The 71,844-nt window shown below is 39.0% G+C and overlaps 1 protein-coding gene and 1 long non-coding RNA gene across 2 annotated transcripts; one reads left to right on the top strand and one right to left on the bottom strand.

The window, feature by feature from the left end:
• Window positions 1–31,363: 31,363 nt before the first annotated feature.
• Window positions 31,364–63,327, bottom strand: PRDM1 (PR/SET domain 1). Its single transcript, XM_083349800.1, has 7 exons — window positions 63,118–63,327; window positions 61,133–61,385; window positions 50,964–51,083; window positions 47,211–47,460; window positions 36,096–37,153; window positions 34,782–34,910; window positions 31,364–33,847 (listed from the first exon to the last, which is right to left on the bottom strand). The coding sequence occupies exons 2-7, from the start codon at window positions 61,316–61,318 to the stop codon at window positions 33,272–33,274; spliced, it is 2,319 nt and encodes a 772-aa protein (XP_083205926.1). The 5' UTR covers window positions 61,319–61,385; window positions 63,118–63,327; the 3' UTR covers window positions 31,364–33,271.
• Window positions 63,328–63,587: 260 nt separating this feature from the next.
• Window positions 63,588–69,448, top strand: LOC310633186. Its single transcript, XR_014491001.1, has 3 exons — window positions 63,588–63,690; window positions 66,318–66,425; window positions 69,133–69,448. It is a non-coding gene; the product is annotated as an uncharacterized lncRNA (long non-coding RNA).
• Window positions 69,449–71,844: the final 2,396 nt, after the last annotated feature.

Raw genomic sequence — 71,844 nt, 5'->3', positions numbered from 1 at the left:
AGTTGCTAAGCTGGCTTATTCCTTATGCAGCTGATAGTCTCTTATTAAAGACATATCTGCATGAATCATCTAATTCAAAATAAGAGTAATACAGTACAGCTCACACTTAGTTTATGAGCAACATATACATCCAGGCATGATTTAATTTTCATTATTATTTATTCCTAGAATTCAACTTACCAATTCAGATCTTGTCCTTTGGTATATGCAGTTTACATTAACAGTGCAAATAGGCATAATTAAGACATTCTTAAGTTTCTCATGTATGTTAGCATGAATGATTGATGACAATGGTCAAGTCAGTCCTCTTAACTGAAAATAGTGAAAACAGATTTTCTAATAATTCTTCATATTCATACAGGGATATCTTCTATTCAAGAAGAACTGCACAATTATAGAGATTTATTCTTGATGAAAGACGGGTAGGTCAGGTGGAACTGCTATACTCACAGTCACTTAAAGAATGTCTTGGTATCGTGGAGGATGTCAATCAGAGAGATTTTTTTTAGTACATTTGTAATTACTCAAGGCTAATTTCAATAATTTCAAGGTAAGCATGACCATATCTGAAGTGTCCAATCTGCGGAATGTAGTGTACCTATAATAGTATAGGGGAATGATCTTGGGAGACAGAAGGAAAAGCAGCAGCGTAAAGAATGATACAATTTGAGTATGAAGGAGAAGAGGTAGAGTAAGTATCTTAGAAGGGACTCTCCGTAGTTTTCAGGAGAAAAAATGGATGGAGGGACTTGCAAGCTCCGGCCCTCTGAATTCCTGGCAAATAGATGGGGAAGAAATGGAGGTAGTGACAGATTTTATTTTTCTGGGCTCCAAGATCACTGCAGATGGGGACTGTAGCCAAGAAATTAAAAGATGTTTGCTCTTGGGGAGGAAAACTGGCAAATCTAGACAGCACACTAAAAAGCAGAGACATCACCCTGCAAACAAAAGTGTGTATACTCAAGGCTATGATCTTCCCAGTTGCAATGTATGGCTGTGAAAGTTGGACCATAAAAAAGGCTGAGCGCCAAAGAATTGAGGCCTTTGAACTATGGTGCTGGAGAAGACTCCTGCGAGTCCCTTGGACTGCAAGGCGATCAAACCAGTTAGTCCTAGAAGAGATCAACCCTGACTGCTCTTTAGAAGGCCAGATCCTGAAGCTGAAACTCAAATATTTTGGCCACCTAATGAGAAGGAAGGATTCACTGGAGAAGAGCCTAATGCTGGGAAAGATTGAGGGCAAGAGAAGAAGGGGACGACAGAGAATGAGGTGGCTGGATGGAATCACTAAAGCAGTAGGCGTGAGCTTAAATGGACTCCAGAAGATGGTAGAGGACAGGAAGGCCATGGGGTCACAATGGGTCGGACACTTCACAACTAACAACAATACTCATGTTTGTACTTGCCTGGATTACCTTAAAGGGTTAACATGTTCTGAGTTCAAATGGCTAACAACTTCTGAGGTGCTTTCTCCATCCCTCCTTAGATTCAAATTCAATTTATCAGACTATTCTCTAGGCTGCAGGTATTCCTCCTGTTTCCCAAGGAGATTCCTGCATACTATTACAGTACCAGAGAAAAATGAGGGACAACATTCTCTTTGTAAATTAACGCCCTGTTGATTTTTTTAAAAGAGATGGTAGAACTGCCTCTAGATTGCTGTCAAGTGATGAGAGTGTTAAAAGAGGACTGCAGGAGGATCTTTGGTTTTACAGTGTTATAAAAGAGGTCATGAATGGTTCATAAAGTAAACATGAGTTTCCTAGATAAGGAAAATAAGTCACCAGTCTCTAAGAAAAATACTGTTTCAGTACGTTCTTGTTATTTTTCAGAAGATTGGAGTTATGCAGACAAGAGGACACAAGAAGCTTATGTTTCTGTTTATATAGAGAACTTCTTGGAAACATACCTGACCAATCATACTTTCGAGTTTGGCTCTTTGGGATCCCGAAACCTAGTTACCTTGTGTGAACTACATGCCAATCCAGATTGCGCTTTCCTTAGTTCTGGCTCACTGGTATGAACCCAAACATTTGATAAAGCGCAGTTTATAACTGAGCATATTGGTCAGGCATAACTAATTGTGATTTAGTCAATATTGACTATTTTATAAACCATGCTTAAGTATAGCTCATGTAAAGCGTGAATCCACTCAAGGAGTACAATCTTTCTCTTACTGTGTTCAGCCACAATAAACTGCAATTATCATGTTAGGAAAATGCGAACATTCTACAACTGCAGGAAATGCAAATATTTTATTTATCATAAATTTAGTAGGAAGTATTAACGAATCTACAGTATTAGCAAGATATTCAAATCTTTAAATAAAAAGATCCTTAATCTGCAGGATGACAGCTACCCATCACTTCATAATATTGAGTGACATTCTAGAGTGAAGTATTCATTGAATTGTGCATTTAGGGCCAGCACAAGGTTGTTGTTTTTTTCCTACCTGGGCAAAGGCTGAGTAAGATGCAGTGGTGGGATTCAGTCAGTTTGCACCACTTTGGCTAAACCGGTAGCTAATTTTTTGTTGCCCAGGCCCAGAATGAACTTCTGGAAGTGACATCCACACAGAGAACCGGTTGTTCACATATTTGAATCCCACCACTGGTTGGGGCCACACTATGCCCATAATTGTCTGATGTAATGTACTAGCCCCTTCATGGATTACTGCCTTGTCGTGGCGAAGGGGCTTGCGTAATTCAATGAAGCTATGAGCTATGCCGTGCAGGGCCACCCAAGACGGACAGGTCATAGCAGAGAGTTCTGACAAAACGTGATCCACTGGAGAAGGAAATGGCAACCCACTCCAGTATCTTTGCCATGAAAACCCTATGGACAGTACCAAAAGACAAAACGATATGACGCTGGAAGATGAGCCCCTCAGGTCGGAAGGCGTCCAATATGCTACTGGGGAAGAGCAGAGGGCTAGTACTAGTAGCGCCAGAAAGAATGAAGCGACTGGGCCAAAGCCGAAAGGACGCTCAGCTGTGGATGTGTCTGGTGGTGAAAGGAAAGTCCGATGCTGTAAAGATTTTTTCTCCATAGGAACCTGGAATGTAAGATCCATGAATCAAGGAAAACTGGACGTGGTCAAACAAGAGATGACAAGACTGAACATTGACATCTTAGGTATCAGCGAACTAAAATGGACAGGAATGGGTGAATTTAATTCAGATGACCATCAGGTATACTACTGTGGGCAAGAATCCTTCAGAAGAAATGGAGTAGCCTTCATAGTCAATAAAAGAGTAGGAAAAGCAATACTGGGATACAATCCTCAAAATGACAGAATGATCTCAGTTCGAATCCAAGGCAAACCATTCAATATCACAGTAGTCCAAGTCTATGCCCCAACCACCAGTGCTGAAGAGGATGAAATTGACCAGTTCTATGAAGCACTACAGCACCTTATAGAACTAACACCAAAAAATGATGTTCTTATCATCATGGGGGATTGGAATGCTAAAGTAGGAAGCCAAAAGATAACTGGAATAACAGGCAAGTTTGGCCTTGGAGTGCAAAATGAAGCAGGGCACAGGCTGATAGAATTCTGTCAAGAGAATACGATGGTCATAGCAAACACTCTTTTCCAACAACCCAAGAGACGGCTCTACACATGGACATCACCAGATGGTCAACACAGAAATCAGATTGACTATATGCTCTGCAGCCAAAGATGGAGAAGCTCTATACAGTCAGTAAAAACAAGACCAGGAGCTGACTGTGGCTCAGACCATGAGCTTCTCCTTGCAAAGTTTAGGCTTAAACTGAAGAAAGTAGGGAAAAGCACTAGGCCAGTCAGGTATGAATTAAATCATATCCCTGTTGAATATACAGTAGAGGTGACAAATAGATTTAAGGAATTAGATCTGATAGACAGAGTGCCTGAAGAACTATGGACAGAGGTTCGTGACATTGTACAACAGGTAGCAACCAAAACCATCCCAAAGAAAAAGAAATGCAAGAAAGCAAAATGGCTGTCTGAGGAAGCTTTGCAAATAGCTGAGGAAAGGAGGGAAGCGAAAGGCAAGGGAGAAAAAGAAAGATACACCCAATTGAATGCAGAGTTCCAGAGAATAGCTAGAAGAGATAAGAATGCCTTCTTAAATGAACAGTGCAAAGAAATAGAAGAAAACAATAGAATAGGGAGGACCAGAGATCTTTTCAATAAAATTGGAGAAATGAAGGGAACGTTTAATGCAAAAATGGGCATGATAAAGGACCAAAATGGCAGGGACCTAACAGAGGCAGAAGAGATTAAGAAGAGGTGGCAAAATTACACAGAAGAACTATACAAGAATGAGCTTAACGTCCCTGATAATCACAATGAGGTGGTCACTGACCTCGAGCCAGACATCCTAGAATATGAAGTGAAGTGGGCCTTAGAAAAGCTGAGCAACAACAAAGCTAGTGGAGGTGACAGTATTCCAGCTGAGCTATTCAAAATCTTAAAAGACAATGCAGTAAAAGTGCTACACTCAATTTGCCAGCAAATTTGGAAAACTCAACAGTGGCCACAGGATTGGAAAAGATCAGTTTACATTCCAATTCCTAAGAAAGGCAGTGCCAAAGAATGTTCAAACTATCGCACCATTGCACTCATTTCTCATGCTAGTAAAGTCATGCTTAAAATCCTACAAGCTAGACTTCAGCAGTATGTGGATCGAGAACTACCAGAAGTGCAGGCAGGATTTCGAAGAGGCAGAGGAACTAGAGATCAAATTGCCAACATACGCTGGATCATGGAGAAAGCTAGGGAGTTCCAGAAAAACATCTACTTCTGCTTCATTGACTATGCTAAAGCCTTTGATTGTGTGGATCATAACAAACTGTGGCAAGTTCTTAAAGAGATGGGAGTACCAGACCATCTTATTTGTCTCTTGAGAAACCTATATGCGGGTCAAGAAGCAACAGTGAGAACTGGACACGGAACCACTGATTGGTTCAAAATTGGGAAAGGAGTCCGGCAAGGCTGTATACTGTCGCCCTGCCTATTTAACTTATATGCAGAGCACATCATGAGAAAGGCAGGGCTAGATGAATCAAAAGTTGGAATTAAGATTGCCGGAAGAAATATCAACAACCTAAGATACGCAGATGATACCACTCTAATGGCAGAAAGTGAAGAAGAACTAAAGAGCCTCTTGTTGCAGGTGAAGAAGGAGAGTGCAAAACTTGGGTTGAAACTTAACATTAAGAAAACCAAGATCATGGCATCTGGCCCTCTCAATTCCTGGCAAATAGATGGGGAAGAAATGGAGGTAGTGACAGATTTTATTTTCCTGGGCTCCAAGATCACTGCAGATGGGGACTGTAGCCAAGAAATTAAAAGACGCTTGCTCCTGGGGAGGAAAGCCATGGCAAATCTAGACAGCACACTAAAAAGCAGAGACATCACCCTGTCAACAAAAGTGCGTATAGTCAAGGCTATGGTCTTTCCAGTTGCAATGTATGGTAGTGAAAGTTGGACCATAAGAAAGGCTGAGCGCCAAAGAATTGAGGCCTTTAAACTGTGGTGCTGGAGAAGACTCCTGCGAGTCCCTTGGACTGCAAGGCGATCAAACCAGTCAGTCCTAGAGGAGATCAATCCTGACTGCTCTTTAGAAGGCCAGATCCTGAAGCTAAAACTCAAGTACTTTGGCCACCTAATGAGAAGGAAGGACTCCCTGGAGAAGAGCCTAATGCTGGGGAAGATCGAGGGCAATAGAAGAAGGGGACGACAGAGAATGAGGTGGCTGGATGGAGTCACTGAAGCAGTAGGCGTGAGCTTAAATGGACTCCAGAAGATGGTAGAGGACAGGAAGGCCTGGAGGAATGTTGTCCATAGGGTCGCGATGGGTCGGACACGACTTCGCAGCTAACAACAACAAAAAATGTACTAGCACGCTGGACATCAGCAACAAGCATAGCTGAATGTCTGCAGTTTCTGCACTTGGTGTGGGAATTTGCTTGCTTCTCTAATTAGGCTGGAGTAGACTTCCCTGGCATTGCATGTGAGGGAACACATGTGTCTGTTGTTTGGAGACAGTTGGATACATCAGCAAATTTTAACATTCTGTCTAGGGAGGGCCTCAGCAAATCACAGAAGAGGAAGTCAGATCAACCAATCAGCATGCAGGGTGCACTCTTCCGCACAATGCACAGTTAGGATTTCGAAGGTGCTTGCGTCAGCTCATCTTCATCTGCCACCTCCACTTATCCATCAACCTGCTTGCAGTGACCACTAAGGGCAGTTGTAGGCAAGTCTAAATCAACCTTTAATCTGATCAATGTCAGAACAGCTGATTATGCAGAATAGTCTTGCTCAAATGAGGAGGGAGGGGAATTTATTCAGAAATGAAGTTGAAGTGCCAGTTGTAGAAATGTCATGACTTCAACTAATTTCCCTTCTTCATAAAAGCAAAACGTAATTGTGGTTTTCCTTCCTTTACATTTTTTTTGCATTAGATATTTCATCTTTGAAATAATTTCTATTCACTTATTAAAAAGTCCAGCAGCATAGCAAACTATAAACATGAATAAATAGAAAAGCCTGCTTTAAAAAAAACTGCTTCATCTTGATTTATAGATCATTTTAGCACTATATACTGTAATATACATAGTAGTTCAAAGATTAATGGCATTACAGATTTCTCTGTTGACACATAAGGCTATCGGTTTGATCTTATTTTGAATTCCCTTTCATTTCAAGTCTGAAGCCAAACTTGCTATGCCAGCTGTTGTCTTAAGCAGCAGCTTATCATTGTCTGACAAAAGTAGGCAGCCAGTGTTTTCGTGAGGAAAAGAAGTCTCTTTTCTGCATTTTGTTCCTGGCAGGACTATCCAACATGAGGTAACTTTTTCCCGGCTTCTAAAATATTTTGAGAAGACAGAGCTTTTGACATAGAACTTGGTCACCTCCAGACAGTCAGCCCAGTTCACATCAAAGCTGAGGTTGAGAGCAGAGGAATAGTTTTCAACAGGGAAACTGCACTACCGCTTGCTGAGCTGATAAATGTCTGTGGCAGACAGGTGGTTTTCTTAAATAAAAAGGGCAAGTGAACTGCTGATTGTTTTTTAAAGTCAACATAACTGCTCACTCCATAGACTCTGAGAAGCCAGGCAAATGATTTAATGAACTGGAGGATTCCAGCACTCGCCATGAGAAAACATTGAAGCGTCTTATCAGTATAAGACATGGAAGTCTAGAGCACGCTTTTTGGCAAGACGTGTCAGTGCTACCTATCACTAGACTGAAGAAAGATTTATTTGGGGTTAATAGCCCTCCTTGAAGCAGCTTCTCAGAAAATGCCTGCCCAGACATGTTTGTTTTATGGGTTTTGTTGAGGGAGCTAAAATAAAAGCATTGGGGAGTGCAAATAGGAACTTCAGATTTAAAAGGGGTTGAATCATTCTTCTGAAGAACAGATGAGAGGAAAACCAAGGAATGATCTAGATGTAGAGGAAATATATGATTCATCAATTTGATACTGTAATATATTGGGCTTGCTTGTTAACACCATGTGGTAACAGCTGATAGGCTGCTGGAGCAGGGAGCTAGGTAATGGTTCCCAGCATCTCAGACAGCCCGTCTCCAGCGCTGCCATTGGTTGCCCCTAGGCAGCAATAGGTTGCTTCAAACCTATTGACCGCTGCCTAGGGGCCAGGGTATAAATTGCTGCATCTGCAGCCCTGTTCTCTAGTTCAGATCCTGCAAGCAATAAACCATGATCTTTGCTGAACTCACTCGCCTCGTCTTCATTCCTGCGCAACAAACCCCGTACACAACAGATACAATAGAAAGTGGACTGATTTTAATGAGGACAGCACTCAGGTGCAGTATTTTTGCTCACAGGACTGAAAAATGCCTTAATTTTTTGGTAAAAATGTTATTCATGTTGCACATCAGTTCCAAAAGGGTTTGTGGGAAGAGAAAGAAATATTAAAAAGGCAGAATATATTTCCCCAAAGGAATAATGTAGAAGTTCTTTAAAAAGGACAAAAACCAGCCCCAGCCCCTCTTCTCCAAGCAGAAAACTCGGCAGAGACCAGCTTTTAGAAATGCAAATTCAATAATCCTTTCAGAAATGTTTGAGCCTTCCAGCTAAAAATTAAAGAAATTAGGAAGTCAAAGACACCTAAAATCTACATACCCCACCCAAACTCTAAAAGACATGACCTTTGGGGACATACTGTAATAGGATTCACCCACCAATACCAAAAGGGCACACTCAGACTCAGATCAAAGTGCATGACACGGGAAATACAAAGCCTAAAACAGGAACAGGAAACAACCTCAAAAACCCCAGAAGGTATAAAAACCTACCACTCCCAGCTACATGTGGTCAGCTTTCCCAGAGCCATATTTCTGTCTGGCTCTCCTTTTCAATAAACGTCAACCTTCTTTCTAAAGCAGTCTCCATTTTGTTTATTCCCAGCTTGGACTGGGCCCTGATGAAGATTTTTCTTTCAACAGGTTTGTAGTTTTCCTTACATACGACATCCATTTTTGTTTTTTTTAGCACAAAAAGGGTGCTATATTTAATTAATTAATTTAATTTAATTAAAGGGTGAGAAAATGTCAACTTTATTAGAAACACTTACTTCACTGTATTCCAAACCAGGTTACAATGTTCTCCCATAACTGATGAGATGTTCTTGTTGGTTAACAGCACATATGAATAGGGCTGTTTTGAAGCAGTGTAATTCATATCACTCCTACACTCCATTGTGGGTTCTAGCTGTACAGGGGTCATGATAACTGTCTTGTTTTTTCTTTTTTTCTATTATCTTGCTGGGGGGAAAATAGGGTTTTTTTCCTCCTACCTTTATTACTTTATAATTAACTCAAGGCAGCAAATACACATATTCCTTCCTCCTCCTGTTTTCCCCACAATGACAAATCTGTGAGCTGGGCTGGCCTGAGACAGCGTGACTGGTTCATAGCCAGCCAGCCAACTTTCACGCCTAAGGCAGGACTTGAACTCATGGTCTCCCAATTTGTAGGACAGCATCTTAGCCACTTAAACACTTAAAATCAATCTTGGATTTAAAAACTTGCATATTTGCATCAGGTTTCATTTATTGTTTAATACCAATTTTGGCATTACTTTAAATGAACAGAGTCACACCTTTTACTCATCTATTGCCTCAAAATGTGAACAGGAGTGTGCTGAGTAGCCCTTTCCTTTACATTATGAGGCTATCTCTTTCTCTTTGAGTTTGAGTTAATATGCACCACTCGGATAGGGCTTTTATGCAATCTGGAACCTGTACTGTCAAGTTCCAAAAAGTGTAGGAATATAACTAAAAAGGAGGCAACTTTACCCTAGCAATTGTTTCTGGTGAACACAAAAATGTCAAGGTATATACACATATTCAGTGTGTATAATGTTAGGAATGTGGCTTCTTTTGTATTTCTCATGCATTAGGATGACATGTAAAGGCAATATTTGCTTTTCCAGTTGTTGGATGCACTTATGCCAAAGTAATGGTTACCATAAAAAAAAAACCTTCGGAATGAACAAGGTGGTGCCTACATCTGATTAAACACGTTTTAATCAAGTGACATGAATCTAGTTTGAATTAGACTTCTTTATTTTCATTTATGTCTCCCAAGGTATATGTGTATCTAGGCAGGTTCTTTATGTTTTATCTGCTTCTGACTTATGTTTCTCATTTAAGTTTTTATTACTCTGGGCGTATGTTTTACAAAACTAAATTAATTAAAAAAAACCATTAAGTATTTTTGTATCCTTTGTTGAGCAGCATAAAATGCTGAAGTTCAAAATGAAACAACATGCACTCTATTTGCACTAAAATATAATTGGATAACACTTAACTCACATGGCAGCAAATGAAGAATGAAGTGATGGGGTTCTGTTGCTTCATATCTTTATTCCTGAATGCTTTTATCTTAAACAAGAATTTGCTGCAAAGGGGGTGCAGCTAAACATTTGAGGAAAGGTGCTTTCAAATGCCATAGCAGAAATATAATGATGCCTGGTTGGAGGTCTCTTAAGAGGTGAAGGTGGGCAATGATCCAATGTAGCCTAGGCAGTAACTATCTTATCTATTTACAGATTACCCTTTGGTAATGCTCTTCAAATACCTGAATGGATGCCACACCGAAAAAGGCCCAGACTTATTCTCCATCATTCCAGAATGAGGACAGCGCAATGTATTTAAAGATGGCTGGTTTTGATTGTTTAAACATTAAGATTTGTTCAACTTGCCTAGAAGTATGGAGAACATTCCTTTGCTGGACTTGATTAGGCAGAGATTTGAATTTAGGTCTAGTGCTGTGTAAAGATTGGAGTCAACAGCCTAAATGGCCCCTTCCAGTTGTGTAATTTTTCTATCTGTAGAAGCAGCTGAACCTTAGAGTGAGACACTATAAGTCTAAAACTTCATTTTCCAGAAGGCCTTTGGTTTTACACCCCTTATCCACACATCCTTGCCTTGTATAGCTGCTTGGCAGTTCCTGCTTGTATCAGCTACTGCATCTTCTAAAATAGTGTCCTTCCTCTTAAACCCATTGTCTGAGACAGAGATAGGGCTCACATAACCTGGCAAATAAATGTTTTTTTAAAGGAAATAATTTTTAAGGAAATAATTCTGTTATGCAACCTCCTAATCCTACAGCAATAGGGATGTAGTGGCTCAGTGGGTTAGGACGCTGAGCTTGTTGATCAGAAGGTCGGCAGTTTGGCGGGTCGAATCCCGAGTGCTGCGTAACAGAGTGAGTGCCTGTTACTCGTCCCAGCTTCTGCCAACCTAGCAGTTCGAAAACACGTAAGAATGCAAGTAGAAAAATAGGGACCACTACGGTGGGAAGGTAACAGTGTGCCTTTGGCGTCTAGTCATGCTGGCCACATGACCACGGAGACATCCTCGGACAAGCACTGACTCTTTGGCTTTGAAACAGAGATGAACACCGGCCCCTAGAGTCGGAAACGACTAGCACACATGTGGGGGGAACCTTTACCTTTACCTAATCCTACAGCATAAATATGTATGACGTTAGCTGTTCTTTCTCCCTTTCAGAGAGAAAGCAATCTCACAAGAGATAAAAATCAAGTTTTGTTTAAAAAAAACCCTCAAAGGATATATAAACCTAAATTATTATAATATACTCAATGGTCTCTAAGATAGATTGGTTATAAACAGTGATCTCAATAGAGAGAGGACTTTCACATTAAATCACCTTCTAGGAAATTATTAAGAAGAAAACTACATCATGAACTCAATCTGAAAGTACACAGAAGGCCCTATTTGAACACAGAATTATGAATAAGAGACAATAATGTTGTATATCTATATATTATATCTATACCTATACCTATACCTATACCTATACCTATACCTATACCTCTCTCTCTCTCTCTCTCTCTCTCTCTCTCTCTCTCTCTCTCTATCTACATCTATATCTACATCTATCTATATCTAACTATCTATTTATCTATATCTATCTCTATCAATCAATCAATCAATCAATCAATCAATCAATCAATCTATCTATCTATATTTCTATCTCTCTCTATATCTCTCTCTATATCTATATATCTATATCTATATCTATATCTATATCTATATCTATATCTATATCTATATCTATATCTATATCTATATATCTATATATCTATCATCTATCTATCTATCTATCTATCTATCTATCTATCTATCTATCTATCTATCTATTAAATTTAGCATGTAATAAGAATGGTTAACAGGCATAACTGAATCCTGAAGCAAAGACTTTTTTGCTTTTTTCTTTGATCCAGGATCTCAACTGGCTTTGGATAATTCCACCCATTCATCAGAGCTGTGGGGTGATGGTACATCTAAGCTCAGGCACAGGACCTAGTTCTGAGTCTCCAGAGATCTGCTTGCAGAATGCTTAGAGTTCCAGCCCTTCTGTTCCTGTAAGATGGAGATTTTGGGAGTATTTACCTTTTGCTTAGATGCAAAACCCCATGCCCAAGAGAGGAAGGAGTATTCTGTCTGTCAATCTACCTGAGAGGCTGTGAATATCAGGCTTGAGGACAATAGCTAGGACAATGTCACCAAATGTTAATGCTATTCTTTATTACCCTACATCAAAAGAAGGGGAATCCGATACCAGTTAGCTAGGTCACTCACCTATAGATTTCAGCAATGCGAAAACTTTAGTTAGATTTGAGGCTTAACCACACTGAATGAATAAAAATGCAAAAATTCAGAAATACGTTTGGCTCCTACAAAAATGTAAATGTGTTGGGGTTTTTTTTAGTTAGGGTTACCCAGCTAGAGTCACCTATTATGATTTGATTTCAGGGCCACATTCCTGTTGATTACAGACCTAGTATGGTCCAGTGGTCTCCCTTTCAATTACTCATCATTCCTCAGCCTTGCTTACCTTTAATCTCAGTCAACTAGGCTGAAATGAGAGAACATAAGAAATTCTTTAAAATACATCCCCCCTAAAGGAACAGAATGTAAATGAGTTGAATTATGTCTCAGCTCAAAACAAAACAATTTCAGAATTTACATAGAATTTACAGTGCAATATTATATTTGGGAGGGACACAGTGGCTCAGTGGGTTAGGACGCTGAGCTTGTCGATCAGAAGGTCGGCAGTTTGGCGGGTCGAATCCCAAGTGCTGCGTAACAGAGTGAGCGCCTGTTACTCATCCCAGCTTCTGCCAACCTAGCAGTTCAAAAGCAAGTAAAAATACAAGTAGAAAAATAGGGACCACTATGGTGGGAAGGTAACAGCGTTCCGTGCGCCTTTGTTGTCTAGTCATGCCGGCCACATGACCACGGAGACGTCCTCGGACAAGCGCTGGCTCTTCGGCTTTGAAATGGAGATGAGCACCGGCCCCTATAGTTGGAAGCGAGTAGCACGTGTGTGTGGGGGAACCTTTACCTTTACCTTATTATATTTGGATTACGTTCCATTAAGTTCAATTGGTTTAGACGGATTGATTATGTGCCATCATTGGCATTGACTCCTAGGGACCATATAGATAGATTTTCTTCATGACAGTCTGTCCCTAACCTGGTCTTTCAGGTCTTCTGAAAGTGTACTTCATCCATCCTGAAGGCTTATCCATCCATTGACTGAAAGCTTCTCCTGTCTAATTGTCATCACTTTATACACCTTCATTTATCTATATTTTTTCTGAAGGAAATAGATTTATGGGTGCCTTGGTTCTGCTTATGTAATACTGGATGTATGATTCCATTATTAAATTTTTTTCTTGGATTGCAGATTTTTGTGGCTGACACAATAAGAATGAATGTCTCTGTGAGTATATCCATGTGTTGAAAAGGATATGATACAAAGAAAATGAAATCATGGTCATGACTAAAAGAAACTGGATTATTTAATTACATCCTTTAGTGAGCTATCATGTTTGTATGTTGATATAACTTCATTTTTAATTGGTGGGACGGAAATAGCATCTTATTGAATGGTTCCAGAAACATGATGTGATAGTTTGTCCGATTTCATTGCTAATATTTCATACTTACGTATATATGTCAGCTGCAATGCACAAAAATCAAGTGGAATGTAATTGTTTTCTCTTTTCTTCGTGGGACTTGTTATTTTGTTTGGTGCCAAAATGTGTGCAATTCATCTTGAGACTGAGATGTTCATTCTGTGTATGCCAATCTTGTCTGAATCTTTTATTTTTTTTTTGTTTTTCTGCAATACAATCTCTGTCATTCCGTTCCATTCTTCCCCATTTTTAACTGTACGCTTTTTGTGTGTTTATGTTTCTAAACATGTTTCTAGTACACTGAAAGCACTTTGGTTGTTAGAAAACTAGAATAGTAAGAACTAGTAACTTGATTACATTAGTGGACAAAGAAGGAAAGAAAGAAAGCAGGCTTTTCAGTGAATAAGTAGGATTATAACTGGATTCCTAACTAATAGACTTAAGAGCCCAATGACAAAAATATTCAAGGTGGGATGTTCTATAGTAGGTTGCCACAACTGTGTCCTGCTACACAGGAATGATGACTCCGTTTAGGACAAAGAAGTTGTGGGATGGCTCAAGGATATTACCTAAGAGGCAGAGAGACAAAATTGTGAATATTTACTTCTTTAAAAGTTGGATGGGTTTTAACAGCTAACAGTGATAGCTGTCGATAAGGGTCCATGCTGAAAAGCTGCCACTATAACTTTTCTGCCCATCTTCCATGCAGCCTACTTGCATTCTAATGCAAGGCTGTTAGAAAAATCAGGTTCTGTGTTTCCGGAATATAAACAAGCCATACAAGGGTTAAAAGCAAGAGTCTTGGTGGAGCAACAAGAGCCTTGGTGGAGCAGTGGGCTAATGCCTCCTTAAGTAACACCAGCTGCCTGCAATTAGTGCAGGTTCGAGTCCCACCAGGCTCAAGGTTGACTCAGCCTTCCATCCTTCCAAGATAGGTAAAATGAGGACCCAGATTGTTGGGGGCAATAAGCTGACTTTGTAATAATGCCGCTTGGGGGGGAAAGCCTTAATAAGCAGGCATATACATAGAATGAAGGCTATTGCTAAGCACATTGATTTGTGCTTAGATTGTAAGCCGCCCTGAGTCTTCGGAGAAGGGCGGGATATAAATGGGATTAAAATAAAAATAAAAATAAAAAAAGCTTTATAACTGTTGGTGTTAAATGGGACATATTTTGTGCCAAGGTCTTTATTAGGATTTTTCGTTAAGAGATGAATAAACTATTTGGAGAAAAGCCAGCAGGGCTGATGTTGAAAAGAAATGCCTCTTAAGAGCATAGACTAGGAAATCAGCCTCCCCACCCCTAAACAGGGAAAAAGTCATCTGGAACCAAGTTTCCCTTGAGTGAAGAACAGAGCAGCTGACACATGCTTATGTAATACCTAAAAATTAGATGGTAATTAAAATCTTTCTCTGGAAAGACCAAAGACTTTTATATTGCAGGACTTTAAGGCTCAAGCGACAAGAAATATACAGCCAGTTCTCTTTTCATTTATTCTCTGCCCAGTATGGATGTAGGTTTCTTAATTATTATGCTGAAAATGTTGGAAGCTACAACGAGAAAATACCTTTTTTTTTTTGGTAGCCCTAACCTAAATTCCACATTACGTCGAATCTAAAACAGAGAACCGCTTTTGCCTGGTTCTAAAGAAAGAACAAAATAATGGAAGTGTTTTTTGTTCTTCTCCTTCCTTAGTTAATGAAGTCTTGTTGCTTTCATTTTTAATGAGTCATCTTCCATGGAAGAAAGGAGAGGTTTCCTTTGTTGGCTGGGCAGCCTTAAACCACAACTTTTTTTTAAAAGAAAAATTAGGAGAAATTATATAACAATGAAGATGAGAAAAAAACACATAAGCCTCTCATTGTCATCCCTGGCATTAATATCAGGGGGCAGACATGCTGTGCATGAATCACTCCTAGCACGAACTACTAGGAAGTGGTCCGACAATCAGACTTTGCATTGGGATGTGTAGAAGTAGAGATAGAATGTCAGGCTTTTTTCATGGTAAACAGAAAAAAAGTCAAGTCCGAAGGATATACCCCGTGGCCTCTGATGGACATAGCTTAAAAATGTGCAACTTTCCTAGATCTTCCCCTAAATTGGTCTCACCATAAATGCTGTAAGGAGAAGAACCTCAATAAGGTTCAGAAAGTAGATATAATCGGGAGAGAATTGATTTCTACCTGTTCCAGAACAGATTCACACTTGGTTTGGGGCAGTGGTGGGATTCAGCCAGTTCGCATCATTTCGGCAGCACCAGTAGCTAATTTTTTGTTGCCCAGGCCCAGAATGGACTTCTGGAAGCCGCATCCACACAGAGTATCGGTTGTTCACATATTTGAATCTCACCACTGGTTTGGGGGCAAGAGTTGCCTGGTGAAGGAGGGAAACAATGCCTATTGCTCGGCCACCCCATCATTTCTCTTCTTTCCACTTTTTCCGGCATCAGAGTTATGATGTCAAAAAGGAGTCAGACTTGGAGGTTTCAGGCGGAACCCCATGTCTGCATCTCTCCCTCCTTAGGACTATTTATTTTCAGTTTAAATGCCTTATGGATGTAATTCAGGTTCTCTCTCTGTCTTTACACAGTTCTCAGTTTCAAGAGCATTCCAAAAGGATAACAAAGATTTTATTTATTTTTATTTTAATTCCATTTATATCCCGCCCTTCTCCGAAGACTCAGGGCGGCTTACAAGCTTAGCAGTAGCCTTCATTCTATGTATATGCCTGCTTATTAGGGCTTTCCCAAAGCGGCATTATTACAAAGTCAGCTTAATTGCCCCCAACAATCTGGGTCCTCATTTTACCTACCTCGGAAGGATGGAAGGCTGAGTCAACCTTGAGCCTGGTGGGATGCGAACCTGCACTAATTGCAGGCAGCTGGTGTTACTTAAGGAGGCATTAGCCCACTGCTCCACCAAGGCTCAAGATATTTTAGATATGTTCCTATAAATGCATATATATTCTTTTAGGAGACTATGCATTCATAATATTCACATTTCTTTCTTCTATAGAATGCTCCCTTCTTCTACTGAAGACCTGATGAGGTCATTTGCTGGATCCCCACGAAGCACATTTTAAGCATCGGCTTGGTGTCTGAAGAGCTCCATTTTGTATTAGGACAATGGAGCTTTTTTCATGTTTTCCCGATAACAGAAAATTTTAAGACACTGCAGCAATTTCAGTATGAGATGTCACTTGTTCCTCTGCTTTTGTGTTGGCCAATGTCTTTAAGTTAGTACATGATCCATTAGGTCTGGATACACATGAAGGATGAATGCAGTTTAGCAATGCAGTGTTCCAAAATATAAAAGTGGTTGTGCAGTTATATAAAAGTTGCCTATTATACTTAAGACTTTTTTAAAAATGACACATCAGGCACTGAAACTTAAAAAAAATTAATGACACATCACATACTTCAACATTTACTCATTGAACTGATTGTGATGTAAAATGCACGTCCACAGAATCCCAGTATTTTGGATTTACAGTAGTAATGTGTTGTTAGTGTCAAAGCTCATCCTGAAGCGAGCGGAACAACGGCTTACCAGGAACGAGAGACGACCCACAAAGAATTGAATGCATTTTATTCATCTTCACAGCAACCCGAAGCAGGAAAAAAGTCAGCGTTGGCGGCTACCTGCCCCAACGCTGCTTTTGTAACAGCCCACCACCGTGACAAACACCACACCCACGGAACTGCCACGCCCAATCCCACCACGCCCAAGTGATTGACCTCCACCCACTGCCCCCTACAAATGCCCCATCCCTCTCCGCCCATGCCCTCCTTCAGCTTTGGTGCTTGACGCCGCCTGGCATGCCGTCCCCCTCGGCTCTTAGGTAAGTTCCCCATTGAGGCTAATTTCCCCCTCATCCGGCCCCGTGTCCCCCATGACCCCACCCCATTTATAACCTGCCTACCCAGCCCGACCCCAGCTTAGCTGAAAAACCCCTCCCGACCACCAGGCATGTGCGTGGTTGTAATATCCCGTGCCGTTTTCCGTTTGGAGGCAGGGCCCCTCCCTACACTCAAACAGCGGTCTGGAGGCGAGGAAGGGGCTCCCGAGGCGGCAACCGCTTGCCAGCAGCCTCGGGCCGCCGTTCCATTGCCCCGTTCAGTCACGCCAGCTGCTCCAGCCTCCTCATTGGTTGTCCCGTCCACCGGCTTGTCCTGCGCATGCACGGCGACGGCGGGGAGCTCCACCGACAGCAGCACGGTCGGCGGAGACTGATGCGGCGGCTGGTGGCTCTCCTGGGCCCAGGAGGCGCGGGGCGTTGCACAGGGAACTGCCAAGCCGTCGGGGCCTCCGGTGGGTAGGTTGGGAGAGGCTGCAGGATGGGGGAGGGCCCCCGGCCCCGGCACGCCAGCCCCCGTTGAATGTCGGGCCTGCGGGGCTCGACAGTTAGACATCCCCTCTTCCTTCTTCAAATAGTTATATGAATTACCCAGAGGCTTTTTATTTGCACTCTGAGCATTCTATGACATCACTGCAATGTCTTCCCAGCCCATTCATTGATTTCTGAATCTTAGTCTGTTCCTTTATGTTGGGAAAAGGCTTGTTTCTTATCCAGTACATTGGGTGAGCCACCTTCCTAAGCATCCTGGATAAACAGGCTCATGTTATTTGGAATAAATTTCAGTCAGTGAAGTGCAGGCCAGAATGGTTTTGAAGAACAGTTCTAGCAACTTTACAGACAATACTTAAAGCGCCTTAAAAGAGTTTTAATTCAATCGTTAATTGGCCTTCATCTCCCTTCATCATTCCACGGCAGCTTCCCAAAATTATTAGACAAGTTTGTGATGCAGAGAAAGGTGGGGTTGGGAGATCCAATCTACCTTCCTGCTGCACCGTAGCCTATTAAAAGCACAAAGATCACAATATACAACCTCCTGAGAAGTGAGCCCATTCACCAAAAAACTCTCGCTACTTTACATCAACAAAAGATAAAAATAACACCAGCGACTATTGCAAAATACAGTTAGCCCTCAACTTACCACCACAAAAGAGCTCGAAATGTTTGTTGCTAAGTGAAACGCTTGTAGAGTGATGTTTGCCCCGTTTTACAACCTTTCGTGCCACGGTTGTTACGTGAATCACTGCAGTTGTTAAGTTAGGCACGTGGTTGTTAAGGGAAACTGGCTTCCCCACTGACCTTGCGCTTCCCCACTGACCTTGCCTGTCAGAAGGTCGCAAAATGGGAATCACATCACTGCAACCACAATAAATATGAGTCAGTTGTCAAGGGTCCAAATTCTGACCACATGACTATGGGGATACTGCAAGGGTTGTGTGAAAAACAGTCATAAGTCGCTTTCTTCAGTGCTGTTGTAACTTAGAACAGTCACTAAATGAACTGTCGTAAGTCGAGGACAACCTGTAGTGTTTCCCCAATCATGATTTGGCAACCCTTCAAATAAACACCATGGTTGCTAGACTTAAAGCCACTGAAGGATCCAAAGGGACCAGGAGTGGGGACACCTTCATCCATGCCCTGAAAAATACCATTTCCCAGGGTGATCAGTGTACTTTCCATCCCCAGGTATGAATACTGACTGAAAGGTTTCTAGAGATAATCCTTCTTCCCTGAGTCTTTGTAGCTGTACTCTAACTGCTCTCTCTGGAAATTGGGTGATAGTAGTTTACATCTCTCAAGTTTCCAGAGGGACTTTTCAGGAGGTTGTATACCATTGCCACCTTCAGAGTGGTATGCAGAGCCCCCTCCCCCCCCCAAACTGAACCCTCCCATGTCCCTTTGTTTTCCAGAGGAGCCAAGTGGTGTGTGGCATAAGCACACGGACCACAGAACTCAGGCCACAAAGCACCTGAAAATCAACAAGCCAAATCAATCCCAGGTAATGCGGCTGCCCTCCTCGCCTCTTCTGTTCCCACCTGTGCAGAGTTCAGGAAAAAGTAAATCTGCCCCCACAACTCACAATATCCAAACAAGTAGATTTACTTGCCTCTTATTCATCAAAAGGGAACGAGTCACTTTTAAAAAGGCTGTTTGAGCACATTCTCATGATGCAATAAGGGCGGAGAAATAAATATAGTATACTATACATTACTTTTATCACTACAGTGAAGGTTCAAACAAAAACCCTCCCTGGGGTCTGATTTTCTTTGGTCATCTTCCCATGTTGTGCCAGCTTTTCTTTCCCTCTTCCTGAAATGCTTTGGAGTACCCCCAAGACTGGCATGCTGTAAAAGGCCATGTGGGGAAAAATCTGGGCTAATGTCTTGGTAGTTTCTATTTCTTGAGTAGGATTTACAGTATTTACAATCCTTTTAAAGATGTCAATGGCTAGCTCCAAACTAGTTTAGTCTTGGCAGAAGAATGTTTTTCCTAATGCCTTGGTTTTTAAAATAAAATCAGTGGTGAAGGATTCATGTTGACAAAAGCACCAGAGAGATCAACAGTACTGAAGATGCCTTTCTTTCTTTCTTTCTTTCTTTCTTTCTTTCTTTCTTTCTTTCTTTCTTTCTTTCTTTCTTTCTTTCTTTCTTTCTTTCTTTCTTTCTCTTTCTTTCTTTCTTTCTTTCTCTTTCTTTCTTTCTTTCTTTCTTTCTTTCTTTCTTTCTTTCTTTCTTTCTTTCTTTCTTTCTTTCTTCCTTCCTTCCTTCCTCCCTCCCTCCCTCCCTCCCTCTCTCTCTTCCTTTCCTTTCCTTTCCTTTCCTTTCCTTTCCTTTCCTTTCCTTTCCTTTCCTTTCCTTTCCTTTCCTTTCCTTTCCTTTCCTTTCCTTTCCTTTCCTTTCCTTTCCTTTCCTTTCCTTTCCTTTCCTTTCCTTTCCTTTCCTTTCCTTTCCTTTCCTTTCTCCATATTTCCATTCTCTGCCAATTCAAGAAGAGAGTAACTATCAACAAACTGGAGACAGTACTATACCATGTTGTTGTTGTTGTTGTTAGCTGCGAAGTCGTGTCTGACCCATCGCGACCCTATGGACAACATTCCTCCAGGCCTTCCTGTCCTCTACCATCTTCTGGAGTCCATTTAAGCTCACGCCTACTGCTTCAGTGACTCCATCCAGCCACCTCATTCTCTGTCGTCCCCTTCTTCTATTGCCCTCGATCTTCCCCAGCATTAGGCTCTTCTCCAGGGAGTCCTTCCTTCTCATTAGGTGGCCAAAGTACTTGAGTTTTAGCTTCAGGATCTGGCCTTCTAAAGAGCAGTCAGGATTGATCTCCTCTAGGACTGACCGGTTTGATCGCCTTGCAGTCCAAGGGACTCGCAGGAGTCTTCTCCAGCACCACAGTTCAAAGGCCTCAATTCTTTGGCGCTCAGCCTTTCTTATGGTCCAACTTTCACTACCATACATTGCAACTGGAAAGACCATAGCCTTGACTATACGCACTTTTGTTGACAGGGTGATGTCTCTGCTTTTTAGTGTGCTGTCTAGATTTGCCATGGCTTTCCTCCCCAGGAGCAAGCGTCTTTTAATTTCTTGGCTACAGTCCCCATCTGCAGTGATCTTGGAGCCCATGAAAATAAAATCTGTCACTACCTCCATTTCTTCCCCATCTATTTGCCAGGAATTGAGAGGGCCAGATGCCATGATCTTGGTTTTCTTAATGTTAAGTTTCAACCCAAGTTTTGCACTCTCCTTCTTCACCTGCAACAACTATACCATAGTTTGAGCATAATGCCATCAGCAATCCATGAGTGCAGGTACTGGTTATGAATTTATCATTAATAAATTATGAATTTGCTTTCATATATTGCACTAGAGAACCTAATAACCTGACTGCTCTGTCACTTAGTATGCTGTGTGAACATATATATTACTTGATTGATGAAGACAGATATATTAACAATAGCATTTCAGTGCTGGTGTCTTAACAAGAAGCAGTAAAAAAGAAACCTTGAAACTGGAAAAAAAAGCAAACTTACTTTATGACCTTCAAAATACACTTACTGTATATCGAAGGTTATTTATCTTCCATGTATTGCAACTTGAACTGATAAATGGAGTAAAACAAGGGTGTCCAACCTGGCAACTTTAAGACGTGGACTTCAAACCCGAGAATTGCCCGGCCAGCCATGACAAGACTGGACATCCCTGGAGTAAAAGAACAGTCTTTCACAGTGACACATATTTGATTGATGGACTGCCTTGGTACTCCTATGTCATTGGTCAATCAGAGCAATTATGATCTGCATAAGAACTAGAAAGGTTCACAGCAGTCATAGGTTCTGTTTACCACACCAGGGTGGATAAAGTAAAAGTGGAGCAGAGGCATCATTGTGGGAATAGAAAAAATGAAGATAGTTGCACAATACCCATGTAGCAGAACATGGCTGAAGACAAGAGGCTAAATATACCTTCAATGGGAAGTTAAGAGGCTAAATATACCTTCAATGGGAAGTTAATGATACATTTCAGCCTTCCCGGAGCATGGTCAATTAAACTAATATGGCTTACCTTGTCAGAAGGGTGTGCTATAAACAGGCTGAACTGGAAGGGCCACTTGAAGGACAAGTTCAAGAGACTAATTAGGTATGAGGTCTGATCTCTCATTTTGATCAGCTGTTGAGCATGTTTGTTCACACATTTAACATCAGTGTGGAAATGTCCACCGACATAACCAGTTTTGTGTTCTGTGTTTGCCCACAGGCTCTTTAACTGAAGAAAAACAGGATACCCAAAGAAAGATAGTTCAGGCACATAATTTACCATATGGCAAAGCTTTCTATTGTTTGCTTTACTGTTTTTAGTGCGAACTTATCTATTTGATCTATGGTTGGATTTAGAGGAGCAATCTACCCCCAGGTTTTCTGTCTAGGTCAGAGAATGGGCAACTATGGCAACTTTATGACTTGTGGACTTCAGTTCCCAGAACTCCATGCTTAGTTCTTTCCTCCTCCTCCTCCTCCTCCTCCTCCTCCTCCTCCTCCTCCTCCTCCTCCTCCTCCTCCTCCTCCTCCTCCTCCTCCTCTTGCCTCTTCTTTCTTCTTTCCTCATCTTCTTTCTTCTTCTTTGCCTTCAACTCATTCTTGACTGGCCGTGGCTATCTGAAATAGTCTGTTTTCTTGACAAGACTTTCAGATGTGGTTTGTCCTTAGTTTCTTCTTAGGCTGAGAGATGGACTTGAGTCTAAGGCTGAAGTAGAACTTATAGCCTCCCACTTTCTAGTCTGATGACTTCACCACCACAGTACTCTACCCTAAACTGGCTTTGTAGGCAATTTAGTTCATTTTTATTAGTAAAAATAATAGTTTGTTAAATTTTATATCTCGACTAGTTTTGCTAAACCCATAGTTGCAAACAAATGTTTCCAATCAGATTATCACTGTTGCTTCTGTTGCTTGGTTCATCTGCTGAGGTGGGAATCAGAAGATGATAGATGATTGATAGATAGATGATAGATAAATAGATAGATAGATAGATGATAGATAGATAATAGCAGGGCTTTTTTTCTCATAGAACGCTCAAAACGGAGTTCTGGCACCTTTTTTGGATGGAACCTTGTAGGGCAGGCAAGGCAGGTTGTATGACATATGTGAGTTCTGGCACCTTTTTCTTTTACAAAAAGAGTACTGGATAATAGAGACAGCTAGATATAAAGTATGTGTACTTATTCATTCATCACTTCATTTCAGTTTTAGCTCATTCTTCTTCCCTAAGACTTAGGTAGCTTGCTCTAAAAATAAATAACTACCAATCGTATATTAGTAACAAACCATATGTTTTTAGATAGCAAAAAAAAAATCCTGCTGAAAAAAACCTGCTCTCTTCAAAACAACAGTAAAAGTAGTTTATAGATATCTCAGTTCATCCAGAGTATGTATTATATGTGTAAACTGTGTAGTGAATGGAAGATTTACAAGAATAAAATATTATAGAATTAAAGCTGTTGTGCCGGGCATTTTTCAAGCAATGCAAGGAGAAGATTTTCTTTCAAGATTTTCTTTCGGTGTTCTATTCTCTGACACTGCAGAAAATGTAACTGACTTTTTGGCTTTAAGATCTGAAGCAAGAGCAAAAATGAGTGTCTAGTCTAGGACATGTTTATTCCTAAATGACATGAGGTAGGAGGAGCAGTTGGTTTTAGCACCTTTTGAAGATTCCAACTGCCCAGATGGTGTGGAGAACTACTGGCAAGAGATAAGAGATCGTATGTTTGACTGGGAAGCACTGTAAGACCAGCTGCGGTTTTGCGGAGTAGATAATGCATTTTGGGGAGGGAAGAAGAAAAGGGGCAATGTCTGGTTTAGCCTAGAGGCTATGTGAGAATTGCCATAATTGACATCTGTGAAAGTTAACATTTGCTTTACTATCCACTTTGATTGCTTTTTCCAAAGATGCATTAGGAGTTTCAAGGTTTCTAGTAGCAGTTATTCATTGCTGAACAACATGTCTTATTTTTTTCTACTTGAGTAAGTAGAATTGAGTTATTTGCATAACATCTACAGTAAGTACTAAATGCTGATTTAGCTTCTTGAAAGGAAATTATACTATTTCTTTCTTTTTTTTGTTTTTAGCTATAAGTAGAAAATATTGTCTTTACCAGAAACTCTCTTTAACCTTACGTATTCCATTTTTAAAAAAATCGGTTCAGTCATGTCCAATTTTCAACGATTGCCTGGACGGTTTTCTTGGCAAGTTTTTTTCAGGAGTGATTTGCCATTGCTTCCTTCCTAGGGCCAAGAGAGAGTGACTGGCCTAAAAACACCCAGCTGGCTTTGTGTCTAAGGCAGGACTAGAACTCACATCTCCTAGTTTCTAGCCTGACGCCTGAACAACTACAGCAAACTGCTCTCACAGTTTATTCCATAATTTATATTAAAGAAGTTAGGCCTTTTGCAGACAGGGTTAGGTAAAGGGCCTATTATCCCCAGCATTAGTACTGAGACAACATTTATCCTGAAACAAAAAATCAAAATGAATATGGTGATGTGCTACCTACGGAGTGGAACTGCAATTCCACTTATCCTCAATTCTAATCATACTGGAATTGCACTTCTTTGTTCCTACTCTGGATTGTTGTTCACTTCCATCTTCTGGGTTCCTGGATTCAAAGGTGCATGCTTTGCCTAAGCACGGCTCTGATGACATGGAGTACCATAAGGCATACCCCACTCCCTCCATTCACTTGTAATTACAATATCACTTTTGAGATCCGGGGGACATGTTGCTCCCTAGGGCTCTATAGATATTTAGAGCTGGTGAAACTACCATTCTGATTCCTTCTGAGATTCTGACTTCAGGTTTTCAACTTTCATCAGCTACGTTATTGCTTCAAGGTACAACATGGCAATTCATACAAGGAAAAAAAAACCATGGATCTGGACCTTGATCCAGAGCTGTAGTTCAGCAACCAGTTTTATGCTCCAACAAAAGAGTCAAAGTAATTGCAAGTCGATATTAGTACGAAAGAGCAAACCAGAAGTCAGGGATGAAGGAAAAACAGAAGATCAGGAATAATTGGAGGAGAAAGCACACTATTGATTTGATTTTATTTGATTTTATTAAATTTATATGCCGCCCTTCTCCCTGAGGACTCAGGGCGGCTCACAACAATACAAATTAAACAATAAATGCAAAATTACGAGACAATTTAACCCAGTAAAAAGCCTAATTAAAAACCGTAGTCAGTCCAGGCCCGCTTGTTGGAACAACCAGGTCTTTAGGTCACGGCGGAAGGACCGAAGGTCAGGGGCCATCTGCAGCTCTGGAGGCAACTCATTCCAGAGGGTCGGCGCGGCCACAGAGAAGGCTCTCCCCCTGGGGGTTGGCAGCCAGCACTGCCTGGTCGACGGCACCCTGAGGAGGCAGACTCTGTAGGAGCGAACTGGGCGATGGGAGGTTGACAATGGCAGCAGGTGGTCTCGCAAGTACCCCGGGCCTAAGCCATGTAGGGCTTTAAAGGTTATTACCAGCACCTTGAATCGCACTCGGAGGGTAACTGGAAGCCAATGCAGCTCGCGCAGGAGTGGTGTAACATGGGAGTACCGAGATACTCCCATAAGCACCCGCGTGGCCACATTTGCACCAGTTGAAGCCTCTGGGTGCTCTTCAAGGGCAGCCCCATGTAGAAAGCATTGCAGTAATCCAGGCAAGAAGTGATGAGGGCGTGCGTAGGGCATCTCGGTCCAAAACGGGGTGCAACTGACGCACTGGTCATGTCCGTTAGATGATCTTCCAAATTAAGCCGTAAATCCAGGAGGACACCCAAGTTGTGAGCCCTTTCTGAGGGGGGCAATACCTCCCCCCATCAAAAGAGAAGGAACTTGTTGGACAATACAAGATGCCGGTATCCACAGCCACTCGGTCTTGGAGGGGTTAAGCCTGAGCCTGTTCCTTCCCATCCAGACCTGCACCGCCTCCAAGCACCGGGACATCACGTCAAGGGTTGGCTCGGGGTGGAGATGAACAACTGGGTATCATCCGCATATTGGTGATACCTCACCCCAAATCCACGGATGATCTCACCCAGCGGCTTCATATAGATGTTAAACAGGAGGGGGGAGAGAACCAACCCCTGAGGCACCCCACAAGTGAGGGGCCTCGGGGTAAATCTCTGTCCCCCTGCCAATACAAACTGCGAGCGGCCCGAGAGGTAGGAGGAGAACCACCGTAAAACAGTGCCTCCCACTCCCAACCCCTCGAGCCGGATTGGCAGGATATGTATGTTCATGCTGTCCTGACTCTTAGTCCCTTGACTGCCAATTTGAATTATGTTCTATAGGGGACACAGCAAACCACCTAGACCAGGATTCTTCAAACTTAGCAACTTGGTCTCCAGTCCTGTGGAGCCCCACATATACTCTTGAATGAACTTGAACAAATACAATAGCTTTACAGGCTATAGGAAGAAAGAAAGGCATTATTTCTTTGTTTTGAAGAAACTGTTGAGTGGCATTTTGCAAAAAAAGGATACAAGGAAAGTGATAATTAAGTTGCTGCTTCTCTATGAACTTCCTGAGTTGGAGGAAAAACCTTAGAATAAGTTATCTTGCATAACTGCTCTAGGAAGGAAGGAAGGGAGGGAGGGAGGGAGGAAGGAAGGAAGGAAGGAAGGAAGGAAGGAAGGAAGGAAGGAAGGAAGGAAGGAAGGAAGGAGTTTCTGACAAACCAATTTATCTTTTGGTTGTTTAATGTTACTTATGAAAAGTCTCCATAGATTTTGCCTGATGGGTCCATTAAGAAATCACCCCATTAGTACTCTGTTGTAGTAAATCAATGGTGGCTTGTCCTCCTTAAAGATAAATAAAAATGAAACTTGCTAGCAGGAGGATAAACAATATTTTACACCCACAAAGACAGCATCTATTCATTTAGTGAGAGAGATTAGAATAACAGCTTTGCAGCTGCTAAGACCACGCAAGAGCTCTCCAGATGACGCCTTTGCTCAAAGAGTATTTTCAAATCTCCTAACCAGTGCTTTTTTTGTAAAAAAACAAAAAACTCACACACGTCATACAACCCACCTTGCCTACCCTACAAGGTTCCATCCAAAAAAGGTGCCGGAACTCCGTTCTGGGCGATCTATGACAAAAAAAGCCCTGCTCCTAACTGCCTTGTACTTCGCCTGCCAGCTCCCCCCCCCTTTTTTTAAATGTAACCGTTTCAAATATGCAGATGATTTAGAAAATCTTAAGTAGGCCAAACCCAATGCAACATTTGCAGAATTCCTCCAATGTAATTTGAAAAAGTAACTTGGCAATGGTGTGAAAGAGCTGATAGATTTTGTGCTAAGGCTCTCAGGTGCATGCTTATTACTGTTTATTACCTATACTTTGTAACTGGATCAGTAGGAATTGCATTCTTATGGGTGTAAGCTTTATTTTGCACTGGTCGCTTATTAGAAGCAAATGCACAAAGGAACTTATGAAGCATAATCTTCACGAGGCATATAATAAAACCGTGTTATCAAAAGGATGTGGTTTTGGGGCAGAAGGTGGCTTTCAATTTATTCTTGACTCCCGGGGACTGCCTGGACAAGTCCTTGCAGTTTGGGCAACATTTTAAGAAGTTTGTTTGCCCCTGCCTCCTTCCTAGGCCTGAGACAGTGACTAGTCTAAGGTGACCCAGCTGGCTTTGTGCCCAAGACAGGACATGAACTCACAGTCTCCTGGTTTCTGGCTTGGTGCCTTAACCACTTCACACCAAACTGCTTCTCTATCAAAGGTAAATGTATTCTCATTTTCTTGGAAGCCTACTGGATGCCAAAGGTTGTTGGCTCCTTATGTGAACCTCCAGCTCATCTCGACACTTAATTTGTCGTAAGTGTTGCCAGGGTGATGTGGATGAAGACTATATATATCTCTTCATGCATTGTGTAGGCTTCTCCCCAAATTTCTCCTGTTGTATCATTTGAGGAACATGCTAGACCAGGGGTAGGCAACCTTGGCTCTTTCATGACTCGTGGACTTCAACTCCCAGAATTCCTGAGCTAGCCATGCTGGCTCAGGAATTCTGGGAGTTGAAGTCCACGAGTCATAAAAGAGCCAAGGTTGCCTACCCCTGTGCTAGACTGAAGGGGATATGAGGGTGTCGGTGAATGAAAAAGATTGCACTGCAGCTGCTCATTCTGAGTGGCAGTTTACTCCAGAGAAGATCACACAGCATCCAGGCCTTTCCCACATCAACCCTTCCTCCCAAAACAGTTGCACTGGTGAAAGATGAGTGCACGTATCTAAAATATGTCGAGTCTGCTAAGATTGCAACAATAAAGGTCATTTTTTTTAAGAATGTCAGAAAAGGTTTCTGTTGTGTGAAATGAAAACGGCTTGAGTTGGAAGCAATTACTACTTGCGTTGTGTATTCCTAACGTTCATTAATCTTAAGATCTACCGTAGTTGATTTGTCTGAACTTTAGTGCAGAATTTTATCAGGATACTGGAGCTTGATGAGCTTGACTTTGGGCCATAATTCTCCCATGCTGCTGTTTTTTCCTTGCACATAAAGGGAAATATTTTATGGCGGTTAATCTAAAGAAAGCATATACCTATATGTTTGGGTGTTTCTTTTGTTTTTTTTTAAATAGTACCCTGTAGAATATATATGGCAAAGGTGCTCTGCTTTGCTTAATTTAGACAAGTGGTAGGAAAGCCAGTTTGGTCTCGAGCATAAGGTACTGGACGAGGAGCAGGAAAACCTGAATTCTAGTCCTTGTCATGAAACCAGCTCAGTGATTTGGGGCCAGCTACTTTCTCTTAGCTTTTGCGTTTGAAAATGTTCCCTAAGAAACTGCATGGACTTGCCCATACAGTGTATTGCCACAAAAAATTTTTTTAAAATCCTATGTCAGCTCATTGTCACTTTTCAACATCATTACATTATATATCCTATATAACACATATATCGATTTACTAGTCTCATTTTAAATTGTGCTTTAAAATTTTGTGCACTAAAACAGGGATTTTCAACCAGCGGTACGGGTACCACCTGTGGTACGTTGGCACCTGGCAGGTGGTACGTGACCAACCTAGAAAAGCAGCGAGGGAGGGGAATGAGCTGAACCAGTGGCATTGCACAAGCCTGAGCGAGAGATGGCTGCAGCTGCAGGGCTGTCAGGGCTCAGCGGAAGCGCCAGGATCAGCGCCAGGCTCCAGCTGGAGCTCGGTGCTGATCCTGGTGCTTCTGCTGAGCCCAGAAGAAGCCCCAATTGGCTGGAATGTTGGAGCATCTCCAGGGCCTTGTGATTTACATTCAGATGCTTGGCAACTGATTCATATTTATGACGGTCACAGTGTCAGGGTCATGTGAAGTGACCAAAACCTGCTGCAACCACCCAGCAGGGAATAAAAACCAAACACCCCCCCACCCCCGCTGCCAATCCTCAACAGAAATGCTCACAACAATGAAAACCTTGGACAGGAGGAAGAGCGCCGCCAGGCAGGCAGGTCTTGCTTGCCTGTGGCTTCAGGGGCACTTTTTTCAGTGCCATTGTAACTTCAAACAGTCACTAAGCGAACTGTTGTAAGTCGAGGACTACCTGTACTTCATCACTTTTTTCCTTTTTTTTTGTTCATCAAGTTTTTGACACCTTGTTAGGCGACTGGTGGTACTCAGATGTTGCCATATCCTAAGAGGTACAATGGGTGAAAAGGTTGAAAAGCCCTGCACTAAAACAACCATGATGCTTTTTTTGTTTTAAGACAGGGGTGTCAAACTCAATTTCACTGAGGGCCGCATCAGCATTGCGGTTGCCCTCAAGGGGCCGGGTGGGTGTGGCCTGGGTGGGCGTGGCCTACTGGGTGGGCGTGGCTAGAGTGCGTATGGCCTACTGGGTGGGCGTGGCCAGCTCTACATCGTTCCCATCAAGGGTGCCTATGGGGGCCTGGGCAGGAGTGGGACAGATCTGAGGGTCTCTGGCAGAAGGAGGGTCTCTGGGCCAGGGCCAAGGCAGTGGGGGCCGTTCCCTCACTGTTTCCAGGATGGCTTCGCGGGCCACATGAAACCACTTCGCGGGCCGGATCTGGCCCCCGGGCCTTGTGTTTGACATGTCTGTTTTAAGAGATATACTAGACACCTGCCTTTTTTTTTTTACAGGTCCCATCTGGTGAAACTAGACCAGGCCTCTAAATAGGTATAAAAAAGAAGAGCCTTTTCTTGCCTGGCACTCTCCAAAAATATTTATTTAGCCATACTGTGGCCCAACACCCTCAGAAAGACCAAGCTACAGGAAGTCGAGTTAAAATCAGAGATTTCTATAGAAAAAGTTAATTGTGGAGGTTAAGTGGCTTCAATTAAAAATAACTTGCCAGCCAAGGAAGACGCACAAAAACCCAGAACCACAAATTTAAAAAGTTGGCCTAAAACAATGAATCTGCACTGAAGGCCAGCACGGTAGTTACAGAGAAAGCTGGAAGAAAAAAAAAGATCTGTCTTAACAAACTCTACGGCTGCCGATAGCAAAAGTGATACTGGCCATGTTCATAAAGAATCCCTTGTCTTTCCACCTTAGAAATATGAATAAATGTTGGGCTTTGAAATAATGAAATAATGCTGGGAAAGGTGAAAAAAAGAGAGAGAAGTACAACCAGCAATAAGGTCGAAGGGCTCAGTTAAAATGGTGATGTACACTGTTGGAAAATCTGAAGGACCAACTAGGACAGGTCATTCCTGGGAATATCTATTTTGGTAAGAGTTGACTCTGTCTGTCTGTCTGTCTATCTAATCATCTATTGTGTATCTATCAAAAGAATGTAAGTACAGGAAACTGAAATTTGATTTTTTTTGTGAGAGGAACTAAGTGGGAATTTTAAAATTATATCCTTTATGCAAATTCCAAAAGCAGCCTGTGTTATGAATTTTGTCATAAATAACAGTATTATTGACCCAGGGAGTAAATGAAAGTTGGAACTAAAGTAACACTGCTTACATTTAAAAAGAAGAAAAAAAAGACACCACCACTGATAAAGCAAGAAACGTTTTATATTTAATTTACATTTTTGACATTTTTGCACATAAATAACAATGTAAACCAGTACGTAAACATAAGATATTTTGTTGTAGCAAAGTAAAAAGCCTGTTAACTTTGGTCAGAACCTATTCTTAGGGGAGAGGGGAAACACTGATTGTTGCTACATTCAAAGTTTTTAAACAGGGGAGACAATTAGACGAAGAAGCAGTTTTAAAGCTGATGCATATAAATCTTTGTAAAATTTGTATCAAATACAAGAAAGCACTATAGGCAATTAATAAAAGCATGTGTGTGTGTGTGTGTGTGTGTGTGTGTGTGTGTGTGTCCAGTGATTGGAGTAGTGGTACTTTGGTTTATCCAATAGTTAATGGCTATGTTCATGAAACATTGCTACATTTGGATTATATTTGCATCACAATTTATGGGAAATAGAAATGTTATGAACTGTAGCTCTTCCTTCAAAAGGTATCTATAAAGTTTTTCTTGGGCTATCTGTAGAGTATGGATATGTTTGGTGTTTTATATAAGAAGGCATTAGAATAATGTTATATCTGTAACAGCCTAATCCCTTATGATTATTATGAGAAACAAAGATATACATACTGAATGAAAAGTAACGCTGCCCTTTTCAGCTGTGATCATGCCTCCTTTTAAGAAGTAGGAAAAGGGACAGATCTTCCAGGGCACATTAAACAATTCATCCTTCTTAATGTTTTGATCTATATAGCATTCAAAAATGAGTAATAATGGGACCTATTTGATCTTTAGCAAGCGTTTTTAGATTTTCTTTTCCATCTCCCAAGGCAGACATTTGCAATGATAATATGAGGGAAGGCAAGAGTAAGCCAGTTATTCTTCAGAGAATACTTTGGAGAATTTTAAAAATACTACATGGATAAATCTGTTCAAGCAAATAAAAATGTGCACAATCACACCTCACGATGAATAAGAACGTTTACAGTATTATGGCTCTGATGTTATAGAATTTACTCTTTGTGATAGTGAAACAAGCTACTTAAATCGGTATTTTACTATAAGGTTTGGCTCACAAAAGTATGTGCTTGCAGGCACACAGAGGATAGTGGTATAAGTAATTACAGTATAAATACAATTATGTGCTATGCCCTATACCATGACATGTTATCTTTGGGTTCAGCAAAACAAAAGATTTAAGGGGGGAAAAAGAATGTGCTTCCATCTTCTCTACGTGTTTTGGTTTGTTTTCTGGAGTAGCAAAGCATTAAGACAGACAGCATTTTCTGCATCACTGGACACACTCGATGAGGTAACTGTTGTTCAGCAACTTTGCAATGCCCTTTTAATTTTTCATTAAATTAACCACAAAATGTGCTAATACAAATACTGAGAGAAAACTTGACTCATAATACAGGGGTGAGGAAAACAAATCAAGCTAGGTATGCCAAGAAAAGAGTTGGCCACTCAATTTCTATCCAAGAAAGGGGTGGGGTGGGGAGGAGGAGGAGGATGGGGGTTAGGGAAGGCTGTCATGTTTCTTGCAGAATCTCAATGGGAGTTTTGGGATCTAGCCAGCCAACGCCTCAGCTATACCCCTCTTTACAGAGAGAATCTTTGGAGTATCCTAAGTTGTCTACTTACATAAACAGTATGCAAGAGAAGGAAAATGTTATTTTCCAAGGTGTTGCTCACAACCGTGAGGTAAAGCTAAGGGCTTTGTTGGGAGGACTATGCTTGATGCATTCTGTCTGATATTTTACTTTTTCACTCATTCTAGACATATAAGTTTCTCCCTCTGATGTATATATATTTTAGAGTAATTCTATATGTTTATCTAATTTGTTCAGTTATACAGCACTGTTACAACAAAACGACTATTAAGGATTTACCTTTGGCAAAACAAAACATCATGTCCGAAATAGGCATGTTAACATTTCTCCCCTTGCTGCCTAGTCAGTCATGGGTTCTGCTATTATTTTGTAGTTATTAAACAGATGTACAGGAATCAACTCTATGGAGAACAGCCACAAGACAAACAAACACACAACAACGAAAAGCACTCATATTCCATTTACAATGAATATTCCTATCATTGTAAATATTATTCTAACTATTGCTTTTTGAATGGTAAATTGCATAATAAATTATGAAGTACTATTATTATAAAATGTTTATGGATATTAGACAGTCTTTTTGGGAAGCAGGAGAGACAAGGAACAGTCTTGGCCTCTTTTCATGCCCTGAGAATGCAACGTGGAAATTCCTTCTTTCAAATGGAGAAGCTACTGTAAGCTGAGGTTGTTTTGCAGCATTGATACAATATACAAGCAATTGCTACAGGCACCCTGACTTGCCAGGTCATAAATTAAAAAAAAAATCACTCCTTTTGCCACACATACTAAACCACACACATATATCCTCACACACAATACACACACATACACCCTACAAAACTTAAGGGTCCATTGGTTCGTCTGTCTCTTGCTTGACCTTGATAGGTACCTGAGGTAGTGGATGAGCATGAGGCAACTTCACAACCGATACATCTGAGGCTTCATAAAAGTTACACCCAGAGGAGACCAGCCCATTGCCCAGGTTCCTCTGCAGTGATGCTTTCAGCGTAGCTCCTTCTATCTCACTCCTAAGCACAGTGAGTATTTCTTTCCCGACCACCGATGCTACATCGACACTGTCCTCGACATCGTCCAGCCTGTCCGCATTGTCACTAATGTCAAATTTCTCAATCTCTTCATTGATCCGGTTGAGGTCCTCTGTAGAAAGGTTGGGAGCAGGGATGACAGGGCAGTTTCCCTTCAGGTGGACCTTGAGGCTACAAAGGTGGATGTAACTCTTATGGCAGTGGATACACTTGTGTGGGCGCTCTCTGGTATGGAGTCGTTTGTGCAACTTTAGGTGTACAAACTGGGTGAATTTAGCAGTGCACAGCTTACACTGGTAAGGTTTTTCTCCAGAGTGCAGCCGCAGATGGGTCTTCAGGTTGCTTGTGCTACTGAATCGTTTATGACAGACCTAATTGGAAGGAAGGAAATTGGAGTTAGGTCTACTTTTTAACACGATAGGTAAAAGGTAAAGGTAAAGGTTCCCCCGCACATGCGTGCTAGTCGTTTCCGACTCTAGGGGCCGGTGCTCATCTCTGTTTCAAAGCCGAAGAGCCAGCGCTTGTCTGAGGATGTCTCCGTAGTCATGTGACCGGCATGACTAGACGCCAAAGGCGCACGGAACGCTGTTACCTTTTCACCGTAGTGGTCCCTATTTTTCTCCTTGCATTTTTTACGTGCTTTCGAACTGCTAGGTTGGCAGAAGCTGGGATGAGTAACAGGCGCTCACCTTGTTATGCGGCACTCGGGATTCGACCCGCCAAACTGCCAACCTTCTGATCGACAAGCTCAGTGTCCTAACCCACTGAGCCACCGCGTCCCATTTTAACACAAAAGCACAAGCAAATAAACTCCAACCTCGTGTCCCACATTTTCCTATCTAGGATGAATCTTGTGTAATCACTCTTTGCAAAATCATGTCTCCATTCTTCCAGCAAGGGCCTGCTGCCTCCAAACCATGCAACCAGAACTGGTATGTACTTGATTTGAAAGAGGTGCAAAAAGAAATCTTGAGTATTTTTTTAGAAGTGAAAAGCAGTTTCTCTTTTTCACTGGGCTGGATGGGTAGAAGAACAGATATCAAATAATGTTTTGGTTGTGTCGTCAAGGGATCCAACTCAGGGGTGGATGGGAAGCTACCAGCACACCCCAGTGCTTTAAGCTAGACTAGGAAATTGAAAAAATATTGAGAAAATGTTTCTGTACTATTGCAAAGCAATTCTGCATTGCCCCCACTCTCAAGTCTTTATATATTCATCAAGTGGCCAGCAGTCAAATATAACTCAAGGATATCTTTATTTTGACAGCATCTTTTGCTAAAGTCATTCCTTGCAAACTCTACGCACCTGACACTCATGAGGCTTCTCTCCTGTGTGTACCAGATAGTGCTTCTGGAGGTGAGCCAACTGAGTGAATCCTTTATTGCAAGTAGTACATTTGAATGGTCTTTCTCCACTATGTACTCGAAGATGAACCTTTCAAGAAACAGAATGCTTAGTGAGATCTCATGAAACTGTTGACAGGTTCAGAATGCTTTTCTTATTCAATTAATATTAATCTTTAGCTATTATATTTTCTGCAAGCATTAGGAAAAGGGAAGAACATAGAAACAGTTTTGTACATTGCTACTTAACTGCTGCTGCCACCCAAGATCTACCACTTAGCAATATTTTAATACGTACTTAGCAATATTTAAAAAGAGAACCACTTGTGGAAATACTAATGTGAGGAGTAGCTGCAGAAATTAAGGAAGTAATCATTTTTATCTATATGCTATTTTGACAGGGTTGGTCCATGGCTGAATTGTTCATTTCCTGATTGATATTAAATACTGTAGGGTAAGAAAAGAATATGGAACAATAGTGGCTAAGAACTTATTGCCTCAAACACTATAAAGAAAAAAAATGACTGGACTGCAGAGCTCAGGAACTACTGTATATATCTGTTTGTTTGTTGAGAAATTTAGGTATCACCTCAGTGCAACTAGACTCTAGGCCAGACATGTCAAACCCGCAACGTCACGTCACGTCGCGCAACGTATAGGGATGGTTTTGCCATTGCCGGCAATGGGTTGGGCGTGGCTTCTGCATGACACATCCGGCCCGCGGCCTGGCAGTTTGACACCCCTGCTCTAGGCAAATGACTGGCAGACCAGCATTTGATGAAATCTCCAGCCTCCTCTTGCAGTGAGTCCTAGTACAGTCTATTCTCCTTTTTAGTTTTGCTTAGAATTTTCTTATAAGCTACTCTTTCAGGTATCACTGGTTTTTACACTGTACATCTCCCCCCACACCCAATATTATATATCTTGGATGCACTCACTTTCTTAGTTCAGTTTTCAAAGCTTCACACAGCAGAAAACCCTCAGAATGAAAGTGACAAAGTCAGATCCACTTGGCATTACAGCCACTTTAGTGAGCCAGTTAAGAAATAATTACAGTTTAACTGTTAACCTTTAAAAATGAATTTCAAATCTTTAAAAATGTAAAACCACAGGCATACATATAATATCAGGATGTTTATGTGGACTAATTTCTAGGAAAAAAACCCCAGACTCTTTAGCATGTTAACCTCTTTTAGGCCCTCCTAAAAAGCCCTTTTTGAGGAAACGGCAGTCAGAGAAATCTGCCTAGCCATTATGTCTTTCTTTAAAAGCCTACCTTCAGATTGGAGAGCTGGCCAAAGGTTTTGGAGCAGACGTTGCATTCATACTTAATTTTGCCATTCTGTTTTTTCAGGGGGTAGGGAAGGGTTTTGTAACCAGTCATGTTTCGCTTGCTCTTGATGAGATTCATGGCTTCTTCGCTGCTAGTGGCAGCCAATACTGCCGAGGTAGGTTTTGGTTGCATGATGTGTTCAGAAGTGGCTGCAGTGCCTGCAGTGGGTGACCCACTTGTGGGGCTACATGGCTTGTCTTTCATGCTGGCAGCAGCTCCTGTGATGGAGAAAGCACTGTTGTGTGCAGGGATCAGAAGGTCCCTTGGATGATCCGGCTGTAAGAGCTGACGGCTCCCATCCGATGGCAAGGAACTCGGAAGGGTAGATGAGTTCAGGATATGAGGAGAAAGGCTTCCCCCGCTGAAAAAGCTGCTATAAAAAGGATACATCCTTGGAAAGAGATTGAAATTGTTGATGCTCATGCCATACGATGGTAACAGGAATTTGGGGTAAGGAAAGGCTTGTGAAAGATGGCTCGAGGGGGCATATCCAGAATATGACGCTAATCCTTCTGTGTTATACAGTCCGTTCAAGTAAGGATAAGGCTCTCTGTGCTCTTGAGTCACGGAAGCTAAGGGTGAAACGGTAACTCCCGGACTGCCGTGAGGACTTGAACTTTTTAAACTTTGGTCTGGGCTACTTCTTGCTGAAGGACTTGGGGTCGTAGATGGCTGGACAGGTGAGTGAGCAAGGTAACTAGGTCTATCAATCCCATAAGCTAGGGAAACCTTCAGGTAATCTTCTGGAATGTGAGGTCGGACGGGGTAGACAGCTCGAGGATAGAAAGGCCTCCTCTCAGGACTACCATTTTTCCTTAAGATCTCCAAGTCTTTTTCTTGAGTATGTGGAGCAACACGACTGTAGCACAGATCCCTTCCTCTGGGATGATTGGAGTCAGTTCTTAGGATTTCCTTCACGCTATGTTCTCTCCTAGGAAAGCTTTTCTGAAAAAGCTCATCTTTGTCACAGATTTGTTGCTTTGGCCTATTGTGGCTTTGTGCTGAAATACAAGAACAAAACATAAGCAATGAGTGTGGGGTACTTGGTACACTCTGAGCTTGGTTGTTTTCTTGCAATGAATATTTCAAGTCATTTATAGCCACCTGATGGATTCATTTTGCAGTTTTATCAAAGTGAGGACAAATAACCCTTGTGAACCATACATTTTTTGAAGACGCTTTGATCCATTAACTTCTATCTTAAGAAAAGAATCAGTCTTGGGCTTTTGAAAATGAGTAGCACTAGGTTCAACTCAAGGAAATAAAATCACTAACTACTTATATTAAATTACAGAAGATCTGTCAGTACTTTCCTATTGCATTTGTTCTCAACTCAAATCATCATCTCTTTCTTTAATATGGGGCTAAATGCTTTAGTAAAGAAATCTTGTATCATTTAAAACAGATTCGAATAACATTTAAAAATAAATTCTCAAAAATTCTTTTAACAACAGCGTGAGCCTTTTATTCCTGACATCTTCAAAGATTCATTCTATTTTTTTTTAATCATCATTCAGACAGTTCAATTGCATGTCAAAATAAAGGGAGGAAGCATTTTCCTCTGCCCCAATATTGTAATTTTCAGGAAACTGCATGAAAGTTCTTTCTACAAAGGAAACATTTTCTTCTGGGAATTAATTATGTACCATCAAGTCAGTGTTGACTTTTAGCAACCACATAAATAATTTTCCGTGTGATTCTTTTGAGTGGGGATATTATAATTTCTTTAACAATGTGCTACTTTCCTAGAGAGTCCTGAAGATTTTTCAGCATCCCAGTTAGTAGTTTAGGAGACCTGATGATAAAAGCAACACAATTTTCAATATTTTCATCAAAAGAGAATAGCAATTCTCTTTTTTCTCTCCAGTTAGGGTTTGCATAGCCACCCTACTTTTAACGTACCTCTATTTTAACTGTGGCTTCAGCAGATATGGGTACACACATGCTGTGTCAGGTAGCTACATAATTTTTTCCTACCACGCATATAATGCTGAGACACTGAGGGATGTGATGACTGGTCTCAGTTCCCTGAAGTGTTTCTGTGGTGTGTATGTGGTGAGGAAAGAAGACATGTAGGCCTCTTCATATTCACCATTTTTAATAGACACCTGCTTTTGCTATGATGTGTGAAGTGGTTTCTTGTTTTAAACTTTAAGAAAAGACACCCTGAGAATGCGGTATTTGTAATAAAAACTAAAACTAAAAGCCTTTTCAATTAGCACAAAATTTTCCTAAACTTTATTCAGTTTCAAAAAGGTATAAAATACAAAGAAGCAAAGAAAAAAAAAGAGTTAGGAAGAAAGGAAAGGGAGTAAGAAAAATGCAAGATTGGGAGTTGTAAACAAAGGAGGAAAAACTATTTAAAAAGTTAACTTCTTTAATACAGATAAAAACCTAAAAACCAATGACTCTTTCAACAGAATAAACCATAACAAATGGTACTTCTATCATCCTAGACATCAAAGCCCAAGGTTAAAAATTCATTTATTTCAGTTTCAAACAAAAAAAAAAATCGAAGATTGGTTTCCAACTAGGAAGTCTTTTTTTCCTAGTTAGGACTGCCCCTGACCTTTGCTCATTCCACCGGGACCTGAAGACCTGGCTCTTTGAGCTCTCTGGCCTGGACTGAGAATATTAATTGGCATTTTAATTGTATTTTAATTGGGGTTTTATTCCAAGGGCAATATAATCTTTTAAATTGATTTTTAAGTTTTGTAATTTGTCGTATTGTTTTTAAAACCTTGTGAACCGCCCTGAGTCCTACGGGAGAAGGGAGGTATATAAATCAATCAATCAATCAATCAATCAATCAATCAATCAATCAAATCAAAGCAGTCAATTTCACTGTCTCTGCCAACTCAATTAATTTCATAATCCATTCTTCCCCTTGTGGCTGTATGTGAGTTCTTCCATCTCTGGGCATGCAGAAGTCTTGCTGCTATGCCACATATAAAAACAAAGTTCCATATTTTTTTAAAAATTTGTTTCTCCATCAAACCCAGGAGAAACATCCCTGGCTTCAATAGTACATTTGATTTAAGAAGTCTCTGAATATCTTGGCTTCCAAAATGGATGAAATGTTTATAGGTTTTCTGGTTTTTTGTTCCAAAGGTCGCTTTCCTTTTCCTGAACACAGCAAGTGGTATAGTGCTTTGCTATGGAAGAACCTGTGCCACTGGATTGTATCTTGCAACAGCATACAAGGGAGTATCTTTTATTCACTTATTTATCTCCTCACTTTTATATAGGAGCTCAAAGTAACATACAGAGGCTCCTTCCTCCTATTTTTTTTCCACAAACAGCAATGCTGTCAGCCACATTGGGCTGAAAGAGAAAGTGATTTGCCCAAAGTCTTACAATGACCTTTGATGGCCAACGATAGAGAAGAACTTGGGCCCCTTTACTCCTAGCCTACTGCCTCAGCTACTTCATTGTGCTGATTGTTGGAACTGAAAGTGAAGAAACCTGTTCAATGATTGGCATCCCTTTTCTGTTGCACTTCCCATAGTCCTTAAGGCTGCTATGCTGGACTCGCCTAGGTCTCCCTGTGTATTCTGTTGGGAAGGGCTGGATATATACATGGTAGCAGCTTTCTGTAACTGCTGAAGAAGAAATTTAAGGTTCTTCAATGTTTAATATAGACTTTCTTTGAATGTATCGAATGACAAAGATTCTAAGGAAATGTGCCATATTTGCAGCTCACGAAGGATCTGGGATTGGCTGCCAGGTATGTATTTCTTGGCAGCTAATTTCTTAGTGATGTGTAAACTAGCTTTTACCTCTTTTTACCTCTTCTGAACTCCCTATCCATTGGCTATGTTGGTAGAGGCTGGCAGGAAAGTTTCTTTCAATTGATTGGCTCTTCATTCAAAGCAAAAAAATAAGGAGTGACCAAATACATGTTTACATTTGGGAGGAGGAAAATAAAGTAGAGAATAACTAAATATTACTTTATTCTACTCTCTTATTATTTCTATAAATCCAGCACTAAAGGCAAGGGAAAATATAATGCTATTGGATAAATCATAATAGGGAGCCAAGGAAAATACTGTCTGAGTGTGCATACTTTTTAGAGACTGAAATATAGGAGCTTACTTCATGGATTCCATGTAGAAAAGACTACATACTCTATTCGGCCTCATATGGATTTTATTTCTCTGAACATAGCTTTGATTCACACAACTTATTTGATATCCTTCTGACAGTGAGCAGATTGGGAAATCAGATTCATATGCCAGTTGATTCATATGCCAGTAAAAAAAATTCATTCAAGCATCTCTCTGCATGTAAACTTTAATACAGGGTAATATTATATAATCATCCATAGACAAAAAACATAGAAACACAGAAACTGCATTAAAATAATCATATAAATGAATGGCAGTAAATTCAACCTATATAGACATAAATTACTGGCAGTATGATTAAAATTGGTAGCCATGCACTGGTTAGTGAAAAAAGAAATGCAAATAAAGAGTGAATTAAGTTTTCTTCACATCTGGTTGCAAAATCCTTCTCATTTGTAATGCTATTAGCTGCCTGAGACATTTTAATTCTTTCTCCCGAGACCTCAAAAAATAGCTGTGGGTGTATAGTGTCATTTCCAGAGTAAATGCTGATCAACATTTTGAGTGATTAATTTTAATAATGCTGATTCACTTTTTGTTTTAAATAAAATGGCTCTTTTGCCAGAAGAGAACCTCGAAGTTCTACTTCCCCTCCCCACCACGCACACAGATGCTAGAATGAAGGTTATTATTTAAAATTTCATTAGTTCAAATTTTATTTCTAAATGTGTTTTTTCCTAACTCCAGAATAAACCCATTAATCTCCTGATTATGATGGGAGAACAAAGATTTGCTACTGCTTTGAAAACTCACCCGTAATATGTGCATGATTGATATTTGTATTTTATAATGTTAAGTGATAATACCAGTCAATTATCATGTGATCAGTTTAACCATATACATTTACATGCTGCTGTTTCACCTTTAATATGGCAAAGACAATAAGCAATAAATCTAGCACTACTATAATTTTGCATCTTTTATTTTATTTATCATCCTTCCCTTCCTCTAAGGAAAATTTTGACCAATGAGCATTTAGTCCAATGGCTAAGGCACCATGTTAGAAACCAAGAGATGCGACTTCTAGTCCCACCTTGACTCTGAAAGCCAACTGGTGACATTAGACAATCACTCTCTTTCAGCCCAAACCACCTCACAGGACTGTTGTGAGGAAAAATAAGAAGATTAAGGAGTATTGTGTATGTTCACCACCTTGAATTATTTATAAAAATAAGAAGATGGATTAAACAAACAAGCAAAATGTTTCAATGACTTCCCATTTGCTTGATAAGTAGAGATCTGAATACACACACACACACACACACACACGTATATAAATGGATCTTTTCTTCTAGTTCAGCTGTGTATGTATGCAGTGCTTTTATTGTCAAAGAAAAAGGTGCTGGAACTCACACATGTCATACAAGGTTCCATCCAAAAAAGCTGCCGGAACTCCGTTCTGAGCGTTCTATGACAAAAAAAGCCCTGTGTGTGTGTGTGTGTGTGTGTGTGTGTGTGTGTGTATCCAGCTGAACTAGAAGAAACGATCCATTTAGTCCAACATCCTTTTCAGTCACATATTGAGAAGATCATTATTAGGCCATGAGAATGAAAAGCTTTTCTGCTGTTCCTTCCCAGAAAGTGACAGATTCACAAATAGGTTGGTCCTCCATTAATATATATATTAAATCCCTTTTAAAATCAGTCAACGTTAGTGACAACCACATCTTATGCCTGAGATTTATATAAATTAATTATATTATATAAATGTGTTTTAATCTGAATCTACTGCTAACCAATTTCATCAGATACACTTCAGTTCTGCTATAAAAAAAGATTTTAAGCTACAGAATTTAGCATGTTAACATGCTAACTATTATAAATCTCTGTAATATTTCCTCTGCACCTTAGCTAATTCCTCAAAACCTAAGCACACCTTGATTTGAACTTGGATGACAAATTACCTCATAACCTCAGGGCTGCAAGAAGTCAAAAGAAAAAAAAATGATATCCCAGAAAGCAACAAAGAAAACTGCATCTATATTATCACCAAGAAAACCTACATGTATGTTTTTACTTAGGTGATTATTTTCCTAAATGTTACATCACTTTAATTTTTTCTCAAAATTAAGATGAAGCAAACTCCTATTCATTTTCTCTGCTCATTTGTGGAATACATGACAAGCTCTATTATATATCTTTTTTTACTACAGCAGCCAGAAATCCAGTGTTTCTGACATCACAAATTTATGTAAAGGCAATAATAATAATAATAATAATAATAATAATAATAATAATAATAATAATAATAATAATAATAATAATAATAATAATAATAATAAGGAAGGGACCTTGGAGATCATCTAATCCAACCCCCTGCTCAGGCAGGAAACCCTATACCATTTCAGACAAATGGCTGTCCAGTCTCTTCTTAAAAACTTCCAGTGTTGGAGCATTCACCACTTCTGGAGGCAGGTTGTTCCACTGGTTAGTTGTTCTAACTGTCAGGAAGTTTCCCCTTAGTTCTAGGTTGCCTCTCTCCTTAGTTTCCATCCATTGCTTCTTGTCCTGCCTTCAGGTGCTTTGGAGAATAGCTTGACTCCCTCTTCTTTGTGGCAACCCCTGAGATACTGGAAGACTGCTATCATGTCACCCCTCCTCCTTCTCTTCATTAAACTAGACATACCCAATGCTATCAACCGTTCCCTATATGTTTTAGGCCCCAAGCCCCCAATCATCTTTGTTGCTCTTCTCTGTACCCTTTCTAGAGTCTCAACATCTTTTTTACATCATGGTGACCAAAACTGGATGCAGTATTCCAGGTGTGGCCTTACCAAGGCATTGTAAAGTGGTATTAGTACTTTACGTGATCTTGATTCTATCCCTCTGTTAATGCAGCCTAGCACTATGTTGGCTTTTTTGGCAGCTGCAGCACACTGCTGACTCATATTTAAGTGATTGTCCACTAGTACTCTGAGATCCCTCTCACAGTTACTACTATTGAGCAAGGTACCACCTATACTATACCTGTGCATTTGATTTTTCCTGCCTAAATGTAGAACCTTACTTTTTCATCATTGAATTTCATTCTGTTAGATAGTGCCCAGTGTTCGAGTCTGTCCAGATCCTCCTGTATTTTAAGCCTATCTTCTGGAATATTGGCTATTTATGCCAGCTTGGTGTTGTCTGCAAATTTGATGAGTTCCCCAAATCGTTGATGAAGATGTTGAAGAGCACTGGGCACCCCACTACACATTTCCTTCCATGTAGATGCAGTTCCATTGAGGACCATACACTGAGTATGGCTTGTCAGCCAGCTACGAATCCATCTGGTGGTGATGCTATCTACCCCACATTTTTCTATCTTATCAAGTAGTAGGTTGTGATCTACTTTATCAAATGCCTTACTGAAGTCCAAGTAAATTATATCTACAGCATTCCTCTGTTTAATCATGTAGTACTCCATCTGGTAAGTTGAATCATATCTCTTAAGTCTAACTCTAACCTTCTTCTTTTGCCAAATAGTTTTCCAAGTTAGTATAGTCCGCTTGTCAGGAAGGTTCCTGTATTTTTGTAAGTGAGGGAGTGAGAAGGGCAAGTTGAGTAGAATATATGCTTTTTGTCTCCCAGACTCTGAAGATTTACCTGGCAGCTCTATAATCCATTTTGTTAAATCTTCTTTCTTATCCTTGAATTTGTTTTGAAGTCCTGATGGATTTTCATTGTCGTGGTAAAGTCTTGTAGATTTTTTTTTCTGTTTGTGTTAAGCTGTAGTTCTCTTCATTTCTAGCTTCCCTATTTAAGTTACTTTCTTCTAGTTTGTGTTTTGTTATCTAATTTATTTGTTCATTCTTTATTATGCTTTGCTGAGTTTTTTAATTGTAAGTTTAGATTGAAGATGTGCTCATTTATGTCATCAAAGTTGTTTTTGATCTCATCATGGTTTGATACTATTGTCATTTGAATCTGTCATATTATTGCATACATTTCCTCCTGAAAAGTACTTTTGTCTTGAAGTATTACTCCTGCATATCTCTGATGTTCCAGGCTAGATCCTTCAGAAGGTTATATTAGGTGTAGTTTCCTGTCCCTTTTAGATAAAATATGCAATATCCATTTCATTTTCCCCTCCAAATAGTCTTTCACCAGTACCATAGTCTCTGTAGTTAGCCTTATCAAACCAGCCAATCTCAAAATCCAAACAACCAAATCATATACTTCTTATCTTTATATACGGTTTTTGTAATCCAATACATTTCCAATTGTCAAGGCATCAGTGAAAGCAGTATTTTATAACAATGTTTCTATTCAAAGGTCAATTATTAACCAATCAGAGCTGCAATCCAGAATGTTTAGCCACCTTGAAGCCTTCTAGTAAATTCCCCCCTAGAAGATTAGCCAAGAGTCAAAGTTTTTCTTTTTCTGCAAACAATTCTTGAGCTTAGATAACAGTTAAAGTTTTCTTTTTCTGCAGGCATTTTTTAAGCTTAAAAAATGGCCCAGTATGTTTTCTTTCTTTGTTCCCAGCTGTTTTCTATTTAGCTGGAGGTTATTAAAGTTCAAGGGAACAGATTATTCTTTGTTTCTGGGCATCCTAAAATCTTAATGGTTTTCTTAATTTTCAGACTGATACAGACTATAGTGTTATTAATTTCATTTCAGTATATTTCTTTCCCCCTTGGAAATTAATTTGCCACTTCCATCTATGGAGGGGTGGGGATTTAGTCCCCTCCCTCACTTTCGGAGGATTTCTTGCTTTGGGGCTCTTTTCCAAGGAATCAGTTACAGAGTAGAAGAGAGGTCGATATTCTCACCCAGTTTCAAGTATGCTGTTCACTGTTGTTCTGGTTTGTACTTTGGTTGCTAGTATCTTGGGCTAGACACTGATGTGCAGCTAGCCTTTCTCCTGTTGGGTTGGAGGGCTTCCCCCAGATTGAGTGGATTGACCTCCATTGTTCCGCGATCATCTGAGTGCTCCTCCTTCTTTGTCGCCTCTCCAGGGTGACTTTTGACCCATTTAAGGTCCCCTGGCAGGGCCTCCCTCAGCCGTGTCGCTACAGGGTGGAACTGGAAGTCTCTATCTTATGCATTCCTATGCTACTTTACTGAATTTGTAATAATTTAAATCAACACCATGGACAGTTATGTGATTCTTACAATTTCATAACATCAAACAATAAACAGTGCATGATGAACAGAGTACAACTATTTTTATCTGAATGCTTAGGAAGCCCCTTTTCGGCACAAATTGTTATAAAACAAAAATATAGACATAGTTTGAGAATATACTTGTAATAATCTATTTATGTTCCTAGGACACAGTAGCCCAGAAATGGAGAGTTACAGGAGAAATAATATAAGAAGGAAAAGATGAAGACATGAAAACCTAAAGTTGGGGATGGATTTCAGTTAGCCAGAATTCCAAATTTAAGTTCAGTAAAATGGTTCATACTGCTTGCCATTATCATGGTAGACAGCAATTTTATACAGAGCCAGATGCAAATGTACCTGACTTAAATTATCCTATTTGAAAATAGATGCTATTTGGATCCTGCTTTTAAGTAAGGATGCTCTTTTATATGACAGTATGTATGTATGTATGTATGTATGTATGTATATATGTATGCATGTATGTATTCCATTTCTATGGATCGCCACTCAAATATAACCCTAGGCAGTTTACAATACTTAAAATCAATATAACAAGTTAAAAACTCTTCACTTCATTAGTTTATAAAGCTTCTACACTGGAGACAGAACATGTGAGCTACAAAGGTGATAAGCAACATGATTCAGGGAGAGTCTATGTGTGTCAAAATAATCTTTTTATGCATATTTTTAAATTTCCAAGAATGTTTTTCAATCTTAACCAGCAATTTCTTTGATTGTTGTAGCAACCTTACACAGATTTATTTACTATACTACATTAACAAAAAGAATGGATTTTTAATTTGTGCCCAACTTCCTAAGTAAGTAAATATTTTCCTTTTTCCTTGAAGTGAGTTCCACTGCACTTTTCTAGGATTATTTTTTTTATTTCCCAGTTTATTCTATAGCCCTGGTATTTCTTTGTACAGGAAGACCTTGCTTAGAGACTACAATTGGGACTGGCAAATTGGTTGCTAAGTGATGTGGTTGCTAAATAATGGAAGTAAAAATATTTTCACTGAACCAACATTGAAACCAAATTCTACCTGCACAGTTTGAAAATATTAACAAACTAATCCTTCTCTGTTCAGCAGTAAGTCCCACCACATTCAGTGAAATTTATTTCACCTCAGATATGCATTGGGATTGTGATCTATAGAATTTTTTTGTTCATGCATGAAAAGATTGAGTGTTTTTGTTAAGAGAGCAATTATAAAATTTTGTGATACAAAGCAATAACTAACATAAAAATATAGATGGATGTGAATTCAGGAGATTGCAAAAATTTATATTAAGTGAAAATGTTGTGTTTTATTCATAAAAGAATTATATCAGCCCCTTCAAATATTAGGTGAATTTTCTGAGCAAATAAACCTACCATGAAAATTATGAAAAACTACCGGTCTTGTAATGATATTCATATAAACATCCCCAGGAACTTGAATTCCTGCCATCGAGATTTTGGAACGGCATTCTTTTCTTTGTCATTTTTAACCTGTGGCTTTATCATAAGGTTGAGTTTTCCTCTCCCCACTTGGCTAGGATTAGGGTTATTAGTATAAACACAATATCAACAACAGTGCATGAACATTCAGATTAAGCTCTGAAACAGCCTCATAACAGGATGTTCAGCCAAAAGTATAGCTACATTTTTGTCTCCTTAAATGGGGTTATGCTGAGTTATGTTTTTAATTAAGAAAAGAATGTTTCCTGTTTAAAATGTCTTCTCCCGCAATCATATTTGAACCTCGAGGTTCATCATTCATATGATGATTCATATCCATGATCAACATTCCTCTGACAAAAGATATTTCTTTGCAAGGAGTAAATCTAAATTACTTACTATTCAACATCACCAAGTCTCCAGTGGAAGGATAATGCAATCTATCTGCAAAGTCCTGACAATACCATACAAGCAACTCCTGGCCAGGAGGAATAGGCTTGATGGTGTAGAAGTAGATGTTCATGCCATTCTGACATGCAGCCAAGTTCTGCTCCTGAACAGAATGTGCTGGATTCACATAACGCATCCAATTGCTTTTTTCTTCATTAAATCCATCAATGAAATGGAGAAATTCACCACCAGAATAGATCTAAGGAAAGGAACGAGATATATATATATATGTATGGAATATAGAAATGATAAAGTCATAATGACAGTTAAATATATTATTTATATATAAAAAATCCTCTTCCTATTTAATAAGATTATCACAAATGTAGGAAAACCCCCAAACAGTATTTGGTCCAGATTAAATGTTTTTTTTATCCTTTTGTAGTTACTGCTTAGTTTTGTTGTGGAGTTTTCAATTAAACTATAAATATTAAATATTTCTGCTTACTCTACCTAAGTCTTGTAAAAAAAAGTATATTCAATATTTCTGCTTACTCTACCTAAGTCTTGTAAAAAAAAGGTATTCACTTAAAATTGATTATATCTCTGTAGAGATGCTATGAGTCACTGTTGCAAAGGCCCATTCACTTAATTATGTTCCAGTCAAATATTTTTCTTATCTCTTCTGCCTTTCTCTTTCTCTTTGATTTCCCACCATCACCACAGATTTATGAATACACCAGATTTATTCAGATACCCCACAAGTCCTATCTTAGCACTAGATCATATTTAGAAGGCAGCCCTTTTGTACAAAAACTGGGTGGAGTAAAGTGAATTATACTAGTAGGTATATAACCACATGACCACGGAGACGTCCTCGGACAAGCGCTGGCTCTTCGGCTTTGAAACGGAGATGAGCACCGGCCCCTAGAGTTGGAAACGACTAGCACGCACGTGCGGGGGAACCTTTACCTTTACTTTATATATAACCAAATAGAAATTTGGAGGCAAGTTTGATCTAATTGTAAGTGGATTGCTTTCTTTTCTAAATAAGAATGTTTAGGAAAATATAATTCTGCAGCAGGTGACACAACAAATAATGGGATTTTGAGGCATGCTTCTTTTCAAAGTGCCTCTGTGATTATGAAAATGAGCAAAGAAAGTTCCTGCTGAAACTTAAGTCATACACTGAACAACTGTTGCTCTCTGAAGCAATTATTTGAAAGTTACCACTGAGGGGGAAAAGGTTATTAACTGGAACCAAAAAGGTTTTTATATATTTCCATTGAGAAATACTTCATTCTTTTTTGTCTTACTCCCATGGGTTTTGGGCAAATGGCAAATATATACTCCTAGTTTCATTTTTATCTCAACAGTTAGACCTGAGGTAAATTAATCAGGTGATTTCCAGAAGGACACTCAGTTGAAATGTCATGGCTAAGAAAGGATTTGAGTTTAGGTTGCTCATGTCAAAATGTAAAAACCGCTTCAGTTCCTCCTGTGTTTTTTTTACAGGCATTTTTGTTTGAATGCTGTTTGATGTAAGAATATACTGAGAAGTCATTAAAAAAAAATGAAGTAGCAACAAAGCCGGGCTTTTAACACAAACAGTAAACACCAGAATCACTTTCTTACTTCCTGTCATTTGAGGCCGAGGAAATACATGTGGCCTCATCAAAGAAGCCTGAGAGATTTTGCGGTGTTTTTGTTATGAGAAAGATGGAACAAAGACTCAAGAATTATGCTCTTAAAAAAAAAAACCTTATTAGCTCCGATTTGCAAACTTCCAGGAACTCAGCAGTTCCAGGGATATGCTACAGGGAAGACCCCACTTTTCAAATTTAAAGGAAAGATCTCCCAGTCACATTCCAAAGCTAACATAATTTATTGTATGCTTTATCACTACACACATGCTGCACAGCGAGACTGCTGTAAAACTCTATTCTGCTGCCTCATCTAATCGTCATGGATCAAACGGGGTTAAAATGTGCTGAGTCATACTGCTACAATTACAAGAAATGACATCACCTTGACACTTGCACAACATATTCTTTTTCTTTCTAAATGATATAAACTTTATGGAACCCAAATGAGATATTTCTGTTCCTGCCAGACATGTCTTTTTACATGACATGCTGGAAATTATCTTTCAGCTTCCTTTGCATCTACACGGCTGTTTTCAGGCACTGAGGAAAGAACCTTTTCTAAGAATCCCAGGCACCGTGAATCAAAAGATTCAACCCCAGTACTTATCAAGATTTTTCAAAATGCAAGTACTGTAATGTGTGTAACGTGTGTGATGCTAGTTGTGTCACATCCTGTTAGGTAGTCAGAATCCTTTTCCAAGAGTTGCTGAATAATTGCAGGGCTCAACTGCAGACTTTCCTAAGCTGTTTCCCTGCAGATGTGTCAGACTAAAGTCCCCATTGTCGCTAGCCAAAGTGGATCAAAAAAATTGTAGTATGATACATTGAGGTGGCCCAGGCTGTCCTCTTTCCTAACAATTATTCTGAAGACAAGCATGCTTATTTTTCCCCATGATGAAAATCTGAAAAATTATAAAGATTCAAGTATCTAGGCTGATGACACATCTGCCTTATTGAACAACTAAAAGTGAACGAGAACAAATGGCCAAAACAGATGTTTCTACTGTGTCTTCCAAATGGGTAACTTACATAGGGAAGCAAAGATGACATGGCCTTAAATTGCAAGCTTTGTAAATTGCAAGAGCTTCCATCTCTGTTATTCTGTTTTTGTAATGCAGTATTGCAATGAAGCAAGCAGACACTGTAGCATACCCACTTCTTATCACCTTCCAATAATTTAAGATAAATAAACTTCTTGCACCCTAATCCTGAAGTAGAAATACCGATGACATAAGATGAACTAAATTTGTCATAAATTATGAGATTTGGAAGGAAGAAGACTTGATTACTAGGGCATGAAATATTGTATCACTGACTTTTTTTTCTTCCACAGTTTCAATCATATCTTAACCCAGGGTTCTTCAAACTTGGCCCTTTTATGACTTTTAGGAACGCTAGCTGAGGAATTCTGGGAGTTGAAGTCCACAAGTCATAAAAGGACCAAGTTTGAAGACCCCTGTCTTACAGCAACTGTATGGAAAGAATCACTTTTGTTTCTCAAATGAGGAACTGAAGCTGTGAGATGTCATCTTGCCTAAGTTTTATCATGGTACATGTAGCATAAGACATCTAGCTCAGCAAAAAATGATCAATTAGCAAAAATTCTCATAATATCAACAACCTAGTGTTTTTTTTTAAGTTTCAGGTACATGCATTGTAGAATGATTAGTCAAAAAAATGTGTTGTCTTCATTTGGTTAGTTAACACTGTAGTAACTCAGTTACTATAAGCACTAATTTAAGTATTTGTCTTAAATTCCCTCCATCCTGTGAGCAGAAAGAATAACATCACATTTGTGAGATTAATCTCCTGATTTTGATAGTAACCATCACGTTTTAGAGGAGGATGTCTGAGCGAAACTGCTCTATGATATATATCGCAATTTTAGTCTTTCCTCCTAAAAGTTGGTGGGTCAGAGTAATCAAGATGCAAAAGGATTACTGTTGGCTGTTCTATTCTCCTAAGCATGGGACCATAGTCATATGATTACTAAATAGGACTATACTGCTAATTCATCAATTTAGCTCATGCAGTTCAAATAATGACAACATTGTTTCACTGATAACACCTTTAATATTGTGTAATACTTTTATATAAAGTTATTTTCCTTGCTTACCCTCCAGAAATATTTTCTACTTGCATCCTTAGGAACGGTGTCACTGGTATAGATCTCACCAACCAATGGTCCAAAGCGTGTTCCTTTGGGGATAATATCTTTGCTAATAACTCCAATAACCTGAAAGAAAAGGAGTTGGATTATGTTAAGAATAAATGCATTGAAAAAATGCAGAGTTTAAAACAATACACTGGTATAAAATACTGTGATTCAAAAGGCAATTATACTTATTGTTTGCCTGTTTGCTGTATTACTATGAACTGCATATTCCCCTTCTGTATTTAGAATAACATATTTCAGCAGTGAGTTGACACTTATTGTTGTAGGAGGAAGTACTTAAAATATGAATAATATTCATAAAGAATATTTTACTCTGTTTTTGTGGAAATATTTAGAAGTAGCAGTATAGGATTCAAATTAGGTATAATTCATATCACATAACTAAATTACAATAAATTCACTTTGAAAAATACACCACAAATCCAGTTTGGTCTAGTGGACTAGAAACTGAAAGACTGTGTGTTCTAGTTCTTGCTTAATGACCATCATTTAGTGACTGTTTGAAGTTACGATGTTGTGTCCTGACTTCACTAAAGGGGGAAAACCTTCATGCCATTGGCCAGATAAGTGTGAACAGCACATGGCATTTTGGGTGGGGCTTGCAGGGGTGTTGGCAGGAATACATGTGCCATGAAAGCCACATTTTGAGAGCGATATATTTACAGAAAGGTTTGTGCAGGTTGTCCTCAGCTTATAATCATCCATTCAGCGATTTTTCAAAGTTACACTGAAGCACCGAAAAACATGACTTATGACCGTTTTTCAGAGTTACAACCGTTGCAGCATCCCCACAGTCATATGATCAAAATTCAGTTGTAAATTAATCATGCAGTCATCAAATGAATCCTGCTTCCTCCATTGACTTTACTTGCTGGGTTGCAAATGGTGTTCACATGACCCCATGTTACAAAGTTTGATCATGGGTTGATGGTCTTAACTGTAAGTCACTTTTTTCACTGCTGTTGTTATTTAGAATGGTTGCTAAACGAATGCTTGTAAGTTGAGACTATTTGTACCTTACCAGCTTACATTAGAATCCTTGTACCTACATAGGGAGACAGATGTACATTATAATCTGAAACAGTACTTATTAAGGGACAACCACTTATAAAACCTCTCATATGCTTATTGTGGACCCATAGCTTTATAGTGTAAAATATATTGGCTATACAAGTTCCTCTTTGCCACTAATTATATAATGGACTATTTGAGTATCTTCTTACATACTGGGGATTTCCTCCCTTCCTCTTGCCTCCTCCACTAAGCCCGCTAAATTTTAATTTGCTTTGAATATTATATAAACAACAGAGTAACTTTGTAAACCAGGAACCATGAATAAGGACTTTTTGAAATTGATGTCTGTAACTTAAATGGAAAGTGGGGGATGAAAAGAAGACATTTGTTCCACAGACTTAGTAAACATTCAAGTTCAAGCTAATGAGTCATGCTATTCTCACACTATTGACTAGTTTCATTATACCTAATAAAATAATAAAAGGATATAATTGCATTATGGATCCATTGCATTTAACTTTGAAAATACGGATATTAATTAAACTGAAACACCACAGTACCTCCTCCCTTTTCTCAAGTGTATATATATATATATATATATATATATATATATATATATATATATGGATCCTTGGTTTTTCGGGTTTTCCCCCGCGTAGAACTAGAGGTGTAGGCGCAACGTTTCGACGGAATCCCATCCGTCATCATCAGGCTTTAGCTTCCTTCTTCTGGGAGAAGCATGTGGCTGTTTGTTCCTCTTTTTTAAACTGCCAGAGGGGGTGTGTTCTGTGGAGGTGTGCTCTGATTGGGTAGGGGACCAAGTGTGTTCTGATTGGGTGGGAGTGTGTTTTGAATGGTGGGTGTGTTCTGATTGGGTGGGGGGGTGTTCTGAGTGGATGGGCTGGTCTCAGCTGCCAGCTCCAGACCTGAGCTGGTGAGTTGTGCTGCTTTTGTTCGGCTTCGTGTTTGTGGTGGTGCCATGTTTTTATAGTGGGTGTCAGTTTGCTTATTGTGTGGTTTGGAGGGGTTTAAAGTGGCTGATGTTGCAGCTGTAGTTAGGTTTCTGTTTTGTGGTTGTGTGTCTTTATCGTTGTGGGTTCGGATTTGCTTTTTGAATGGTTGTGTGGTGGTGATGTCATGTGATGTTATCATGAGTTTGGGTCTGGTATCATTCTTGGTGGTTGGGCCTCGTCTGTCAATCAAGGCGGGTTTCCAAATGGCTGGTAGACGAGAGGTATCATCTCGTTTATTCATGCTGTGGGGGCGTTTTTCTATCTCAATGGCTTCTCTGATTATTCTGTTGTTAAAATGTTCAATTTTGGCGATAGTTTTGGTTTTTTTAAAATCAATTTCAGAGAAGCCATTGAGATAGAAAAACGCCCCCACAGCATGAATAAACGAGATGATACCTCTCGTCTACCAGCCATTTGGAAACCCGCCTTGATTGACAGACGAGGCCCAACCACCAAGAATGATACCAGACCCAAACTCATGATAACATCACATGACATCACCACCACACAACCATTCAAAAAGCAAATCCGAACCCACAACGATAAAGACACACAACCACAAAACAGAAACCTAACTACAGCTGCAACATCAGCCACTTTAAACCCCTCCAAACCACACAATAAGCAAACTGACACCCACTATAAAAACATGGCACCACCACAAACACGAAGCCGAACAAAAGCAGCACAACTCACCAGCTCAGGTCTGGAGCTGGCAGCTGAGACCAGCCCATCCACTCAGAACACCCCCCCACCCAATCAGAACACACCCACCATTCAAAACACACTCCCACCCAATCAGAACACACTTGGTCCCCTACCCAATCAGAGCACACCTCCACAGAACACACCCCCTCTGGCAGTTTAAAAAAGAGGAACAAACAGCCACATGCTTCTCCCAGAAGAAGGAAGCTAAAGCCTGATGATGACGGATGGGATTCCGTCGAAACGTTGCGCCTACACCTCTAGTTCTACGCGGGGGAAAACCCGAAAAACCAAGGATCCACATACAGGCACCCGCGAAAACCTCAGAAAACATATATATATATATATATATATAGTAGAACTTCATTAGTATCTACTATAATATTGCTTGGTTTATGGGGGGAAGGATTATTGATTCAATTTAGGGTATTAGTCAGGTTTAGTTTTTATTCTCATCATTATAGACCTGATTTTTGCTGTCCATCTTTTAGAAGAAACACATATTAGCATTCCATCTATTTAATATCTGGAAGATTTTAAAAAAATGTAACTAGCTAGTGGGATCTACAATGAATATTTCTGAATCGATCAGATTTTGTCAGTCCTGAATAGAGCAGTTTCTCAGTATTGAAAGAAAGAAAACTAAATGCTCTAGTACAGGGGTGTCAAGCCCGATTGCATCACATGACGTGTTCATGATGTATTGTGACTTTTTTGCCTTTGCGGAGCCGGGGTGGGCGTGGCCTGTGTGTGACGCATTCAGCCCGCAGCCACCAGTTTGACACCAGTATGACATCCCTGCTCTAGTATAAAATTCTAGAGACTAAGAGAGAAAAAAGGTTCACTTTTCTTTTCACTCCAGCTTTTATCTCAATTTTCTTGATTTTTTTAAAAAGTAGATTCTACAGTGTGAAAAAGTTTGAAACCTCCTTCTATACGAAATAAAGCTTAGTTAATTGGCATGGCTACTCTCAAAGATTCCTAGGAGTTGCAGTTTTCTAATGTGTTGAAACTTCACAGAAAACTACAATTTCCAGAGTTATTTGTAGCAGAAAGGAATGGATGCTAAACTAGTTTAAATCAGTAAGAGGAGAAAGAAAATTACTGACAGAGTAGTAGTACAAATACCTAGGACTTGGCCTGGTATGAATTTTTTTGATGAGTCTGAAGCAGTTCTTGACATATTCCCCCTTAAACTTTAACAAATTCAAACCAGTTGTGTATCTTTTAAAAACAAGTAGAAACAAATAGGGACATGCCTAATGGTAGTGTTTATTTTTACCACTGTTAAGCATTTTTCATAGAGGTGAAAAAGGCAGATGTTCTTCTGGATTTTCCCCATCTGACTTAATTTACATTCTGTTACAGCTTTCATGAGAAGTTTATAGCCAGTATTTGAATTATACTGAAGTCTGGCTGTTTTTGCTTTTCATAGTTATAAAAAAAATGCGCTCTCCCTTACATTTTAATTTAAACACATGTTGAAGTTTTCAAAGCGTCTAGGAATCATTATGATTTGGAATTTGTCAAATGGAAACAGTTGGTGGATTTTTGTACAATAATTCAAAACATGCCCAAACAATATTTTGAGCAAGATCTTTAGAAAGAATTTAGTATGATATGTTTGTTATCCACATTAAGTATATGCAGGGCTTTTTTTCTCATAAAATGCTCAAAACAGAGTTCCGGCACCTTTTTTGGATAGAACCTCATAGGGTAGGCAAGGTGGGTTGTATAACATGTGTGAGATCCGACACTTTTTTCTTTTACAAAAAAAGCACTGAGTATATGGATGGACTGTGTATGGTGGGGGGGGAGATGGATTTTTTTAATGGTACGAGGGATGAAAACAAGCTGTAGAGTAATATTTGTTAATTCCAGCAATTTCATTTGGCTAAGTTTCTCTCTCTGTATTCTTACTTCAAGTGTTTGAATATTCAGATAATGGTTAAGAGAAATTGCACAGAATTCCCAGATATTTTTTAAACACTGCATGAAAGTTTCATAATTTGCAAGTTACTATCAGAGGAGGAAAGGGGAGAAAGAGAATGCTACTGATGGGAGAACAAAAGTGGGATATGCTGCTTGCTATAGTCCATCATATTGAGCAACTCTCAAGTCTTCATTCCAACGTTACATTTCTGGAAAAACTGCCATGTTAGTTTGTGGCAGAAAAACAAAACAAAACAAAACAGCCTTCCGGCACCTTAAAAAAAATAAATGGATGCCAAAGCTTTCATATCCATCTCATTAGATGCATGAAGTATCATCCTGAATAAGTTACACCTATTATCAAGCCTTGGATACACTGGAAGAATCACATTCTAGTGCAATCAGGGTTGAGAATATGTGCATCAGAATTGCAGTTGTTTAGGCCAGCGTTTCCCAACCTTAGGAACTTGAAGATGCGTGGACTTCAACTCCCAGAATTCCCCAGCCAGCATAGCTGGCTGGGGAATTCTGGGAGTTGAAGTCCACGCATCTTCAAGTTCCTAAGGTTGGGAAACGCTGATTTAGGCTTCCTCATACATATAACTAGCAATGGTTGAATTAACATCCCCCATAGAAAGGAACTTAGTGGCTATTTTCTTAAGTGTTAGTTATGTGTGACCTTTAAATTTATTCTAAAGAGCACATTAATTTTTTGACTGTGTGAATGAGATACTATGCTAAGTTACCAATAATTATTTATTGTAGGATAGCTGCACAAAAATATATTTTCAGGATTTAACTACAACCCCCCCCCTTCAAAGAAAAAGAAAAATATAATAATGTTATGGAGAAACTCTATCCAACTTAGAGCCACAGATCAGGAAACTGAGTTTGGCTGTACGTAAAAAAGATGTATTAATATAATTATGAACTGGTAACATAATTTTTTTTAAAAAAATAATCATAATACCAAAATATACACAACTTTAAAAAAAATACTACTACAAATCGAAAAGGAATGTAAATTAGGGCCTTGCTGAATTTTGAGAGACACAAAGTGATGTTTCAGATTTGTCCACAAGGTGTCCTTAAGCACATCTGCTTTGGAATACTTTAATGCTGTCCCAACACCACAAATTCTCCACTAACTAATGGGAATGGCAGCAGACCTTCTGAACAGCAAAAAGATGTCTCTGCTAAAGAAACTGTGATGGACAAAGGAATGTTAATGCCTGTGTTTTAAAACTGAATGGAAAAGCTTCTCCTGGTGCTATTATAAGTACAATTCCTAGACCAACTGCTTTTTCCTCACTTTTTAAGTTATAACGATCATAGAAAGTGTTTAATTCAAGAAATTTTAATTACTAGTCCTGCCATTAGTATATGAATATTAATTATGGAATATAAAGTATAGTCATGTGTTACTGATGGCTAAGAGCCTTATGCTTCTTGTTCATATAAAATCCTGAAACTGGCCTACTGAAAACGGACTGTTGGAAAACAAGACACAGGAGATTGTCACTTTCTACATTATTTTTTTAAAAAAAGCAAGATTACAACTATTACAATACATTCTTATTCATTGCAAATAAGTTACAATGTGTTACTAGTGCTTTAGGTATAAAGTTACAGAATTGCCTCTATATTATGCTACTCTGATGTGACCCTTAAATTTCAGATTTTGAGTTGAACCCTGTTGTCTTAAAATCAGTTCTTTCTGATGAAATTTTGTTTTTCTTTATAGGAATGCACACTAGAATTTGACAGAGGGAACTTAGTCCTATTAATTCTCCTGAACATTAGTGATACCCTGAACAGGCTATTAGCCTCCCTGAAATAAATAAAAATAAATTAACAGGCAACTCTTTTAAAAAACAGGTCACCAATTGTTGGAAGCAAGCTACTGTATCACTTGTATAAACATGTTTACTGAAATATCTTCTCCCTTTCATGTTTTATCTGTATATAGAAGCCACTTCTTTTGATTCTTTATGGACATCAGCACCTTTTCTGTGTAACATTTTATTTGTCTGTCACTTGATACAGCACACGCAGATTTTATGTAAGTACCAGTACTCTATATCTTTCTCTAATTATTATTATTATTAAAATGACCCTTCATAAGACACAGGCTATTATTTCTTTTAATGGGTACTAACTAATATCACTAGCACATAACTTAAGTAACAATAACAATAACAGAGTTGAAAGGGACCTTGGAGGTCATCTAGTCCAACCCTCTGCTTAAGCAGGAGACCTGTACCATTCCAGACAAATGGCTGTTCAGTCTCTTCTTAACGGACTAGCCACAACCTCTGAACTAATAATAAATAGAAAATAAATTGAACCTGGATTGATGTTCATGAGAAATAATTATTAGAAATGCTAGTTAGCTTAACCTCTACTTCTTTACTTCCATGATGTTCACTTAAGCTTTTTTCTGGAACAATACCCACTTTCTGTTGTTTTCAGCAACATTGGGAAAATAATGCACTGAAGAGGGCTTATATCCTATAATTTATTCTTTTTTAAAAGGGCGGAGTGAGAGATAATGTTTGCCTGTTGCTTCCTTCTTACATGAACATAGCAACAACATTTGGAAGATATTCCAGTGATAAATATCTATTTAATGGGTTAGTATACAATTTGGTTAAATGTTTAGTTTAATTTTCTGTGAACTACCATATTATTGGCTGGAAGGGCGGCTTAATTCTAAAAGAGCAAAACAATAAATATTGAAGTATAATTCTCTTCAAGTGCAGCTAATAAGGACCAGTATCTTTTGTGGGTCCAAGTACCAGTTAGTACAAAAATACAGCATCTGGATTACTTCCTGGAATCAGTCCTAGGGAATACAACCACCCTTTCAAAAATATTATTTTCTGCGATCAAGCGTTTTTGGTCTGTAATCTCTAAAAAGCTGAGACTAGGCATGTTTTCCTTCCCACAAGCCTATATAGAAATTAAAGTCTGCAGTGGACATTCTTCTGTAGATTCTTACAAAAAGAGTTTGGCATGGTCTCCCCTGCTGTGATTGGCTACACTAGAATGGACACTTTCCTGGTATTAACCTTTCTATCTGGCCAGTGTGTATTCTATTTGTGTCCATTTATATGTGGATGTTTGAGGTTTTTTTAATCATCTGATGGCTTTTTTAAATTATTGCCTATTATTTTAAAGGAGCTCAATTTGAGGATTTCATTTAAAAGGAGTGTTCATTAAAAAAATCCAAAAAACTATTTCTCCACATTGGGAAAAAAAAGAAAAGAAAATACTATATCATGAATGCCCATAGATAAATGATACATCTTTGAACATTAAAAACTAAAGTTGCTTTAAGATGCCCATACACTTACTAATGGAAACTGTATAATGAAAAACAGCTCCATAAAGTAATCCCCAACAAAGGTCAACCATATGACATGTCTTGCCTTTTCAATAAAAGGTGGAGTTCCAGGATTAGTAAAGCAATGAGAAATAAACAAAAACAACACACACACAGGTGCACGTACAAAACACAGGAGTATCTGTAGGCTCTAGGAATATTACTCTAAATACCGTTCCTTAATGACAGCATTAACATTTCATAAGCATATTTTTCTCCATAAAAACAGCTCACTTCTTGCACCATTCTATGTGATCATGTCTGAGTAATCTATCTCTGAAAAATAGCAAGGCCTCTGTCTGCCAAAAGCTACAAGCTCAAGCACACATGTAAGATGCAGTTCCTTTAATTTTTTTGCATACAATACTTTGCGGTATGTCATAAAAAAAGCAAGTTTAACAATCAATACAATATGCTATGAGAAGAAATGTGTTCTCATCGCCTCTGTGTTTGTGAATCGATGTAAACAGTTCAAGATCTAGAACACAGGAGATGTTTGGATTCTGAACTCAAGTTCCCTCCCCTCTGCCACCAAAATGTTCATAAACTCTAAGACTAATTAACATGACACTCTATCAAATCACTACCACAGAGCTGATATAATAATTACAAAATCTAAATTTAAGTCAGCATACTATGAACAACATACCGTATATTGTATCCTAAATGGGATATGGGACTGGGTGCAATAGTGCAATTTCTCTCTCTCTCTCTCTCTTTTTACATAGCAAAGGAAACTAGAATGAAAAACAAGTGAAGGATACTGTCTGTTGATAACCTCTGTAAAGATTCATGGAATTACATTTTACGAGATACAACTACAAATCTTGTAGTTTCTTAAACTACTATTCAATACGATGGTTTAAAAATGATTGACAAATATATTGTTTGTCAACCTGTAGCAAGGCAGGTTTTTTTCCAGACTGCTTGTAATAAAACAAGAAAATTAAGACTGCAAAAATGGTTTATCATTGGATATTAGCTAGTTGCTTCTTCACATTTCATTTTCAGGCCAATCAGCTAAATGCTGAATATATTAGTCGAAGAATTAAAACTTATTGCCTAATTTAAGGGCCCAGTATATAAAGGGAACATTGAAATCTTCTGTTGCTCCAGTTCATCATTCAGTTCAGAGAACAGAACCAAGAATAAAACCATAGAGATACTGTAATGGGCTGCTACCCAAGTTTCTGAATAATGTTAATAAATAACAATTTATATATCAGTTCAAGTTTTGGTCCTGTTTTTGAATACAAGAATTTCTATTCTGTTTGTTTTAAGAAGAATCTTTTTAATAACTAGAAGGGAATGAATGTACACCCTTCCCTGAGCTCTGTGGTCAGTTTATTTAGCCACAGTAGCAACACAGGTTATAGCTGTTCCACCACAAGTCACAGGAGAGGGACAAAAAAAAAATGATGGGCTGGCCCTACCATTATTAGCCAGCTGAACATCACGCCTAAGTATAATAGCTACTCTATATGAAGGAATAAACAGGCAACCAGTTGCTCATCTAGGCTGATTTTTTTTCTCTGCCCTTCTGAAACAACAACAAAGAATGCACCCACTCCAGAGACATGGACTAAAATATACCTGTATGTCCAGCTACCAACAAAGTTCCTGTCCTAGATAAACAAGTCATTTAAACACAGCGTATTTAAATGATTTCACTGATCTGACATAATTTTATTGTTTCAGAACAAAAGAGTCACTTATAAGCCATGCATATCCTGTATTTTACAGATACGTCGCTTTAGAACTATACAAAACTAACTCTCAACTGGTCAGGGATACAAGTTTGAAATTGTCACTAGTCAGCTAAGCCACATCTTACACACAAATTCCATATATACATCAGCACAATACAGGTCAGGAAGTGTTTCTTCTTTCTGATGCAGTAAAACAGGAATGATACCATGATATTAAAAGGGAGACTTTTTTTCAAGCCTTTTCTATGCTTTAAGAAAAGGAAAATTGGTCATGCCTATTTCAAAAACAAAAACAGAAATCAAAAGGGCATTTCAGGTTGTTGTAATCATTCTTGGTAAACTTGTTCTTACCTCTTTGCAATTTCCCGCATATTTGAAAATCAAGTTCCTTGGCAAAGATGATTCGGCCTGAGTTATGGTGCAACCTTCTGCAGAACTGGGTTCTGTGGGATGATCATTTACAATGTAGGTACACTTGTCTTCAAATTCAGCTTCTGTCCATAGAGTCATATCAGCATCCTTCATGTCCATTTTCATTATCAATATTGTCCTTTTTCCTCTGTCCCTTGGAATTCACAATATATGGGCTACACTGTGCGGCAGCCTGGAAAATATATATATATATATATGTTTGTGTAAATTACTAACAAAGAATTAAAGGGAAACTGAAATGCATTTCATACACATTTGTCATTCTCTTTTCAGTACTGCTGGCAAATAGATCTCAATGGCTACCTGGGGACACACTGAGGACATGAGCAGGACAGCTGAAATTTGCACTTGGGGGCTGACTTCCCTGACACACCATGTTCAATAGCTAGAGGTAGTGGGGAAAAAGGAGAAACCCTCCACATCTCTTTCAGATTTTTTGTTTATAATCAGAATGGGGGAGGGATGGTGATCTGAAAGCAAAAAACTTGTGCGCAACACAGCTTGTTGGAAAAGTGCACTAGGAAAGTGTCACAAACAAGGAAAGGAAGAGGAAAGAGCTGTTTGCTGTCTGCGTCTCAAAGAGCTAAAAATGGAAAGTGCATGCTGGAAGAGCGGAACCCGGCTTGCTTTTTCCAAATGAGGAAGACTGAACTTTCCCACAACTTCCAACATACGAACAACTTTTAAAAACAACATCCCCCCCCCTACCGTATATTGACTTCCTCTTTTCCTCTGGTATGGAAAACTGAGGAAGGCTGCATCCTGTTGCTATCCCTCCAGAAACAATCCAAAATAACTAGAAATACTACTCCAATTAGCATATTCTTACATATTCCAAAAAGCGTGTAAAACAAAAGTGAACTACACTGAAAATAGTTCATGGCTTACAAGATGAATCACAATGCTTCTATTTCTAATAGTGGCTACACAGTGACAAAATTCAGAGACAAGGTATGGTCTTTCGTCTAGATTCCTTATCCATGGGGCAGGTACAAAAGGCCTGTTTGAATATCATCCTTGCAAAAAGTATTATTTGTCCTTTCTTTAGAAAAGAGTATCACACTTTAAACACAGGAGAGTAGTATTATTATAGAAATATGAACAGATTTGTAATAGTACAATTGTAACATTTAGCTTTACAACTACCCCTGTTGTAGAAGTAGCAAACTAATTTGCATATTAAAAATAAGTTAACTTACCGTTCTGTTTCCCCCAAGTAAAAAGACAATGAATTAGACCAGGGGTCCCCAACCCCTGGCCCATGGACCAGTACCAGCAACTGGTCCACTCAAGCAAGCAAAGCCCCATCCGTGGGATACAGGCAGCACACAATACCACGCACCCTCCGGTCCATGGAAAAAGCTCTCTCCATGGAACCGGTCCCTGGTGCCCAAAAGGTTGGGGACTTCTGAATTAGACTATAGCTTTTCCATAACAAAAACCTGGAGCTCCAGAATTATACTACTAATCCTCTGGACTGAGATCAAGTAGGTCATATTCCCAATACAAAGAAATATTTTGAAAAAGTTTAAAAAAAAACACCCAAAGCCTGTTTAATTTTGTATTTTCTCACAGAATTCAACTCTGGCAGGTTTATTAGTTCTTCCGATAAATGCTGATGGGACGGATTCCAGAGACTTTAGCACCATGTGAAAAAAAGCTTCACACTTTACACACTAGGAGAGCGAAGTAATAGTGAAACTCAACTGACAGTTGCTAGCAGCAGTGAAAGAATTAATCATCATAAAAAGAGAGATCCCTTGAACTTTAAGGCACCTTAGAAAGAGCACTTTCAAGAAAGAAAGAAAAAAAACGATTGCCGTTGTCAACGTGCTTCTTGCTGCGTTTCGTTCAAAAAAAAAAAAAAAAAGCCCTCTCAAGCGATCTGAAAAAAAGTTGCTTACCAAGGTACAGTCCACAAATACTTCCAGCTGGCAGCCTGGCGTTTCAGGTAAGTCTCACACATATCTAAAGAGTAAACATTTCCCCTGCCTTCCACTTGGCCCGTGGAAGTAAGACTGACTCATGCCTGGAGATTTAACTCTTGTTGTTTGGGCCGGCCTCTCTCAATCACGAGTTCTCTCTCCCTGTCACAGGTGTTGCAGTTCTTAGGCTTTAACTTCTTTGAAAGACGGGAGGGCTGAGTCTTTCAGTCTCTGCTGGCGAAACAGACTCTTCCTTTCTCCTCCCTGCTACAAGTTTCCAATGAGCCAGTCATTTCTGATTTACTCACACTCAGAGCTGTCAAGAGCAGGGGTGGGGCTATACCTGCAAGTCACCCAGAGTTATCCAATGAAACTCAAGTCAGAAGGAATTTTTTCCTTTCTGAAAATCACAGCCACGCAGATTTTCCAATTAACACGTAAGCGGATTAATAGGCTGGTGGCACTGGAATTATCTTCCGAGGGGAAGGGGAAATATTTGAGGGTGAAAAATAATATAATGAGGAACTAGAAACCCAGTATGAAGAATTAGAGGTAAAACAGAACATTATTTCTCTTATTTCCTTACTTCTATTTCTAGATTAAACTTTCCAGGAACATCAAAAAACCAATCAAATTTCTGGTGATGACTTTATAACAGATATACAACAGAGCAAAAAAAAAAGTGTTGTTATGCAGTTTGATCTGTCAAAGTAAAAATAACATCCAAATTTTCTGTACAACATACATATTATCCCACCCACCCACCCCTCTTTTTTTACATCTTTTTATAAAGATTAACAGGACTTTTACTCAAGGGAAAGTGAGCGCAAGACTGCAGCCTTACCTTTGTACTATTTTAAAATAGCATCAGCTAAAGAAGAAACAACACAGCTTTGCCCTGCAGGTGTTTTTGTAGAGAGTAGTTCAAATGCTAACGTAGTCCAGAAAGAAAATCTGCATTATTAAAATTTGTAATAGACACAATCACTTAAAGAGCAGCGTGTCACTAATGAAATAAGCATTTGTGTGTAATAATTACACAGGCATGTGTTCTTGCCATTTCTTTTCCTTCTTTCCATATTAATGCACTGCCTTGAAGGAAGGACATCCTGTGATGATGGCATACAATGTCCTGTTTGTCTATTATGAAGTACATTAGACCTCGCATTCCTATTTCTCATTACCAAACAAACCAGATGCATAACTTCCTTTAGTGGTCCTGGCCCTTCAATGTGGAATCCTTCAGCTCACAACAATTGCGAGGTCACATAGCTCCATGCACAGTCACACATAGTATCAAAAATACCAAGTCAGTTCAACAAAGGACAAGTCTCCCACTTTTCCTTTTTACCTCGCATCTTCAGACATGTTTATTTTACTGGGCCTTTCCTCTTGCGTAGGAAGGAACCTGTTATGACTTGTTTTAAAAATACAAGTGAGTGTATATGTGAGGATTTTTATTATTTGTTGGAGAACCAATCTGATTTTGTTCTGACATACAGGTCATACCACAGATTTCTGAAGTTCTTGAGGTTGTGAAGACGAACAGGATTATTTGTTTGTCTAAATGACACAGTACAGAGAGTAGATTTTATTTGTGTAAAGACCTCTAACATATTCTAATCAAATATTCACAGATCACCGGGCATTACTAAGACATAGTATCAGACAAGTACCTGATAAGTCAACAAAAGAATTGACACGAGTTTATGCAAATTGTGGAATATGCAATAGGAACAAACATTCAAAACAAAAAATTATTGATTTTGATAATTGATGATGAATCAGAAGATTGCTACATACTCAGTATTTTGTACTCAAATATAAAACTGTGGCTTCTGTATACGAGATAACTTGCGCCTTACTACCTTCCTGTAACTACGGGTAGTCCTTGACTTACAACACCAGGGTTGTTAAGCAAGGACTTCACATGGCAACTTCCTGCTGACTTCCCCATTGACTTTGCTTGTGAAAAGCTGGCAAGGAAGGTCACAAATTGTGATCAGGTGACTCTGGGATGTTGCAACAGCCATAAGTTCAAGATCCAGTTCTAACTACTATTCAGACTCTCCTAAATTTTAACAGTTGCTGAACAAGTGATCATTAAATGAGGACCACTTGTATTTTGAATTGTGTCCATAACTGGTAACCAGTGCAACCTGCAGAATAAAGGAATTACACATGCAAAATGAGTATCCATAAGTACTTACACTACTGCATTTTGGACCAGCTACAAATTCTGATTGCCTAGGAGTAGCCCAATATAGAGCACACTGCAGTAGTCCAAATTGGGAGGAAGTGTCTAAAGCATGGATGACTGCAGGAATGGCTAACTGATCCAAGAAGATTCACAGATGGTGCACAGATGCATCTGGGAAAGGCCAACCTGGCTATGGTTGCTACTTCTCAAAGAGCAGGAGCCAAGTATCCAGGAGGACCTTCAAATTATATGCCATTACTATTTAGGAGAGTGCAGTCCTACCCAGAACTAAAAATGATAAGTCCAAGAAAGCAGAAAGTATTTAAATACAGAGCAACTCAGTCTTGCTAGGGTTGAACGTGGCCCCTGCAAACCTTAATTAATGGATCAATGAATCCATAATTATTCTGTTTTGTATGAGGAATTTTATCCCTCAAGTCCCAAAATGATTTGAGTGCCCTCCTACCACACATTTTGACTTCTATAGGTAGTAAACTGCTGTTTGTGTTCGACAGCAAAATATATTGAGCTAGGCCTAGTTCTAATAATATTTATCCAAAATAGGTTACTACTTTATAAAGTCTTATTCAACATGGTATATAATGTAGAATATATTACAATGTATTACATATGTACAGAGTCATAATATGTGTATCGAATTATGAAAAGAAATAAGACACATTTGTACTGTTTATATATCAAGATACCGTTTGACTTCTTGGGTGTTCCAAGCAATTTGTCATTCCTGCCTCCCCCCCCCCATATTAATATTTAGAAATGTATTATTTGGCTGGCAGTTTGTTGTTTTTACACAGAGTTCACTCATTCCATCTGGAATTTGCAAACTCCGTGGTGCTCATTTCAGAAAACACACTTTTTAGCCATATTTTTATTGTTCCTTTTCTGTTCAGAGAAAACCTCAATTACATTATTAGTCAGCATTTCTCAGACAAGACCTTCTCTCTCTCTCTCTCTCCAGCAGCAAACCATGAATGTCTCAACCTGTGCTGATGTCAGAAACTCCGTCTTCACCCTCACCCACTTCACATCCTTTGAAGCTGTCATCTCACGCCACTGAGGCTCAGCAGTAAGTGAATGTTACTCCGGCTTCAAAAAGTCTTTCCTCTCCTGCATGCCTCTGCTTGAAGGCTATTTCCCCCCCCCCCCCAAAAGAGAAAGCCGGCAGAACAGTGCAATGGTTGTGAGAAACTGACTTCAACAGATGATACTGAAAATGCTACAGGGGCATTAATGTAGATCAGAAACTAAAGCAGGCTGTTTTTCTTCTTCTTCATATTCTCCTGTTCTTTATACAAACAAGGCTACCCCTAGGCACAAATTGACCATATCAACAGAAAGAAGAAAACCTTTTGTTTCCCAGTTCTCTGAAGACCTGGTTCTGGCTCTATACTGTACTTTCTAAGTATGATCTAACTGTAGTCGTCTTTTATATTTAAAGAAACAAACCTTATGAAGGGAAAATGTTTTATTAATTACTAAAAATCTGAGAAGGCTTTTTGCTAGTATAAAAGGCTTTTTCTCAGTATAAAATTGGCAGAGAAAAGGAGTATATAAGGGAAGATGAAGCTATTCGAATTTTTCTTATGCAATATTGCCTCTGAAAAATTCTACAAATTTTACCCTGTGGATTCCAAGGTAAATCTGGGGTTATCAATAATCTTGATAACATGAATCCTCCAAAATACTTTCAATGTGTTAAATTCTCTCTAGAATAAAAATAAACATAAATTTAAAATTGGCCCCCAAATCATTAAAAGCTTTAAAGTTTTAAAAGCTCTAAAACTTTGGTAAGCTCCTAGCTAGAAGGCTTCTCAATTATTTTCTAAACATTTATTAAAAGTAGATATCCTTCAGTGTAGCTGGTCTCCCTATGTTTACATCAATCTGCACAATTTCCTTGGCTGAAAAATAGATTTGGTTTGGTATTAAATTGTTCCAGGATATTTTTTTCAACTTTCCAGTCTAGCATGGAGTTCTGGATTTCGTAATGATCTCCCCTCCAAATATTAATTAGATCCAAGCCTTCTATGCTTTTTTCAATTGGCCAAGATTTTCTAGAGACTTTCATCTTTACTTACAGAGCATAGTAGATTATTAAATTGCCTACCCTTAAAATTGGAACTGTAAGTGCAAATGTATCAGCAAGATCTAGATCTCACGGTATTAATGTTATGCTTGGTGTTTTTAAATTTAATTTAATAAGGTCTTTATGCCATATTTAATGCCATTGCTATGTACTGAAGCTTGAGCATCCATTCTTCATGTGTAAATTGACTTCTATCCATATTCTTATGGTTTTTAAATATCTGATGTTAAAGAGGTTAGATATTAGGGAAACATGAACTAGAAATGCCAGCATGCATACATCTATTCAGAAATTTTGCTGAGTTCAATATCTGCTGATACACCAATGGATGTAACATTCCAGTCTAATCAAAAAAGATAAATAATTCATTATTTTAGATGGCCCTGGTTGGTGATCATTTGCTCTTAAAACACTTATGTTACCTAACAGAATCAGGTGTGTGAAGGTTTCTTTTTACTTCACCAAAATTTAACTCTCTTTGGTGTAGTGCTAAGGGCTGGCATTCAAATTTGCTTTTTTATATGTATTAAACCGTCAGCTTATAAATAAAAGTTCAGATCTTTTTAATGTATCTGAAGATGTACTACTAGCTGTCTTATCTGGTCTAAATTATGTATAAGTCCCACTTTGAAGGAGATGAGTGGTCCAGAAATGTGAAAAGCAAACAAATAAAATATATGAAGCTAAAATCCTTTCCAGGATGATTTGAGGAACTGATTTCTGCAAAGGAAGCTAAAATAGTTTCTAACAGTTTTTCATTAACACAATTAATGACAAATTCTACTTCTAATAGTCCGCAGCACAAGGCAAGCAACATTCTAAGTACAACTTAATTGCACTTTTAATTAATTGATTTTCTGGATTTTGCATTAAATTTAGAATGTGTGAAAAAAGAAGTTGAAATTTCTCAGACCTAGAAATAAATTGGTGGTTGAAGAGAAGTGACTGTATTATATTTAGAGAAAAATATGAGGTAATCTTGAGAGAAAAATAAAGGGTGACCTTGACAGGAAGGTTTATTGCAGTCCCCTTTTCTTGTTTTCAAAGCGCAGGCATGCCTCTTGAAAATTATCAAAACAGTTTCCAAACTGAATTACAAACAGAATCCAAACTGAATTCTACTTTACACGTTGCTTGGTCTAAAACGCGATTATTAACTTAAAACCAAACGAAGCTTATCTAAGCTACACATCCTTCCCTTTACATTTACATTATAGGTAAATTATCTGCCATTTTGGGGGTATCCTCACTTGTAACCTATCAGGGATGCTCATATTCTTTTCCAGTTACAGAAACTGCAAGTCTAAAGAGTCCTCTAGTCTCCTTAAATAACTCACACCTTCTTCTCTTTTCTGAACCATATAAAAATAACCATGAAATCTTTACAAAACAATGAGGGCCCAGAGATTCCTCCTCCCCACTCTTACAACTATGCATCCTAACTTTATCAACAGGCTGTATCAACAAGCTATTGTTTCCCAACAGGGTTTATGGAAGAAGGTGGTTAATGTTCAAATAGGTTTTTCTTGGTTCCACTCAAGGGATATCAGCTGCTGACAGAAAGTACCCTAGAGTTGTTTTTTTTTTTTACTGCTTCCTTAGGAATACAATAAATCAAAGAACAGCATGGACCTGACTTGGAAACACCTGAAGCTAAAACTGGTTTGTTCTTTTCTTTTATTTCCAGAATCAGTAACTTTTGAAGAAAGACCAAGCTTCATGAAAGTGATAATCCCACAATGGAGAGTCCATTAAAGGTATTAAAGCATTGGCAGCAGCCTGATGAACAAGAGAAGCTCTGTCCTGACAATAGACAATTAAAGCTGATAAAACTGAACTACTTGTTGCTGTTCTAATTCCATGTAATTATGTGCTCCTTGTCCCTGCCTCCTGTACATAGGGATGAGCCATGCTTCTTTAATCTTCAAAGTACCTGACCTAGTTCCTCTTGTGGTCTTTTCAGGACCTGTTTTATTCCCATCTGGATCTATTTTCTCCTTCTCTTTCTCTGAACCATTATGGAAAATGAGTATAAAGGCAAAAAAAGAGAAAGCATCAAAATGCAATTTGTTGGCCAACATTTCTGGAGCTCCAAACAATAAACAATGATCAGCAAGCTGCAGTTTATCAAATTCAATTGTTATAATTTTTTTTATTGTTAAATTACTCAATACTCAAAAAGTCAAGCGATACTCTATGAGAAGTCAAATTATTATATGAAAAGAGGATGCTAAAATGGTATGGTATGGTATGCCTCACGAACATCGTTGCACACATAGACAGATGCATACACTTGGAGCAATCTCATTCTCCTTCAGAGTCTCACTGCATTTCAGAGAAAGCTACGTAAGTTTGAATATATGATTTTTTTTCTGATAAGCCATATGGACTGGAATACCAAATACATCCATGTTGGTTATTTTCCATCACACAGTACTTTGCTTTTAAAAATAATTCAACTGAAGTAGTTCTTGAGTTTTTTATGGGCAATTCAGCAAATCAAAACCTGTGGAACTACTTACATATAGCTTTTACAAGAGCAGTAACTATTTACATCTGTTTATATACAGAAAGGGGGGAGGAGAATATCCGTGTATACTAGATGCATAACAGAATATTTAATCCTCTTTTTGATTAATAATTACAGAATATTTGAGTTAGAGGCAGAGGAAAACAGAAAATATTATTGTAGCAATGTTTTCTGCTAGGAAGAAAACTATCAAATCTATGTGTAAGCATGTTACTACTGCAAATTTCACACCAGGGTCATTTTCCTACTTGTTAGAATTGCAATATGGCTTTTATACTCTATTATGACAGTATATTATGACAAATCAGAATAATCCTTTATTTTTAGGCATTTGTAATTTCATACCATGTATTTGTGATATTTTCACTTTTTTTTAGATCAGGAACTCTAAAACACTCATGGACTTCTTTACTTAGAACTAGCCACTAAATTGAGCAGACTAAATGATTTATTTGATCTCCAGTTAAACTTTCCCTTGTGTTGTTTGCTTGTTTCCTGAGTCAGACTGCCTGTCTGATAGGAACCAACATTTCTAATGTTCCACTAATTTCCCATTTGTTTCAAGTGCTGCTTTTTAAAACAGTTTACTTAGAATCTCATTTGAGATCCTACATTTTTACAGTTCAAATTTTTCCTGCATAATATAGCTTTTCAATTCCCTTCCCAACTAGGTACTGCGATGTAACACATACAAAGTATTTTTTTTAAAGGGAGACTGCCGATAAGGATTCTGTAAATGACAACTCATCCTGTATTTCAGCTTATTGAGCTACCACATGCTTCGCAATGAGCAGAGAGAACAGCTTGCTATAAAGAATGCCCTCAATCTGTTGTTTTCATTTAGGACAACAATTGGGCTTTGCAAAGAAAAGACCAAGGCAATTCATACTAAATTGGACCTGCCAACTGCAAGTTGGAATATTGCAAATAATTTACTTTCCATGATAAAAGCCAAAACAAACAGCACCCAGCAGGGGCCCAGCTGATAAAACTGTGTCAAAACTCAAACCATTTGTCAAAGGGGAAGGAAAGGAGTGAGTTAAAAGATGGACTCGGGAAAACAGAATTATCTGGTGCAAGACATTAACTAGTGTAAATACCGGCAATGGAGAGGGTGGAGTAAACATATTTACTCAGCAATATCTTGAAGTACCCCAAGAAAAATCATTCATGAAACTGTCTTGTCTGTGTCACCCTTACATTCATTTGCCACAGCACAGCAGTATTTTCTCTCCACTGCATATAGTCGTTGTATCCCTTTAAATGCACTGAAAACTTTGAGCTACAGACATACGGCACAGAAAAAGACTGATTAAGCAAAAATAATTTTTTTTTCATTTTTATCTCCAGATAACAGAATCTTCCAGTCATAAACATACAATAGAACTACCACAAATTTTAACCTGATGATCACATCAGAAGAAAATATTTTAATAGTATCTTAAACAATGCAAAGCTACCTAGTCTTATATAATGACCGGCTATGAATTTATTAGTATAAAATCAAATAGAAAATACAGGTTGTTTTTTTTAAATGCTTTTATGTTTGCAAACATATCCATTTTAGTAAGTTACCTATATCGTCTACAATAAACAGTGGGCTATCAAAACAATTGAAAGACATAAAAGCATTTTAGCTCCTTAAAGCAAGTGACAGCAAAACATGTCAGAACCATGCTTAAAGTACATATGCAAAGACAATTATTTAATGCATAAAATGTAAGATGTTTAAATGTTTAAATGTTTTACATCTTTAAATGTTTAGCAGTACCTTTGATTAGCCATAGAGGATAGGCTTCCAGTCTTCATTCACAGACCATTAGTTTTTAGTCCCTAGGTGTATCTTCCATAACTCTCCACACACCATGA

The sequence above is a fragment of the Vipera ursinii genome (genome assembly GCF_947247035.1).
Source record: "Vipera ursinii genome assembly, chromosome: 1".
NCBI lineage: Eukaryota > Metazoa > Chordata > Lepidosauria > Squamata > Viperidae > Vipera > Vipera ursinii.
The sequence above is the reverse complement of the archived record's forward strand: the minus strand, read 5'-3'. Positions and strand labels throughout refer to the sequence as shown.

Excerpts from the sequence above, each read along its gene's own strand:
- PRDM1 (XM_083349800.1), bottom strand. The coding sequence starts at position 61,318 with ATGAAAATGGACATGAAGGATGCTGATATGACTCTATGGACAGAAGCT. Across the intron at positions 51,084-61,132 it reads ATGCGGGAAATTGCAAAGAG|GTTATTGGAGTTATTAGCAA; the intron begins GTAAGAACAAGT and ends CTTTTCTTTCAG. Across the intron at positions 34,911-36,095 it reads GCCAGCTCTCCAATCTGAAG|GTTCATCTTCGAGTACATAG; the intron begins GTAGGCTTTTAA and ends GTTTCTTGAAAG.